The sequence below is a fragment of the Populus trichocarpa genome, chromosome 14 (assembly GCF_000002775.5).
Source record: "Populus trichocarpa isolate Nisqually-1 chromosome 14, P.trichocarpa_v4.1, whole genome shotgun sequence".
NCBI lineage: Eukaryota > Viridiplantae > Streptophyta > Magnoliopsida > Malpighiales > Salicaceae > Populus > Populus trichocarpa.
The window spans coordinates 11,535,884-11,606,561 of NC_037298.2; the positions used below are offsets into that span (position 1 = coordinate 11,535,884).

Consider the following 70,678-nt stretch of genomic DNA (forward strand, 5'->3'; position numbering starts at 1 on the left):
GTTTATTGAGGTTGCAGAGACCTTTGAGGCATGTATGAAAGAGGGCTAACATGGATTAGGTAAGCAGAATGAAGCACAATATACCTTTGATAGACCTCCTCTGTCGAAAAAAGGAAAAGGGCATTTTAATCAATTAAAGCAATGAGGAGGTACATCAGTTGCATTTGCTTAGATTACTTAGGTGGGGTTGACAAGAAGGAAATCAAACCCCAAGGGTGGCTTTTCTAGAGGAGCGTCAGAGCACAGGACAATTACTTATCCTCTGTGTGCTCAATGTGGGTAAAGACACCTAGGAGATTGTTCTGTAACACTAGGATGATGTTACATTTACAAGGGGAGTGCAAATGGCAAGATTGCTCATATTTAGGTCGTAGGTGTTATTATTACAGGGTCAGGGACATTTCTGGAAAAATTATCCTCGCAAGACCGAGATCATTTAGAATCAGCAGCAAACTCATAATCAACAACAGTTTGCCACTATGGACAGACCAGTCAGACAAACATTATCAGGGGCTAGCAGTAATAGAGGCTACACTTATGTTCGGAGTGATAAGACTCAGCGCAAAGTGTATTACATGACATAAGAGGAGATCGGAGCTACTCCTGATGTAGTGGCAAATACATTACAGTTAAATTTTATGTTTGTTCATGTATTGTTTGATTTGGGGGCCACACACTAATTTGTTGCAAGTAAACTTGATGGGAAATTAGGAAAAAATCCTTGTAGAACAAATAACGAGTTTGTTATAAGCACTCCATTAAGTGAGACTGTGAATATTGATCACATGAATAAAGGGGTTTGAGTTAATATAAATATGTGAGTTGAGAGTACACCTATTACCACTAGAGTTACATGACTTTGATGTCATCCTGAGTATGAACTGGTTGAGTATGAATAAGGCTCAAATGAACTGTTTTGCGAAAACAATAACCCTCCATGGACTTGATGGTAGGAAAATAATGTTTAAAGAAGAGAAAAATATTATCTCAGTTATGACCGCAAGGAAAATTATGAAGAAGGGGTGAAGCTTATCTTGCATATATCTTGAAGACAAAAAAAAAAGAGAGGAGAAATTCAATTGTCGAATGTTCCAATAATAAAAGAATTTCCTGATGTATTTCCTAATGAGTTGACAAGAATACCTCCAGAAAGGAAAGTAGAAGTTGTTATTGATATGTTGTCTGATACATCTCCAATAGCCCAGTCACCATATCGTATGACACCAGCTGAGTTAACAGAGCTAAAGGTTCAATTACAAGAATCACTAGATAAAGGATTCACAAGTCCAAGTAATTCACTTTGGGGAGTTCTTGTGTTGCTTGTGAAGAAAAAGGACGGAACCTTTAAACTCTATATAATTTATAGATAGATAAACAAGGTAATGGTAAAGAACAAATATTTGCTTCTATGGATAGATGATTTGTTCAATCAAATCAAGAAGGCTAGAATGTTTTTGAAAATAGACCTAAGATCGAGGTAATACCAATTGAAAATCAAGGATCTAGATGTAGAAAAGACCATTTTTAGAATTCATTATGGGCATTGCGAATTCTTGGTAATGTTGTTTGGGTTAACAAATGCACCCGCGATGTTTATGGACTTGATGAATCGACTCTTTCAACCATACTTAGATAAGTTTGTATTGGTATTCATAGAAGACATCTTGGTCTATTCAAGCTTGTACTTAGAGCATGAGCAACATTTGAGGCAAATATTATTGACTTTGAGAGAACATCAATTGTGCGCCAAACTTAGCAAATGTGAATTTTGGCTGAAAAAAGTGATTTTCCTATGACATGTTATATCAGTTGAAGAAATATCGGTGGATCCTAAAAAAGTCGAGGCAATATTGAAATGAGAAAGATCTACAAATGTAATTGAGATTCGTAGTATCCTTGGCTTAGTAGGGTGTTATCAAAGATTTATAGAGGGGTTCTCCACCATAGTTATTCTTATGACCCGACTGATCCGAAAGGAGATAAAGTAGGAATGGACAAATGAATGTGAAAAAAGCTTTCAAGAGTTAAAAATGAGGTTTACTATTGCATCAGTGTTAACACTTTCTTCAGGAACAGAGGGACTAGTGGTTTATAGTGATGCATCAAAGAAGGGTTTAGGTTGTGTATTGATTAAACATGGTAAAGTGATTGCTTACGTCTCAAGACAGCTAAAAACCCATGAAATCAATTACCCAGTGCATGACTTAGAATTAGATATTATAGTGTTTGCTCTAAAAGTTTGGAGGCATTATTTATATGAGTCTCGGGTTCACATATTTACATATCATAAGAGTTTTATATATTTGATGACACATAAGGAATTGAATATGCAGCAAAGACGTTGGGTGAAATTAATAAAGGATTATGATTGTGTAATCAGGTATCATCTGGGTAAAGAAAATGTTGTTGCGGATGCTATTAGTCGCAAGAATAGGGTTGTAGAGGCTTAGTGAGATGATTCAGATGGAAGGGTATTGTTAAAGCTGAGAAAGATAGGTGCTCAAATAGAGACAGGACCGGGATAGTATTTGATAGCTCAGTTGAGAGGAAGGTCGACACCCCGAGATAGGTTGTTTGATGCTCAACAAAAAGATGTCGAAGCTGGTAGGATAAAAGACAAAGTAAAGTCAGGAGTTGAGACGCCATACCAGATTCTGAAAGATGGAACGATACTCCTTGGAATATGAATGTACTTGTTAGGTGATGAAATACCAAAAAAGTAAATTTTGTGAGAGGCTCACAATGCACATTGGGAGCACTCAAATGTACCAAGATTTAAAAGAATTTTATTGGTGGCCGAATATGGAGAAAAAAAAAAGGTGGCTGAGTAAATGGTAAGGTGTGAGATATGTCAACAGGTAAAAGTAGAACACTAGAAACCGACCGAGCTTGTGCAATGACTACTGATACATGAGTGGAAGTTATAAAACATCACGATAGACTTCGTATCAGGGTTACTTGGGGGGAAAAAGGGAGCGATGCAGTTTGGGTCATCATTACTAGTTGACTAAATCTGCATTTTTTTTTTTACCTTTGAGAATGATAGACTTGGTAGAAAAATTAGCAAAATTATATGTGGATAAAATTGTAAGATTACATGGAGTACCTGTGTTGATTTTTTCAGACCGAGACCTCGAGTTTACCTCCCGGTTGTTGCCAAATGTTCGGTAGGCTTTAGGAACAAAATTGAATCTAAGCACAACTTTTCATCCCCAGACCAATGGATAATCTGAAAGAACCATATATTAAAAGACTTGTTAAAAGTTTGTATATTGAAGTTCAGATGGAGTTGGGAAGATCATATGTTATCAGTGGAATTTACCTATAACAACAACTGTTAAACAACGATAGGAATGACTCCCTAGGAAGCCATACACGAAAAAAGATGTTAGACGCATAATATGGTGGGAAGAGGTAGGGATAGGTAGCTAACTAGGCCAGAACTGGTATAGGTTACCTTAAAAAAGATAAAGATCATAAAAGACATGATGAAAATGGTTTAAGATAGGCAAAGGAGTTATGCGGATAACAAGAGAAGACCTTTAGAATTTGGTATCGGTGATAAAGTGTTTGTAAAGGTTGCACCATGGAAACAAATGTTAAGATTTGGCAAGAAAGAGAAATTAGTTTTGAAGTTAGCAAAAAGATTGGACTTGTGGCCTATAAATTGATCTTGCCTTCATATTTGGCCAAGATCCACGACATGTTTCATGTCTCCCAATTAAGGAGAGCTAAAGTGGATTCATCTCAAGTCCGACCTTAGGTTCCTCTAGACATTGATGAAGATTTGACACTAGAGGTGAAATCGGTGAAAGTTTTAGATTATAGTAAGAAAATTTTGATGATCAAGGTGTTATGAAGGAATTCCCAAATTAAAAAGGTGACTTGGAAAAGAGAATCTGAAATAAGAAGGAAATACCCCGAGTTGTTTCTAGATTCAGGTATGAGGTTTAAATTTTGAGGACGAAATTTTCTATTTGAAGGGAAGAATGAAAAAAAACCCGGTTATAATCTAATTCAAGCAAAATAATAATAAAAATAAAAATAAATATATGAGAGGAATGAAATTGAACAAAAGAAAAGTAGTAACACGTTAATTAATTTAGAAGGATGGGATGGGGGCAAAATAGGAAAAAAAACTTAATTTAATGGGGTTAATGTGTAAAATTAGAAAATTTAGGCTATATAAAAGCCCAATTTTCTTCTCTTGGCCGGTGGTTTTCAAGCTAAAAAGCTGGGGGGGATTCTTGAATTTTCTTTCAAATTCTTGCCAAATTCACTCAAAAAAAAGAGAGAGAAATTAGGTGTAATTAGGGAATTTCATATATCTTTAGGGTTCAAAAAAGGGTGATTAAGGGCTATAGAGTTATTTTGTAGAGATAAAAAAAATCAAAAGCTAGGGTTTAGGGAGAAAAAGAAGAGAACTTGGAGTTTTCTTGCCTTCCATCTTTGAAACATCTTTCTATTGAGGAAACAGACCTATTCCATGTGATTAATTGCTTTAATTTCATGTATTGATGAAGAAATGCAATTGTTTATATTATGTAAAATTAGGGAATTGTGTTGCAGATTGTTGTAATGATGTAATTTATGGTTTAATGATGATTGAAAGCATGTGATAAGATTGGGTAATTGGTTAATTTCAAAAAATTGAAAGAAATAAATTTTTCCTTTTTTGTGGACACTTTCGACCAAGAGGAAGAAATGAGAAAGAAATCGGAGAATTAATACAATTGATTTAAATTGTGTTAAATAACATGTATATAAATGTAAATTGAGGGATAGAATAATAAATTAAAAAAAAAGGATCCATCCATACTCTCTTCTTTGGTTTCGGCCTAGACTGCCAGAAAGGAGAGGGTTGAACCTTGGCCTTATCAGTGAGAGAAACATGTTTATTGGATTAATTGATGTGTTCTAAGAAAAAAAAAACAATAACAATAACAAAAATAATAATAACAACGTAAAGAATTGAGAAAGGAATTGTATTCCCTTTGCGAATAAGGAATTCGGCTAAGCTTGTAGTGGAACATTGAGTTGGAAAAATACGTGAATCGTATTGATTTTAGATTGAAATTTATATGTAAGATAATATTGATTCTTATGGCCAACGAGCAGTTAGTGATTCATTAATTTTGGTGATACATGTAAGGCTACAAAGTTAAATCAACAGCAATAGATCACATCACGCGCACAAGTATCAGGTAGATGTTCAACACTTTGAAATAATCTATCATTCTATTTCAATAATTCATAAAATCAATTTTTTATTGTAATTTTAGTGTAAAATTATGAAATAAAAAGGTAGAATAATGACTTGTCAAATAGATATATTGAAAAATTAGGTGTATTGAAAGATTATTTCATTTTAAGGACATCCATTCCTTATAGGCGCATATGTTTGTGTGTGCAGAGAAAAAGAGATGTGTTGGTGTGTGTGTGGAGAGAGACAGAGAGAGAGTTAAATAAAAAATATTATTTAAATTATATAAAAATAGTTTTTTAAAAAATATTTTTTAAATTAAATAAAAAGATTTTTATCATTTTTACTATATTTAGAAGTGATTATCTTACTCAAATATTTATAGAATAATGCCAACTTACCAAATTTGAGTTTATTAAATATTAGCTTAAAATGGCAACCGATTTACTTTCTTTAACAAAAGTATTAACGAGAAAATTAGACCCAATCGGGCTTTTAATAACCAAACCTTCTTGTACATTGAACTCAAGACAGATAAATAGGCCCATCAACATGGGCCCAATTTGGATAATCTGGGCCTCCAAGTTGAGCCGACATCTAAATGGTCTATAGAAAAGAGAGGTTTAGGTCAAGAAGAAGCTAAGAAAGAATCGCACTGATTGATTTTCTTTTTCTATCTATCTATCTATCAGCTTCCTCGCTCCTCTCTCACCTTAGCACCACCGCCCAGGTACTGATCGTCTTTTATCTCCCCTTTTTTTTTTAAATTATTTGACCTCATTCAACTAACGCGCAAGCGATTTTAGTTTTTTTCCCTGTTCATTTCCCATTACTATCACGCACTTGAATTGAGAATCTTGTTCTTGATTTCCAGATTTTCATTTCTGCTTTGTTATTTCCCGATCTGCCATTGATTCTATTTTTCGATTGCTGTATAGTTTTCTTCATTCCATTCTTGTTCAGTTTTTTTTTTTAATGATTTAGGGGGGGAAATCATTTTAAAGTAAAGTAAGATTTAGGTTTTCAATTTATAGAAATGTTTTTTATTTTTATTTTTTTGCAAATTATTAGATAACTGATTGGGTATTTGTTATTGGAGTGTGGGAAACAGAATCAGAAACCATGCCGAAGAACAAGGGAAAGGGAGGAAAGAATAGGAAGAGAGGAAAGAACGAAGCTGATGACGAGAAGCGTGAGCTTATTTTTAAGGAAGATGGGCAGGAGTATGCCCAAGTGCTTCGCATGCTCGGAAATGGTCGTTGTGAAGCCATGTGTATTGATGGGACCAAGCGTCTTTGCCATATTCGAGGGAAGATGCACAAGAAGGTCTGGATTGCTGCGGGTGATATAATTCTCGTTGGCCTCCGCGACTATCAGGATGATAAGGCTGATGTTATATTGAAGTACATGCCCGATGAAGCTAGGCTTCTGAAGGCCTATGGTGAGCTTCCTGAGAATACTCGTCTCAATGAAGGTATTGCTGGAGGTCTTGATGAGGAAGATGATGGTGCTGGTGATGATTATATTGAGTTTGAGGACGAAGATATTGACAAGATCTAGTTTTGTCGTCTTCTTATGTTTAGTGCCAAGTGGCAGTGAGTGCTGATAATGAAATGCCAGAACCAGAAATGTGCATGATAAGCTTGAATTTGAGATGTTAAACTTGTTATAATTCTCATGAAATGCCTATTTGTATCACTCTTAATATTTCACATGTGTCCTCTTATCTTGTGCTGTTTGTGTTGATGCTTGTCTGAATACCCAGTGCTTCATACTGTGTTTGGCCAATGTTTCCTGGCTTTTGTATGGAGAAGTACGCTGCCCTGTTTTTCTTTTGGTATTTGCATGATGGCTGCAAAATGTAATTGTGTGATTAGGTTGCCAGTCATTCGCCTTGGTTCTTTGTTCGGATTGTGTGTCAGGATGGGGATTATCGCTAACAAACGAAGTAACTTGTTAGCGTTCTTGAATTAACTCTTCCAGGGCTTCGATTTGTAGGCAGTGCTTCTGCTATTTTATTTATCCACAAGGGGACTGGAAAGGAAAGCATGTTTCGGGAATTATTAATACTTGATGACATGAGCCTCTAGTAGACGGCAGTTGGTTTCCAGAATACCAGGTCACACTTTCTCTTCGCCTCGTGCAAATTTAGAATACTCGGGTGTTGTTGATGCCAATAGATGCCCTATTTAGCATTCTTTAATTTCCTTGGGATAGAATGAACATCTATGTTCTGAGTTCTCACATTTTTAGATCTAGCGATTGGAATGAACGATGTTAAGTCATTACCTCTACAGGCAATTTTGAAGCCACAAGTCCTTACGGAATGGATTGCAAGTAGTATGATACAATGTTCCCCTACACATTGGAAATTTCTTTGATGATTATGACACAAGTTACAAGCTACATTGGTTAAGATGAAGCACTGCGTTTCATTTCTTTTCCGCCACTTGATGGTGGTTTCGGTTTCTGCTCCTTGTCTTGTTCAGTCTCCTTTGAACACCCTTTCTTGATTACCTGATCAACACATGGAAGTGTAAGTGAATTGGAAGTCTGTAAAGAATAAGAAGACAATGAAGAGGAGAGGAGAGGAGTTTTGTTATACATGGAAGATGAACTATTACTTGAAGGACTGCAAGTCTACAAAGAAAGGTATCAGAAGCCAGATGCAGTTACAAGAGGTGATTAAAGTGCCCTAGTGATCATATAGTTGCGGAGCCGACAGGGAAATTTACCTTAGCTTGCTCTGTCGGACACTGGTAGCTTGGGGCTGTTTTCCGCCTTGATATGGTTCTGGTAGCCTTAAGCCTACTCTTAGTGTGCTTGAAGCCATCCTTGTTGTTTGATGCTATTGATAAGCTATCAAATTGGACAGATACCTCATTAGACCCGCAACTCTCTTTCTCTTCTACTGCCACATCAGAAAATCTCTCCCCGAAATCAAATCTGTAATTGTTGTTTACTGGCTCAAGTTGTTTGCCAGTACAGCTTTCCACTGAGCATTCTGGAACTCTTGTTGCCATCCACCTTTCTAGCCAGCTCCAACTCATGTTGGGTTGGGTGCCATCAGATTTAGTCTGTTTCTTCTTCGAGCAGATTCGTAACTACAGGCAGATTAGACGACGGAAGCGGTGTTAGTTAAAGCATTAAATCTCTGTTTCCTGTTTGCATTTCGGTCAGAATTTAAGCATACCTGTTGTGAGAAAGCATATGCCAGTGCCCTTTCTCGCCTGTTTGTTGCTTCCAGTCTGCTCTGAATCCTCTTTTTCGAAATGTTGCTAATCACCGTGCTATCATCCCAATCTTCCTATAATCCATGCATATTATACATAGATTTAGTCTAATTCCAGCGGTGAAGTTTCAAGTATCCAATTTTCTCATAATTTGTTATGCCATACTTTGAATCTTTATTTATGCTCAAACCATAGAGTTTGATTCATGACAGATAAGTTAACTAGATCATGTTTCATTTCTGTGTTTTGCTTTTTTTGCTGGGAAAAGTTCAGCAGTCTGTATTCACCTTTAGCCTGAAAACCTGAGTTCTGGCTCTCTTTTGCACTCGATGATGCACAGACTCATTTTCCTCTCTAACAGAAAGAACTTCCACAGAATTTCCAGTCTGAACTTCAATTGATGTGCCTAGTGAATCTCTACTTGGACTTTCTGTTCCCAGAGCAAGTTCCTGCCCATCCTCCTTTGACGTGGTCTCTTCTCTTTTATGCCTAGCCTGAAATTCAAGAACTTAAGACAATTATCCAAAACAGAAAAGGGCACAAAATCAATGATTAACCAAGTGATGCTTTTCATGATCTTAAAATTTAACCAATGCACGGTCTACTTAGAAATTTCCCTGCAAGATTTCTGGCTTACGATATCACAAAATATTATACCAGAACCAGTCATTTTTGCTCGATGATATCTGTTTATGAATGACTATTACTTTCATATTTCTACAATAATCCAGGTTATGGTATTTCAGCCTATCTGAACGAACCAGAAAGTCTCTGAACGCGGACTGAATGATGATCGCTGCATCTTCTTGACGGAATAATTTGGAAGTTGAATTATGCTTTTCCTTCGGCATATCTTCTTTGGTCTCTTCATTTTGGACATCTCCTTTGTCTTCAGTGTCTTCTAGCATGGGCTGTGTAACAGTGGCCTCAGAGCTCTTGACTGAAGCTGAATCCTCCTCTGCAAGCACTGAATTAAGCTCTTCACCACAAAGGTATAGCCTAACAGAACTCCACCTTTTCCTGTGATCCCCTGGAGTGATTCTTGCCTGAATTGGTCAACATAACATCAAAAAAGAACATCACAACCAAGTCTCTTAAGTCTTCCTGCTTAGTGTACACTCACTGATCATCAATAGTGCAGAGAGATAGGAGGCATCAACAATAACTAGCAAACCAAAGAACTACAAGAAAAGATCGTGTTCATTCTCAAGAGAAATACATGAAAACCAAAGAATTCAGACCATATAGCTTAAAGAAAATCAAATGAAGTATCTAGTTTTATGACTTACATTGCTCTCATGAGTTCCATCGGAGCGGTTTCTGGAGAAGACACTCCTAACCAGCTCTCCGGTGATGCCCATTTTCAAGTGACCAGTAATCCCAAAGCAATGTGTTTGAATAGGGTGCCACCAATTATATTGCAACAACCATGCACAGGTACTGAGATTCCCTCAATTATTACTGGTATTGAAAAAAAGTTGAAAATTGCAAGTGACATTCTTCACTCAGTTACTTCACAGGAGTTTCATTAAATTATGGATTAGTTTACAGGGTTAAGGCAACAACTAACAATAGGTATTGTTATAATAAGGGACCTGTTAGCTGTCATTAAGCAGGCGATCAGAGAGGATTACAGAGCTTTAGACCTGGAATTGGGCCTTAAATCACATAAATAATTGAGGCTGAAAAGTAAAGATTAGATAGATAGGATAAGTGGAGTTTTTTTTTATTGCTTTTTATATCACTTTTTTGCACATGGCTTGTGAAGGACAGGGCAAATAAAGCTTGCTTGCTACTGGGGCTATGTCTATTCCTTTCTAGGCACTCACTCACTCAATGCATCTACCCTTCCATTTGTGGTCCAAGTTGCTGCTGTTTAGTTTGTGCTGGGCCTGAAAAGATATCAATAACTTTTAAGGACTGTCCAGTTTGATCAGGCTACCCATTGTGTGTTTTAAGATTATGCAGAATTGCTGTCATCTAGCCAATGAGCATGGTTAAAGCATATGTACCCCTCTCCCTTTTTTTTTATAAAATAGTATTCGTACCCGCTTATGTGCATTTCAACTAATCCCTCGAGACCCTAAAGTTAACGACTATGTAAGTCTCCAATGACCCTGAGGTTTGTGGCACTTGAACTAGTGACCTCTATAGAGCAAATTCAGGATCTGACTAGTTGAGCCACACCTCTCAAGATTTTATATAGACATGTTGTATACATGGGTGGTAGGAAAAAAAATACAAAGTTTGGTTCGCCCCGAGTTAAGTCTATAAGCATGTCCCTCTCTTTTTTTTTAGTTTAATGTGGGTGTCCGGACCAGTTTGCGCGCACCTCGACTAATCTCACGGGCCCTGAAGTTAACGACCATATAAACCTCCAGTGACCATAATATGAACAATCACAGGACTCGAAATTAAGTCTGTAAGCATGTCTCTCTCCTTTTTATTATCTATATATGTGTCTCTCCTCGTGGTTTCTCAGTAAAGTCTGTTATGAAATGCTCTTGCCGATCAAATCTCTATGATAGGATCCTCAACATTACCTCTCAAGCTTTTACAGTGCTCTAGATGGCCTCCATTCTAGCGCCGCGAGATGGAAAGTTGCTGATACCTATGCCCATTAGACATGGTAACTTGTTGTAATACTAATTAATGAGGTTTATTTATTCCCAAAAACTCTTAAAATAAGAACGCAACTTTATTTGAAGGAAACTTTTAAAATACTTGATTTTTATTTATCAAAGATCTTATTGGCAAAATTTATTACAACTCATAGAAAAAATAAAAACAATGAATAAAAATAGAGAAATAGAGAAATTATTTTTTAAAATAGAAGAACTAGAAAAGCCCAATAATACTAAATAAAAAAAATGAAATCCTAAAATTATTACTAATTTCTCAAAAAAATGATTTTGTTAAATAAATAAAACTAACAAATCCTCCAAAATCTTAAAAATTAAATAAATAATCCAATAAAAATAATAATTTGTGTGTCCCTTTATAGATCCTTTTATCTAAGACTCGTACAAAAACCTTGTCAATGCTTCTTGTTGATGGAGTGGACAAGGTCTATCATGTCATCAAGCTAGTGGTCATGATTAATCATTTCTACATAGCAAACTCATTCCTAAACAATATCATAAATAATGTTTTGTTAATATATATATATATATATATATATATATATATATATATATATATATATATATATATATATATATAGAGAGAGAGAGAGAGAGAGAGAGAGAGAGAGACACACACACACACACACACACACACACACACACACAAAAAGCTTTTAAGATTTCCAAAACGATTTTGGTGGATACATTTTAAACTATGAGTTGCTTGAGCTCTTTACCTGAGCATTAAAATAAAAGGTTCGCATGTGTCTCACGAGAAAAGATATTCTAGTGATAATAAATATTTTTTAAAGTATTATTTATTTAAAAATATATTAAAAAAATATTTTTCAAAAATATTTTTATATTACCACATTAAAATAATAAAAAATATAAAAAATTAATTTTGCTTAATTTTTGTTTGGAACGAAATACAAAACCAGGGCTAGCTGTCTTGTTGCAGGCTATCAGCAGGAGATAAGGAGGATTGCCGCACATATTTTTTTTTCTATTTTTTTTTTTTTTGCATCATTCACCATTTCAAGAACTGGGCCATGGAATGTTCTTCTTCACTTCGTCGGCCGCTTATTTCACCAGTAAGTAAAAGAGGGTGATGGGTCCTCAGGATTTCGGTTTCAGGCCATTATCATTGTCTGCCTTGGATCATGAGAGCATCTGCCACCCTCCTCCCCGCCCATGCTTTTTTTAGTTTTCTTATTTCTCCAGTAAATAAAAGAGGTGGAGAGAGGTTTGTAATGTTAAGCTTTTATTACTAGAAAACCATAGTTTAAGATTTGAGATTTAAAAAAAAAAAAAAAAAGAAGATAATAACGTCGTTTGAGTTGTAATTCATTTGTAGGCTGTTAATCATCTCTTTAATGAAAGAGAGCTCTAATGTTATTTGAGTTATGAGTCATTGGAGGGCGATTAAGCTTAATTAATATATAATTGTATTATTATTATTATTATTTTGATTAACATGGTTGTTCGGGCCAGCTTGCGTGTATCTCGACTAATCCCACGGGCCCTGAAGTTAACGATCATGTAAACCTCCAGTGGTCTTGACGTTTATGAGACTCGAACTGGTGATCTCTAGAGAATAAACCCAGGACCTGACCAGTTAAACTACATTCCTCAGGATTTTGTATTTTGTTTTTTAGGTAAACATCAAATATATCACCAGATTATTGAGCTAATATCAATTTTATATTTAAACTATCTTTTGTATTAATTTTATCTTCAAACTATTTTGATCCATCCATTAAGGACTTTTATTATAATTATTTAACAAAAATGTTAATTTTGTTTTTCAAAATGAAATCGTTTTTACAAAAAAAAAAAAAACCAATAATTTGGATGGAAATATGAATGAAAAGCCTAAAAAATGAATTGAAGCCCTTATTTGAGAATTTCTAAGAGTTTGAGAATGAAAATAATATACAAAGTTATTTAATGGTAAAATTGAGACTACCTATATAATTAAAAAAAAGAGGATATTTTTAAGATTTGCCCTTTTTTTCAATCCACAAATTGATCCAAATATGTTAAGAATTTACTCTCTTTCCTTTACTAGATTATAGGGGTAATTATTTTTTGTTCGATTTGATTTTTATAAAAAAAAAGTAACAAAACCGATTTTTTTTTAAAAAAACCGAAACCGGTTCCAACCAACCGGTTTCGGTTCAGTTCGGTTTTTTAGGACAAAAACTAGTTCAAACCGGTTTGACTCGGTTTTTTTCGGTTTGGGTTTGGTTCGGTATTTTCGGTTTCAGGTTTATAAAACCAAAACCGAACCGAACCGGTCGGTTTTTTCCAAAATTTTAATTGGTTTTTTAATTTTTTTGCTCACCCCTACTAGATTATACAAAACGGAAGTAATCCTTCAAATCTTTTCCTCTTTTTTGTTTTATCAAGATTAAAACCAATGTTTGTTAGCTTTAAAACTAGAAAAACTCAACTGATAAATTTTTAAGAAAAACAAAAAACAGATACTCAATTAGCAAAAATAAAAATAAAAATATACAGTTAAAAATAAAACATGTTAAATTAACAGCTATTTAAAAAAATATATAAATTTTTTAAAACTTTACGCACTGGTAAAAAAACGAGACAAACAAAAAAACAATTGACAAATTTTCGTGGGCAAGTAAAAAGAAATGGATAAAGGATGTATTTATCCCTCAAGTATCATGCAATTCTCAATTGGATCTCCAAATAAAAAACATTCTCAATTGAATCCCCATTTATTTTGCATCACCTAGACCTAGTTAACCCTTCTCTTAAAATCGTTGCCTTTAAAATCATATCATCAATTTGAGATTATTAACCTTTAAAAATTTATCAAACTTTTTACTTGAAAATATATTAAAATAATATATTTTTTTTAAAATTTATTTTTAATATTAATACATTAAAACAATCTAAAATAACTAAAAAATAATAATTTAAAATAAAAATAATTTCAAAAGTTTTGAAAACTGGATGACACGTTGTCTAATCAGACACTTAATATTAATAAATGTTTTTATAGAACAATTTAATAGAGGGTCCTTATTTTTTTTTTAAATTTGTTTAATTATTTTTTATGTTATAGTTTTTTTTGTTTGGTTGGGTTTCAATATTTTTTTAAATGAAAATAAATCTAAAATAGATTCTTAAATCCCAAAACTTAAATCGTAATTTTTCAATCATGAGAGGTGATTGGAAAATATTTCAAAGGAACAATAGATTGTCCATCGAGGTAAAACAAGTTGGAATGAAAGACGTTTCCTCTACTCTTTAAAACAAAAATCAGTTAGTCTTGCAGGCCTGGGCTTTTGAATCCCTTACTAAGCCCAACAATAATTAATCCTTTTTTTAAATTTTTTTTATTAATATCATCTCTTATTTTTATTTATTTATTAAAATTTTAATCAATACCCTCTTTTTTATTTTTAAATTGTTTATTTTATTTTTTTAAAAAACTATTATTTATTTTTTAATTGTTTTAAATTTTCATAATGCTTCAACAAAATTATTGTGATTTATCTTAATTTTTTTTATGTTTTTTGTTTCATTTTTTTTGGTATAAATCTCGCGGTATCCTGGACGCTGGTCTAGATTAATCCACGCTCGCACCAGGTCGGCCCACATAGGGGTAAAGTGCTCATCAAGAAAGGTTCTCCATACACAAGAAGGGGTCGAACCCCTGACCTTGCTTAAGGAATGAGAGTGTCGAACCACTTACACCGTGCCCTCTTGGGTTTTTTGTTTCATTTGCATTTGCATGACGTATTTTTAAAGATGAAAATCATTTGTTATTGGGAACATAAGTAACTCTAAGATATAATAAATAAAAATGTATAAAATAAAAAGTTCAGTTGAAATTAAATATCTATATGTGTTTTTGTCTTTTGCGTATTTACAAAAATAATTAGGGCCCCGTTTGTTTGCAGGAAAGTAATTTTCTTTTGGAAAGTGAATTCCGGGGAAAGTGAATTTCGGGAAAGTGAATTCCGGGAAAGTATTTTCCGATGTTTGGTAGTGTAATGGAAAATAAGTTGGAAAACACTTTCCAGTGTTTGGTTATGTTATGGAAAATGAGCTGGAAAATAACTTATTAATGTTTTATTTTTTCAAGTTTATTAAAATAATAAGGAACAAATCTTACAAATTAAAAAGTTGAATGAGAATGAAATTGAAAAAAAATATAATTTCATAAATTATCTCAAATAAAATAAATAATAATCAAAATAATAGAGATCAAATCTAAAAAATTAAAAAAAATAAAAGGTGAAGAAATTAAAATAATAATAATTAACATTTCATAAATTATTTCAAATAAAATAAGTAAAAATCAAAAGAATGAGGACCAAATTTGATAGATAAAAAATTTCAATAAAAAAATGATAAGGAAAAAGCAAACAACAATTATAAAAATAAGGACCAAAATTAATATAAAAATTAAATTTTAAGAGATGAAATTGAAAAATAAATATTCAAAACAAATTATATATAGCAATCAAAAGTTTGAGGATCAAATTTGATATAATCAGCAAATAATGACATTTCTAAATTTTTCACAACTTCCGGAAAGTGTTTTCCGCCCAAATTTTTCAGGAAAACACTTTCCTGAAAACCAAGCCAAATTTTCCTTTGACTGGAAAGTGTTTTCCGTTGACCAACTTTTCCAATGGCAAACAAACACAAGAAAGTTTGGAAAGTGGTTTCCCGGAAACCACTTTCCGGAAAACAAACACTGCAAAAAAAAAAAAACATTTTCCTAGAAATCAAACCAAATTTTTCTTTGACTGTAAAGTGTTTTCCGTTGACTGAAAAGTGTTTCCGTTGACCGGAAAGTGTTTTCCGTTGACCAACTTTTCTAATGGCAAACAAACACAGGAAAGTTTGGAAAGTGGTTTCCCGGAAAATGAATTCCGGGAAACAAACATGGCCTAGAATTTTACTTCAGTATTTAACTAGTATTAACAATTTTTTTTTGTTGGTCTATTGCTTCATGTTTTTTTTTTAATTTATTTTATTAAATATAAATAATATTTTTTTGTTTCTCAATTAAAACAATTATAATATCTAAAAAAACAAAGGATGTTAGGTTGTCTGATTGGGCAGCCAACCTATTGTTGGCTTACCAAAATATACTGGAGTGAAAGACGTGTTATCCGTCTTATATAAAAAAAAAATACTAAGCATGCGGGTATTGACTTTTGTATTTTTTGCTAAGCTTAACAACGCCTAACTTCTTTTTTTTTTTTTTTTTTTTTTTTTTTTAAGATTTTTGATTAATTTCTTTTTAAATTTTAATTAATGCCATCCCAAATTTTAATTAATTTATTTTTAAGTTGTATTAATTCTTTTATTAAAATTTTAATTAATTCCATCTTTCTTATTTTTAAATTTTTACTTCACATTTTCTAATGCCTCGATGTAATTATTATAATTTATGATTTATATTTAATTTTTTTATATAAATAAATTTTATTTGCATTGTGTATTTATAAAAATAAAAATAAAAATATTTATTATTAAATAACCTCTAGTATAAAGTAAATAAAAACATATAAAATAAAAATTGCAGTGGAGGTTAATATTTGGAACGTGCTTTAGCTTTTTGTTTTTATAAAAAATATTAATTTTTTTATTTTAATATTTAATTAGCATTAACAACTCTAATATATTATTTTGTATACTCTTTAATTTATTTTACTAAGCATATATATATTTTTTATTTTTTAATTAAAAAATTATAATACCCGCAAAAATACATTGACACATTTTTTATTACATTAAAAATTAAATTAAAATCTTACCAATATTATAGAGGACTAGTAATACTAAAAAAATAATAATATTTATTTGGTGTTTTTCTTTCTACAGCCGTACTAAATTTAAACATGGTCGGGCCGGGTCACCTGATTCGTATTATTGCAGTCTTAAACAAATACACCTTCCTTTCCCGGATCCACCCGTAGTGACTCGACCACGACTCGAAAACCCTCCCCCTCCCCCTTCTCCTCCCCCTCCCAGTCTCTCGGTCTGTCCAGGGTTACAGTTCAGCTGCAAAAAGAGAAGGAAAATAATTCAGTGGTGAAGCGAGGTTAAGCATCCTCCTCGACCCACGAATCACTCTACTTGAAAGTTTCTTGTTGTTTTTTGGCAGTAATTAAAAATTAGAGGAGGAGGAAGCAAAGAAAATGAGCATAGTAGCGAAAGAGACAATCGAAGTGATAGCACAAAGCATAGGAATCAGCAATTTGTCCGAAGATGTTGCACTTACTCTCGCTCCTGATGTCGAATTCCGCATGCGTCAAATCATGCAGGTATTGTGTTCTTATTATCAACACAAGAAGAAAACTAGTGATTCAGTTAATTATTTTTTATTTTAATTATGAAATCAAATAACAGGAAGCTATCAAATGTATGCGCCATTCCAAGAGGACTAGATTGACTACAGATGATGTTGATGGTGCGCTTAACCTTACAAATGTTGAGGTAAATTATGAACGACTGATGTTTAGATAGTTTATTTGTTAAATATCATAAAATCGAAAAAGCTTTAGATGATGATGATGATGATGATGTATTGTTGTCTTATGCAGAAATATGTTCTTATGTCTGTTTAGGTTTCAATCTTTGAACTGCAGCAATTCATTACGTGTATCGATGGGTCACTAGGTTTAAATTTAAGAAGATTTTCAATCGAAAGGATGCGAGTGGCAATAGATTGGACAGGATCATGCGGGCTAATTTATAGTCCAATGTGGATTTTCATTGAAGTGGAGAGACTCTCGAGAAAAAATTGAACTCTTTCTTTCACCTAATGACCGAAAATGAACTTGAGGAAATGCTGGGACATTAGAATGGTTTTTTCAAGCATTATTCTACTCTCTTTTTTTCCCTTTTTGTTTCAGTTTCAACATTATATTTTAGGGTAGAATTTCATTGTCTTGTCTTACAGCTTTTCCATTTGGATCTACTTAATTGGTGAAGGGCTGGAATAGGGTTGCATCTAACTTTCTTATCATATGGTTCTATTTTTCTTCAGTCCTATGCCTGTTTTAGAAGTTGGGATTATTGATTTTTTGGATGTGATGAGTAGAACTGCTTGTATGGCAACTATCAAATTTGTTTTTTGTGAATTCCTGGAAATGCTATTATTGTTAGTGTTCATCCTAATTCTGTTTAATTTTTCAGCCAATATATGGCTTTGCTTCTGGAGGTGCTTTGCAGTTCAAAAGAGCTATTGGTCATAGAGATTTGTTTTATGTTGATGACAAGGATATTGATTTTAAAGATGTAAGGAATTTGAAATTATATAAATTTCTCTTTTGATTGAAATTACTAGAGCACTTTTTTTTTCAATGTTTATGTTTGAGTGATAGGTGATTGAGGCACCTTTGCCAAAAGCACCACTTGATACCGCAGTTGTTTGTCACTGGCTCGCTATTGAAGGTGTCCAACCTGCCATCCCAGAAAATGCTCCATTGGAAGGTCAGTCTCTTAATTTGGGATTTCATAAGCTTTTCATTACTGATAAACATAAGATGATATGATACAAGACCTAAGCTCTAGCGAGCTAGAATATATACCAATACTGGAATTAAGCATTTAGTAGGCTTCTAGTACCTCTGAGCTCTTAAGATGTATGTTATGATCATTTTTCTTCTTTAATTGCTTTGATGAGACAAATCACTTCTTCTAGAACTGCAGTGAGTTTGATCCTGTTAGTTTTCGTTTTTGTAAATTTTTATGTTCCGGTCAATGGAGACAATTCTTTATTCATTGTTTTAGAAATTCCTTTCTGCTCAGTTTTGCTTTTACTATTGGAGCTAATCTTTTGACGGATCATGTTTGTTCTGCAGTTATTGCACCTCCTTCTGATGGCAAAATCAGCGAACAAAATGATGAATTTCCAGTTGATATCAAATTGCCAGTTAAGCATGTATTGTCTAGGGAGTTACAGGTGTGCGATATATTATCAGCAATTTTTTTTTCCCATTTGTTTCCGTAGTGCAGTGGTTTATTCTCTTTCCCTTTTCTTTTCCTCGCCTTTGCAGCTATACTTTGATAAAATCACAGATCTTACAGTGAGAAGGTCTGATTCTGTTCTCTTTAAAGAAGCATTAGTGAGTTTGGCCACTGACTCGGGACTTCATCCGTTAATTCCTTATTTCACATACTTTATAGCGGACGAGGTACTGGCTTCCTGATTATGTCACCCTCATTAACAGATACTGGATATACATGATCATTCCTTTTGCATTTTGTTTTTCTAAATATTTGCTTATCCAATGACATAGGTTGCTCGTGGTTTAAATGATTATTCTCTTCTCTTTGCTTTGATGCGTGTTGTTTGGAGTCTTCTCCAGAATCCTCACATACACATTGAACCTTATGTAAGTTAACCTGCAGTTTATTTTGTCTTCCTGTTTACCTTTGCAGGACTTGTACATGAATAATCTCCAATTTTAGGTTTATTTATTGACAGTAGTTGTTTTGTCCACGTGGCATATGTTGATGTGGATGTAGCATCATGATTGGATTTCAAATGGCCATTCATAAGAAATGGACTCGATTATAGTTATTATTAGCTCTACCCATTGAAACCTTTGTTCTGAATAATTTGGCATGTTCTATTCTCAAGTAGTCTGGGTTACAACTTCAAATGTAGTTAAGTGAATGATAATGACTTCAGAATATAACTTTTTCCAAAAGAAATCCTTTACACACACAGACAAGTGCGCGCGCACACACACACACACTATATATATATATATATATATATATATAAACAAGAAGCACGTGCTGTAATTTTTCATTGTCATTTTGCCACTATCTAATCGGTACAGCATCCTTAACATCTGTGATTGACTTACTAATTGTGGCTTAAACTTTTTTTTTAATCAATTGTTTTAACTATGTGCACTTAATTGAATTATGATGACCTACATCTACATTTACATCTGTACCATGTATTAAAACTCAAAGAGTCAAAATATTTGGTTTGACATAAATAAACCTCTTTTATTTTTCTTTTTTAATGACTATATTATCCAACTTAATAGCCTTTGGTTCTATTCTATTTTATTTGTTAATTATACTATTATAGATGGTTTGAAAAACTAACTAAAAAAAAAATGTATTCTTTTGTGTAATAAACTAGTTAATACAGATATACCACTCTATTGATTTTGGAAAGTTCTTTTGTTCTATATAATTATTGCATGAGTATCTGATGTAAGAAATACAGGAGGGAAATTTAATCTCAATTTTTTTTTGTTACAAATTAATTTTATGAATGATTAATTTAACGGTTATGTTGTACTGAAGAACCATGACACTTATTAAGTAGGCAATAAACAATACTAATGATTTAACCTGTGCAGCTGGCTTCCTTCTTAAAAATGTCTATGTTTTCAACTATCATTCATGTTTAGATCCTCTTGTGAAAAACCAGTGAGGTCATGAACTTGAAATTTCTAATTTGTCTGCTGATTCATTTATGTAACAATAGAAAAGATAGTAATTACATTTTCATAAATTAGCTCATCTTCTGTTATTATTAGAATATGACGTGTTTCCTAGTCTTAGTTGGAAAGGAGTCTTTACTAGCAACCTGCTTTCGGTTGTTTGAGCTCATCATTAGTAATAGAGTTCTGATTTCCCAGTACGAGTATTGTATAACTTTGGGACCGAATCCCTTGCAAATAAAAAGGAAGTCTTTTTTTCTTACCCTCTCTGTAGCCCTTTATCATTTATTCTAGATTTGTCCATCATTACATTTTTTTTTCCCAAGGAATTTAGATTTGTCAGTTTGAATAGTAAATTTTTTGTTCCAACAAAAAAGTGTGAATCTAAAATCATGTGCACTGTTAATTTACCAAGTACAGATAATAGTGAACGTTCTCTCATTCGTATTTAGGATTATGAGTAGTATAGATGAATACAAGATAAAGTAAGTCAGCTCACCAACTTTCTCTCTCTCTCTCACTCTCCCCCTTTTTCAAAGAACAAGAAAATTCATGGTGAGTGAAATGCATGGAATTGATACAATGTACATAATCTTACATGTAATTGCTTATGGGTTCATTCCCCCCCCCTGTTTTCTGTGTATGGCTATTTCTTCTGACATCAATAACAAAACCAAGCCTAAACCCTCTGAAAGGTTATATTTTTTTGTGTTTGTTTTTTTTATAATAAAAGCCAATATACTAAAAAATAAGTTATTCTTGAAATGAGTGTCTTAAACATGCTGAATTGAATTATACAGTAAAAGTGAAAAAGATGGAGCTTTTGATCTATTTTTGCACATTGTTAAATTCTTTATACCATAAGAATCTACAGAAGCAAGAATGAAATATTTTACTCAGGCATGTGAATACAATGTATTTTATGATAAGTGATTTTTATATTGTCAGTGCATTGATTTATCAAGTGATATTGCGTTGTTCATATGATGGAACAACTGTCATAATAACATTGAAATTAAAAATTTAAGACAACATATTAGCTGGTCAGGGAAGAAAAGAGATTTTATTAATTGATATAGTAGTTTTCAATTAACATGAAATAGTTATGAAAGAAACTTTCTAGTAAAAGGAAGTAGACATTAAAAGTTATGTGTTTTAACTTCCAATCGTTCTTTAATATTTTTCACATGATGGTTATTGTTTGTGTGCTGATAAATGCATACAGCTGCTGATATACTTTCAGAGTTTCAGTTGTGTTTTGCTAATGGCAAATATGCAATGCACATGAAAGAAGAAAACTAGTCATAATAAAGGTTTTTGCAGTCTTACAATGGTCCTTGCTGAATCAAAGTCGTTGGTTTTTCGGTTCCACCTACTTCTTGAATGCTTCCTTTGGTGAATGTATCTTCTTCTTGTTGCTCCCGTGCATGTTTGTTTTTGATTTCCTCCTGTCCTTTGGTGTCTTTAGTTTAAGCATTTCTTCCTGATGCCTTCATATGCATCTGTTTCACTTTGACCAAACAACTTAGATGAAATTTTATTGTAATTATTCAATGTAAATGGATATATTCTGTAGTTTTTTTGAAGAGTGCAATCTTTGAAATTGAGAAGGCGGTGGATTTCTTGTCAGCTGCACCAATTGATGCCATCTGTAGTCACCTGCCTTGTTGCGAGAAAGTTAGGGAATAGATTTGCAGACAACCACTGGGAACTCAGGGACTTCACTGCTAACTTAGTTGCCTCAATATGCAAAAGGTAATTCTTCTTGTCCACTATCTGTTCTACACACAACAGTGATAATTTGGTAGGGTGCATGGTTGGCAACATTCAGCCCTTATATTATGTAAGCACAGTCTGACTGAGGTTTTTGCTCAAACCATTTGGATTATTAATTTTTATGATCATGCCTGTGGTTGAATAATCTGTGTATGGCCACTTGAACAATTAATGCCAACATTGAATCAATTTATGGGATTTTCCTTGTCTACTTGCCCTCCATGGGTAACAAACATAGCCCAGCATTCCTGACCTGATGTGACTTCATTGGTAACTTCATACTATATGTGGGCACCAAATGAATTTTAAGTTTGTGTTCTACCTTCACAATATTGTTTTTAGTAACTGAGTTAGATAACTTGATTAATTCTCAATTGACTGACTTGTCTACTTAGCGACTAAAACTGTCTATCTGTAAAAGCTAATTTGCTTTGTAAAGTATGTTCCGAGAGTAAGTTGGAGTGGCTGTTGCAGATTTGGGCATGTTTATAACAGTCTTCAGACACGTTTGACAAAAACCTTGCTCAATGCTCTTTTGGACCCAAAGCGCTCATTGACGCAGCATTATGGAGCAATACAAGGATTGGCAGCTCTTGGGCCTAATGTGGTATTTTCTCTTGCATGCTTGTAGCAAGCATAAATATGCAAATTTTGTTTAAATGCATGTTGGAAATTATTTTCCTGCTTATAATAGTATGAGGTTGCTGTTGACACATAATCTATAAGAATTTAAATAAGCCTCATCAGTTGTGTAATAGAATAAAACCGAAATGAAATAGGAGAAATTATGAACAAAGGAGGAAGCAGAAGATATATTCGACACGCAGTGATGTTGTCTGCTTTTCTCATTATTCTTACCAATAGGTGTGCAAACAACTTTTCTATTTAATGATAGAGGTAATGGCTTGCTGAGGATGCATTTTGGATTTTAATACAGACAATTGCGAAGTTGATATTGAAGGATATGCTAAAGTAGTTATTCATAGTTTTATAATTAGTAGCACAGTGTCCCAAAATTGCTTATTTGATGCTGAGCTGAAAAATATTGCATGTAGGATAAGTAGAGATATCTTGATACTTCATGTATCTCGTGAAGCTAATCAAGCAGCAGATTTTTTTTTTTTTACCTATTTTGGAAATGGGTTTGGAGATTGGAAGACAAATTATCCTTGGAATTTTGGATAATCTTATAAGTTGACATTTATGGTAAAGCTTATCATGGGGAATTTTCCATTTTTTTTTTCAAAAAAGAAATATAGAGAACTTTTTTTCCTTGAAGATTATTTTGTACCAGACCAGAATTCTGAGCACTGTCACTATTATTTGGTCTCTTTATTTTTGCGATTCTTAGGAAGCAAGATGTTTAAATTGAAAAGGACATGCTTTTGCAAGATTTTCCATCTTAAATTTCCGGTCCCTTCTTTGTACTCCCAACCAAATAGAAGTTGGGGTGCTGTACTGTTAAATCAAGCAAGGAGGTTTACTGGGATGGCATTAAGAAATTGTTTGGAAATTGCAGTCAGTCACAATTGGTTAAGGGAATTTTTCTGTGAGCATTCACTTCTAATGCAAACTTTCATAAACAAAAGTAATTTAAAAATGTAGATCTTAAATGAATGCTTGGACTCCATCCTTTCGGGAGCCATTTCATTTTTTCCCCTTTTGACCCATGCTAGACCATGGTAATCATTGAAATTGTCACCTTTTTTTTTTATTCCTGTATCTTATTTCTACTCATCTTCTAGGATTTCAAGTCATTAATGCTTCTTACTCCACAAGCAGGTTCGCCTTCTTCTACTGCCAAATCTCAAACCATATCTCCAACTTCTTGAACCAGAGATGCTTCTTGAAAAGCAAAAGAATGAGATGAAGAGGCATGAAGCTTGGCATGTTTATGGAGCGTTGCTGGTGAGTTACTGTCTACTTAATATAGAAATGACACTTGTATCCCATTAAGACTAGTTTTACAAGACTGCATATTTTCCAGTGTGCAGCGGGTCAATCCATATACGACCGCCTCAAGATGTTCCCAGCATTGATGTCCCACCCAGCATGTGCTGTATTAAGGACTAATGAAAAAGTAGTTACTAAAAGGCCAGGTGATTTTTATGACTTTTCTTTCCAGAAATTATACCATTTGAATGCTACAGTTTGTGATGTTTCCATGCCGATGTATCTATGGTGTGGAAATTAAATTTCAACAGGTAAAGATTGCATGAATGATGCACAATATATTCTTGGATCATATACAAAAATCAGGCGCAATTGCTATATTAGTGTGTGCATGCATGCATATTGGTCGGATCGTTTTAGCTATATTGCATCACCTGCTAATTTGCAAATATCTATGCTATAAATTATTTCCTCCGTTGATATCGGGAGGGATGCTTAGAGAAAAAAAGCAGTAGTAAGTGAGCATTCTGCGAATATCTATGCTGTAAACTTTTTGCCTCCTTGATGTTGTGAGGGCTGCGGGAAAAAAAAAAAGAGCAGTACTGAGTGAGCAGTCTGCAAATATCTGTTTTACATTTTTACCCTCGTTGGCGTTGTGAGGGCTGCTAAGAAAAGGATCTGTAGTGGGTGAGCATTCTGTGGTCTCATTCAGTTTTGGGCGATTTCAATCTAGTTCTGAAATATTTGAAAACCAAACTGCAATTTAGATAAAACCAAATGACCAGAAACATATTAACCAAAACATATTACATAAAAAATGAGTTAAAGGAATAAACTGAAATATAACATACAATATCCAATATATGCTACCTGTAAAATTGCCCTTAGCTTCTAACTACATGTTTTTGAGTCCATGCTTTTGAGACTCTGTTTTTCTTGATTGAGGGTGGAATCCAATCTCTTTCCTCTTATAGAAAACTATCAAGATAAACGCAAGGCAAGCATGGAGCATATGGAACAGCCGCCACCAAAGAAGATAGCAACTGATGGTCCAGTCGATATGCAAGTGGAACCAATAGCTCCAGTCCCTTTAGGTGATTCTAAAACAGGATTGTCGACATCATCTGAGCATACGCCTAATTATAGCGAAGCAGGCAGCAGAAATCAAAAAGACAAGGGTGATAGTCAAGCTATAAAGACATCAGCCATTCTCAGTCAGGTTTGGAAGGACGACTTGAATTCCGGGCATCTTCTGGTATCCCTGTTTGAGCTGTTTGGTGAGAGCATCCTCTCCTTCATTCCATCTCCGGAGATGTCATTGTTCTTGTGACCCGTTGTTAAAGTTTGTTTCTTAGGCATTCGAAACAAATCATGATGGATGGAGATACTTTTGGTGTAAAATTTAATTAAATTCCACACCAAATTCTCCTCGAAGATTTTATTTATTTAGATTTTCTATTATTTCTGCAATTCTCATCAGTTCCCCTGACCTGATAAGCATGAGTTGTTTCCCCCTTCTGATGCTGTGTTTTACCATTTCCATTCCTGTGAAGCAAAATTCTGAGCTACGATTTTGATGAGAATGCATATTTTCCCTCTTCAAGTCCGATTTCTGCTCTTTACAATAGGGGTGAGCACCTGCATCAAGCTAGAACTTACTCTTAAGATACTTGCCACCTTCAGCAAAAACAGAGCATCTCATTTATTTTCTTTGCCACTACACTTGTGAGGAGAAAAAAAATTGCGCTGGCAAAATTAACCTTGGAATACATTGGGAGAAAACAGAGAGAACGAAGACAAATTAACGAGTCATACATAAGGTAATGGATGTGGAATTAATTAGGATATGAAGAATATGAAGCAACCAGCTTAGCAGATTCCCACTCCACAGCTTTCTTCAAGAAACTGTCTTCTTCCAGCACCATCTGAACAGGCAAGAAACCCATCCCACTAGCCATGGCTAGCATCATCTGCTTGGTCTCCGCCTTGAACTCCTCTAAGTCCACTGTCCCATTCAAGTCATGATCAAATTGGACGAACAGAGAATCATAGACCTGGACAAGCTCATCTGGGTCTGTTTCCACATCTACTCCAAAGTGGGTTTCCATTACCCTCAAACCCTGCAGCTCCTTCAACATCTCCTCGTACGAAAGCTTGCCGTCATTGTTTGAGTCAAGGTGGGCAAAGCGGTCACATATCGACGCATTGAATGCTTCCTCGTCCTCCAGAAAGTTGACAATGGTGGCACCGTCCAAGATCTCCACACTCATTTTGATCTTTTGCGAACTAGAACTATAGAAGGTTTTTAAACCGTGAGAAATAAACAGAAGCTTTAGGGAACTAGATTGATGTTGATGAAGGAGTAGGCGTTGTGCTCATTTATATGTAGGTTGATGCGCCATGGAAAGTCAAAAACACAAGTCAGCACCCGGTTTCCATAAAGTATATGCTTCTGTGAAGTGCTTCTGATGAATCTCCGGCGCATAGAAAGTCGCTATGCAGTCAAAAATATAAAGTTAGCACCAGGTTTCCTTAAAGTATATGCTTCTGTGAAATGCTTCTGACGAATCTCGCCTGCTTACAACTTGTGTAAGCTGAAGCTTCGAGGATGGATCTATCACTAAAAAATTATTCTTAGAACCATCTAAAACAGTTGAGTTCTCAGTCGCAATCTAATGGCTACGGCAACTAACTGTGTGAGTTCACCTTTGGGGAATGGTGCGTGGCCTTTCCTCTAATAAAATCCAGTGGGCTAACCGTGTTTTCAAAAGTAAAAAATCAAAAGAAAGTTGACTTCCTGGTAATTTTTTAAACCCGCCGTCAAAAACAGCGGTCAGTTTTTTGCTTTCCTTCAAGGGTCAAAACAAGAACAGTTCTTTTGGCCACGATACATGAGAAAATTGTAAATTTGGTACCAAATCTTTGATTGATTTTGTATCTGAGCACCGAATCTTCAATCTACCTGTTTTTTTTTTGGTACAATGGAAAGAAAAGAAGAACAAACTAGCCTCCCCTACACTAGCTAGCACCAATAAAATCAATAAATAGAAGGCCCGTGGGATTAGTCGAGGTACGTGCAAGCTGGCCCGGACACCCACGTTAAACTAACAAATAAAAATAAATAAATAGGAGATGAGAAAACCTCAGAAAAGGAGAATCCCAAATATAAAACTCAATCATTCGCTCTGCTCTCATCTTGACAAGAAAATCTACACAAGAGTTAGCTTCTCTTAGCGTGTGATGAAGAATGACCTTTCACTCTCTAACTAAAAGTTATATGATATCTGTCGCACCCGACATCCCGGCGGCCCACAAAATAATTCTCGATTGTGGAAAAAGAACAGATTTCTGGCATCTTGTTCTTTTAGGAAAAATGTCTTGTTTGAGGAGTCGCCACCTAGTATTATGGTCACTAGGAACCCTAACTGGTCAACATAGATTCTATGGCTCGGGATTGGTTACGTAAAAAGGAAGATATTATCACCTCTTAAACGTTCTGCCTGAGGCAGATTGCATTGCTGGTTTTGTCTTAAATTGCTAAACATTTATTCGCTTATGCTATGATGATTTGTTTATAATATTCCTGACTCTGGCGCCAGTGAATATTCAAGCTCGAATAATTCCAACTCTGGCGTTGGTAAAAATTCGTAGCTATGAAAAAAATTAGATCAATATTTTTTATTCCCTACTCTAGCGCCAGTGAATAAATAAATAAAAATAAATTGACTTTTACACATGCACATATTTTTTTATTTTTCTAGCTAAATAAAATACACCGAATAAAAATAATATAAAGTTAAACCGGTATTTTTATTCCCGACTCTGGTGTCAGTGAATAAACCAATAAATTTACATTATTTTTATTCATGCATACACATTTTTTATTTTTTTTTCTACCTTTTCTACTTTTCTATTTTTTTATTTTTTGGCTGGGCCCAGCTCAGCCCATGTGGCTGGGCTGGACCCAGCAGGCCTAGCCGGGTCACAGGCTGAAGCCAGTGACCCGGCTGGGCAAAAATCAAAGAAAGCACGCGTGAAGTGATTTCACGCGTGCATGAACAGAATAGAGGAAATGAGTTAGAATGTGTGAATTAAAATTCAAAGTAAACAGTAACCGGTGAATTAAAATGAATAGCAGGGAAAAAGAAGTTTACTTACCTGGTAGCTCTGAAGATGAAAACGTGATGAAAGATTCGTCGGCTAAGCTCCTTTCTCTTCCCTTCTCCTTTGTTCTTGCTTTTCTCTGATTGGTTTCTTCCTGCCTGTCCCTGTTCTGTCTGTGTTTGCTTGTTCCTCTGTTTTGTTTGCTTCTCTCCCTCTCTTGCCGGTTCACTCCCTCCTGCTCCTGGTTTTTTTTTCTGGTTTCCCCCTGATGGTTTGGAGTGTGTAGCTGGAGACGAATAATTAGGCTGACCAACACTTGCAGTTTCTCTGCACTTCACTTGCGTTTTGAGAGCAAAGGCAAAGCAGGAATGCTGTCGTTTTGCTCTCTCCCTGTTTCTCTGTTTTTTGGTCCCCTCCTGTTTTCAGAACACCTCTCTACTCTCTCTCGGCCTGTTTACTCTCTCGTTTTTCTTGGATCAGTATTGGTGAGGGGAAGCCTATTTCTGGTATGGGAGTTCTGGAGATAAACCTGAAAGTTCCTGTGGTTTGATTGTGTTTCTTTTCTTTCCGGTTTCTTTCGTCTCTCTCTCCCTCTTTTAACCAACCCCTGTTTTTTCGGTGCTCCTCCGTTTATATAGAGTTCGGCGGGTGGTAACGGGCGGCAGGCTGAGGGTCGACCACCATTAAGGTGCCCATTACTGAAGCCAACGGACGACGATTACTGCTGCAACGTTCGGCGTCCTCCATTACTGCAGAAACGGTCACTGGCTTAAAGGAGAAGAAGATGAACAGCATCCTCAAAACGACGCCGTTTGGAGATAATCAGTGGCCATTTTCACTTTGACCCATGAAGTTTCGAAAATTTTATAATTAAACCCCTGTTTTAAACAATAATTTTCCCTGCATTTCGGCGCCTTTTACAAGTTAGTCCTTGGACTTTAATCTGCTGCAATCGTATCCCCAATTAACCCCAAACTTTGCTATTTCTTCAATTAAGTCCCTGATTTCATTAATTTAATTAAATCCAAAGTCCAATTAAGTCTAAAACTTATCAATTCTCCAATTAAGCCCCTGATTGGATTAATTAAATTAATTCCAAGCTTAATTAAGTCTCAAAACTTATCAATTCTCCAATTAAACCCTTGATTGGATGAATTAAATTAATTTCAAGCTTAATTAAGTCTAAAAATTTATCAATTCTCCAATTAAACCCTTGATTGGATTAATTAAATTAATTCCAAGCTCAATTAAGTCTCAAAACTTATCAATTCTCCAATTAAACCCTTAATTGGATTAATTAAATTAATTCCAAGCTTAATTAGATTAATTTCAAAGTTTAATTAAACCCTAAAACTTCTAATCATGTTGCCCTTAACCCAAATTTTAATTCATTCTTCATTTATCTCATTTTACTTGTTTTTTTATCATTATTTTTTTTATCATCATCATCATTTTTTTTATCCTTTTCAGTAAATAAAATAATAATAATAATTAAAATAAAATGGTCAAAAATTAGGTTATGACAGTTGCCCCCTCTTTATAATATTTACTATGCAAAGATATTGAAAAATTTTATTTTCTTTTAGCTTTGTGTAGTAAATTTATAAAGAAAAGTAGATACAGAAAGAACATCTTTTTTTTTTTTTTTAGTCTTGAAAACTTTGAAAATAGTAGATTGACACACGACCTTTACAGAGAGATGTAGAAATCAAGAAACAAGTCATTTGGAAGACGACCCACTTTTTTTTGTTTGTTTTTTTTTTTTTTTAGCCTTGAAAACTTTGAAAATAGTAGATTAACACACGACCTTTACAGAGAGATGTAGAAATCAAGAAACAAGTCATTTGGAAGACGATCCACCCTTTTTTTTTGTTTTGTTTTTTTTGTTTTGTTTTTTTTAGAAGTGGTCTCATTGTGATGGGTGACCTACCCAAGTAAAAAAAAAAGAAACGAAAATGAGGGCTCGAAGGCGCGCTCGAAAGGAGAAAGCGAGGGCTCAAAGGCGCGCTCGAAGGGAAGCGAGGGCTCAAAGGCGCGCTCGAAGTGAGAAAGCGAGGGCTCAAAGGCGCGCTCGAAGGGAGAAAGCGAGGGCTCAAAGGCGCGCTCGAAGGGAGAAAGCGAGGGCTCAAAGGCGCGCTCGAGATAAAGCGAGGGCTCAAAGGCGCGCTCGAAGGGAGAAAGCGAGGGCTCAAAGGCGCGCTCGAAGAGAAAATGAAGTGCTCAAAGGCACTCGAAGAGGAAAGCAAGTGCTCAAAGGCACTCGAAGAGGAAAGCGAGGGCTCAAAGGCGCGCTCGAAGAGAAAAGCAAGTGCTCAAAGGCACTTGAAGAGGAAAGCGAGGGCTCAAAGGCGCTTGAAGAGGAAACCAAGGGCTCAAAGGCGCTCAAAAAGGAAATGAGGGCTTGAAAGCGCCCTAAAAATGATGATCAAAGGCTCGAGGGTGCATTTGAAGGGAGGTAAGGCTCGAAGGTGTTCTCGAAAAGGGAGGTAGGGCTAAGAAACGCAATACCTTGGATGGTCAAGGGCTCGAAGGCACACTTGAAAGGAGATAAGGACTTGAAAGCGCCCTAAAAATGATGATCAAAAGCTCGAAGGCGCATTTTAAGGTGATGGAAAAACATAGAGATTTTTCAGAGGGCCTAATTCTCGTGGGCGGCCTGCCCAGGTTGAAAAATTCTCAAAAGTGAAAATTTTTCAAAAGCAATTTCAATCCTGGCCATTTCAAGTTGGCCTTCCACTTGATGGATTCCGTTGGAATTTTCTCTAATGAGATTTGCAAAACTCATTGTCTAATTTCTCAAAGTTTAGATGATATGCATGCATCTTTACCTGATTTGAAATATAGGCCCCCCATTTCTTCTTTGTCTTCTTGTTGCTTGACTGATGAGGACTTGCTACCTCTGATTTGGGTCATCTTCATTGTTTGGCTTCTAGTCCACTCGAGTTGGCCCATGTAAGTCTATTTCCAGATTTGTTTGCACAACTCAGCTTTTGTGGTGCCCATCATGACCGACTTGCTTGCTAAAGATTTTCTGACTCGTCAAATAATTTGAGGGGACCACTCATTACTCCTCATTTCACTGTTAGAAACATTCGATGTCACTTGCTGAAAGGATCAAGCTGTGTTTTGTAAACCAAAATGCCCCCTTGTCTGGTTGAAGGAAATTAGAATTTTTCCTTCTAAACACAATGTTGCCCCCTTGTATTGCCCCTAAGTGTGCTCTGTCAGCGACATAGGTAAATGGTTTTAAGAGGCCATTCTCTCATTTCTCTCCTTTTCAGTTTGGTGAAGGAATATGGGTCTAGAATGAATCTTGAAATCTTGATCTCGCATTTTGAAAACAAAAATTATTTTGATGTGAATCTAAAACAATTTGCTTTTAAAATCTTGCAACTCCTTGGTTATTTTCTTTCTTGGAAAAGAAATTATTTGCTCTTGTGTTTGGCAATGAGGTCTTCGGTGAAAATACGTCATGAGATGACCTTTTGTTTTTATGGGTTTTCAAAGTGAAGGGCTCGAGAAAAAAAGCTCAAGGTTTTATTTGAGAAAAAACTTGTCTCTTTTTGAACATTCATTTTTATCAGCATGAATAATAATGAGTAGTTTATTCTTGATGTCATTAATCTTATGAAAAAGTATTCTTTGCATTTTGAGAGCATTGTTTATTGTTCTAGGTTGCTTGCTTGCTTGATTAGAAAGGACTTCTACAGGCACGTAACGTAGGCTGTGGTTTTTGGCTATGAAAGAAAAGGATTCATAAGGCTCAAAGAGTGTTTCAGGGTTTCAAAGACTAAGGATCACTATCAACAGTTTGACTCTTGACGTCATTCCTATTTTCTTTTGCCGCTCTTATTTGATTTGCTGCTTCTTCTTTTTTATTGCTTTGCTAAGGCATACTCATTTGATCTTGGATGTCACTTTTTCTAGTGATTTGAGCATGCCCCCTAGCATTTTGAGTTTCTTGAGCTCTTATGCCTTTTTGGCTTTCTCACGGCTTTTTGTCTTTTCTCATTGAAATTTTCTCTTGCCCCCTAGTGTGGGGTGTGATCCTAGTCGGGATTTTTTTCATGAAAGAAATTATTCAGGCTCAAAAAGGGATCGCAAGGGACGTACTTATTTCAGAACGTGAAAGGAATAACAAAGATGGCCTTTCCTCATTTCAAGCGCAAGCAGTTAAGATCAATAAACTTTGACCTCATCCAGTGTGTTGGTTTGGTCTTTGCAAAGATGCATTTCATGGGTCATGAGCAACGAGTTCACTACATACCATTATTCATACATTTAAAAACACATGATTCAAGAGTCATGGGGTAAGGGTGTTTATTTCTTTTTTCTTTTTCACAATATTTTTTTTTGGTTTATAAGTTAATCACCTCAATGATGGAGTTGCTTGATTCACTTGTCATTCTACAATTAGAATGTGAAAAATATCATTTTTGAATGAACATCAAATTATTTTTGAAATCAAAATACCAGATCAATTTTTTTCAAAACTCCAATAGGGAAATGGATTTTGGTACAAGAGATGAATTGCATATATGAGATCACGCAAGGCTTCAAAGGTGTATTCGTGAGTTCTTATAACAAAACTCTCTTAATAATGATTGGTCGTAAACATGATTGAATGAGAAACTCATTATTTCATTGAAGCTTTGGAAAAGAAACAACAAAGAACTTATGCCAACATGAATACTGGCATGATAACACATAAAAGGGGCTAAACATTTAGTGATCATTGATTGGAATTTCTGGAATCTTTTAACCATTCATTCTCCTCGACAAAGGCATCTTTTCAACACTTAGTTGCAGTCACATGCAGACCATTCTCGACCTACTATCACCATAGCTTTATCTCCAAAATAGTTGATATCTGGGAGTCGGTGCGAAGAAATTAACTATAGGAATGATAAGTGCCTTGGCAACCCCCTTCATTGTCCTTTCCTTTTTCGGTGAAACCGTTCTTTTCAGTCGGATCAGCAATTTTACCTAACCTAATGGCTTGTTCAATCCTCTCAGCTATAATAACCAGGTCAGTAAAATGTTGTGCAGAGCTTCTAACCAAGAATTCAAAGTATGGAGTTTTAAAGGTGTTGGAAAATAAACTGATCATCTCTTTTTCCAACATGGGAGGATTAACTTGTGCAGCTACCTCACTCCATCTCCGGGCGTATTCTCTTATGGACTCCTTGTTGTTCTTCTCCATAGCTTGCAAGCTTAAACGATCAAGGCCCACGTCTATATTGAACTTATATTGCCTCATGAAGGCATCAACTAAGTCCTTCCATTTTTTAACCTTGGTATTGTCCAACCGCATATACCAAGTGAGGGCAGCGTCACTCAAGCTGTCTTGGAAGAAATGAATCAGCAATTTCTCATCATCAACCACCTCAGCCATTTTATTGCAGTATGCTTTGAGATGAGTTATAGGGCATTGAGTTCCCGTATATTTAATGAATTCTGGCACCCTAAACTTCTTAGGAATGACTATGTTAGGTACCAAACACATATTGACAGCTTTCACCAGGTCATACAAATGGTCTCCCTCAACTGCCCTTATCCTTTCTTCTAAGGCAGTCCATTTTTCCAAGTCCTCTTCTTTCACCATCTTGCCCCTTTGAGATTCTTTCTCGGTAGAATCAATGGTAGACGAAATTCTTGAGGGGTATGCTGGCTGGAAATCCATAGCTTGTTGAAATTTAGATGACACCCTATTTGCCCCCAGATTCTGTGGATCGAAATGAGTTACATGCATATCTTCAGGCTGAGCTATAAGTGTTGCTTTTCCGGATTTATCTCTCAAGGCCTGCTCGAGTAGACTAGTAAGCCTTGTGACTTCTTTTTTAAGATTATCCACCTCTTTTTGATGTTGGGCTTCCAACTGGGCTCTTTCTTCGTTTTCCATTTGTCTTTTTCTTGAACGAGTGTTATAGGCGGGTTTCAATGGGGAACCTATATTTCAACCTGCTAAATGTAAATCATGCAATTTATGCAAAAATGTTGATTAAAATGATAATAATAAAAAAAAAATTGTGTATGAAATGCAAACTTGCCCTTCACGGGGTGACAACCTAGTAGGAAGATCCTAATTATTGAGTGCATCAAGGGGTTGGTCATTATCTAGTTTCAAAGGGTCTCTCGCATGCTCAGTGATCGTCCTCGAAAGGTTGATATGAGGCTTACAAGTAGTGTGAAGATAGAGGCCCTGAGTAATATCAGTTTGGCATATCAACCACTTCCAAGTAAACAATCAAGCGAGAGTTGGATGGTTTCACGAGTCTTACCGAGGCTAAAGTCATTGGGGTACCGTTACTCCCCCACTTATCCTAGTTTGCAAAGTGTGTGCTCCCAAAGTGATGCATGACAACATAAACAAGAATGCATGCTAAAGCAGTAAATGCAGGAAAGATAAACAAATAAACACAAAAAAATAGCAATAATTAGACAAAAGACAAAGCTTAATCCTAAGGTCCCCAGTGGAGTCGCCATCCTGTCGCACCCGACATCCCGGCGGCCCACAAAATAATTCTCGATTGTGGAAAAAGAACAGATTTCTGGCATCTTGTTCTTTTAGGAAAAATGTCTTGTTTGAGGAGTCGCCACCTAGTATTATGGTCACTAGGAACCCTAACTGGTCAACATAGATTCTATGGCTCGGGATTGGTTACGTAAAAAGGAAGAAATTATCACCTCTTAAACGTTCTGCCTGAGGCAGACTGCATTGCTGGTTTTGTCTTAAATTGCTAAACATTTATTCGCTTATGCTATGATGATTTGTTTATAATATTCCTGACTCTGGCGCCAGTGAATATTCAAGCTCGAATAATTCCAACTCTGGCGTTGGTAAAAATTCGTAGCTATGAAAAAAATTAGATCAATATTTTTTATTCCCTACTCTAGCGCCAGTGAATAAATAAATAAAAATAAATTGACTTTTACACATGCACATATTTTTTTATTTTTCTAGCTAAATAAAATACACCGAATAAAAATAATATAAAGTTAAACCGGTATTTTTATTCCCGACTCTGGTGTCAGTGAATAAACCAATAAATTTACATTATTTTTATTCATGCATACACATTTTTTATTTTTTTTTCTACCTTTTCTACTTTTCTATTTTTTTATTTTTTGGCTGGGCCCAGCTCAGCCCATGTGGCTGGGCTGGACCCAGCAGGCCTAGCCGGGTCACAGGCTGAAGCCAGTGACCCGGCTGGGCAAAAATCAAAGAAAGCACGCGTGAAGTGATTTCACGCGTGCATGAACAGAATAGAGGAAATGAGTTAGAATGTGTGAATTAAAATTCAAAGTAAACAGTAACCGGTGAATTAAAATGAATAGCAGGGAAAAAGAAGTTTACTTACCTGGTAGCTCTGAAGATGAAAACGTGATGAAAGATTCGTCGGCTAAGCTCCTTTCTCTTCCCTTCTCCTTTGTTCTTGCTTTTCTCTGATTGGTTTCTTCCTGCCTGTCCCTGTTCTGTCTGTGTTTGCTTGTTCCTCTGTTTTGTTTGCTTCTCTCCCTCTCTTGCCGGTTCACTCCCTCCTGCTCCTGGTTTTTTTTTCTGGTTTCCCCCTGATGGTTTGGAGTGTGTAGCTGGAGACGAATAATTAGGCTGACCAACACTTGCAGTTTCTCTGTACTTCACTTGCGTTTTGAGAGCAAAGGCAAAGCAGGAATGCTGTCGTTTTGCTCTCTCCCTGTTTCTCTGTTTTTTGGTCCCCTCCTGTTTTCAGAACACCTCTCTACTCTCTCTCGGCCTGTTTCCTCTCTCGTTTTTCTTGGATCAGTATTGGTGAGGGGAAGCCTATTTCTGGTATGGGAGTTCTGGAGATAAACCTGAAAGTTCCTGTGGTTTGATTGTGTTTCTTTTCTTTCCGGTTTCTTTCGTCTCTCTCTCCCTCTTTTAACCAACCCCTGTTTTTTCGGTGCTCCTCCGTTTATATAGAGTTCGGCGGGTGGTAACGGGCGGCAGGCTGAGGGTCGACCACCATTAAGGTGCCCATTACTGAAGCCAACGGACGACGATTACTGCTGCAACGTTCGGCGTCCTCCATTACTGCAGAAACGGTCACTGGCTTAAAGGAGAAGAAGATGAACAGCATCCTCAAAACGACGCCGTTTGGAGATAATCAGTGGCCATTTTCACTTTGACCCATGAAGTTTCGAAAATTTTATAATTAAACCCCTGTTTTAAACAATAATTTTCCCTGCATTTCGGCGCCTTTTACAAGTTAGTCCTTGGACTTTAATCTGCTGCAATCGTATCCCCAATTAACCCCAAACTTTGCTATTTCTTCAATTAAGTCCCTGATTTCATTAATTTAATTAAATCCAAAGTCCAATTAAGTCTAAAACTTATCAATTCTCCAATTAAGCCCCTGATTGGATTAATTAAATTAATTCCAAGCTTAATTAAGTCTCAAAACTTATCAATTCTCCAATTAAACCCTTGATTGGATGAATTAAATTAATTTCAAGCTTAATTAAGTCTAAAAATTTATCAATTCTCCAATTAAACCCTTGATTGGATTAATTAAATTAATTCCAAGCTCAATTAAGTCTCAAAACTTATCAATTCTCCAATTAAACCCTTAATTGGATTAATTAAATTAATTCCAAGCTTAATTAGATTAATTTCAAAGTTTAATTAAACCCTAAAACTTCTAATCATGTTGCCCTTAACCCAAATTTTAATTCATTCTTCATTTATCTCATTTTACTTGTTTTTTTATCATTATTTTTTTTTATCATCATTATCATTTTTTTTATCCTTTTCAGTAAATAAAATAATAATAATAATTAAAATAAAATGGTCAAAAATTAGGTTATGACAATATCCATAATAACTACTCCAAGACAATGATGCTTGATATCATCATCATGAACAAGATGTAAAACTTTTAAAGAGTCTGAGTTATAAAGGACTTTTCTAAAACCTCGATTCCAAGCTAGCAAACCATGCTTTAGGGCTAAAATTTCTGGAAGCTAGTTAGAGCCATAACTTGCAAAACTCGTGAAGCCCACCACCCAATTACCATAACAATTCTTGATGAGACCCTCTAGAGCCAATTCACCCTGGGTTCCAAGAGAGCTTCCGTTCAGCCTGGGTTCCAAGAGAGCTTCCGTTTCCGTCCATATCTAATTTCACAGCACCCATGTCTGGACGTTGCTATATAGTTAGAGGAATCTCTTTACATATGTTATCTTTATTCTCTTAAAGAGATTGATAGTTAGCTATAAGGTGTTTAATTTAACATAATAGCCTGTAATCCTCATTGTAGTTCTCTCCATAAACTAAAATGTTTCTTTGCCTCTAGACAGTTAGGTCCAATATCCATTGATGATGTCTATACCCCAGAAACTATGGCAATCTACCCCAGAAACAAAGCTGTTATTTCGTGCTATAGGATAAAGATACGTACTTGGGTTAGAAAACAATTGAAATTGTTTATGACGATGAAATTCTCATCATAATCAAGGGACTAAAACACACTCTTTCATGGCACTTCAGTTTGGATAATGTTTAAGAAATTGATTGAAATTTTAAGAATACAATAAGCTTTGAATCTAACCTTTTCCAAGAACTAAATTAAAACTCTACCAGGAAATAAGGGACCAAATTGTACATCATCCTCCCTCGAGAGCCACCTGCAATTCCACCCAAAGGAGTAGCATTGACACGTAGTAAGGCATTTCGAATGCCACAATATATGTATACTTCTTTCGGACAACACTTGCTAAATGTGTTTACAGAGTAATGAAGCGGATATACATTTTTATTTTCAAGATTTATATTTATGTAATTTTGATGATAAAAATAATAATAATATCACTGATTTTTATTTAAATATCTATATTTTATGAATATATTGAGCAAACATGAAAATCGGATAGAGACTTAATTTTGTCCAAAAGTAGCCCGGTCATAATATTGTTAAAAATCCTAGATATAAAACCAATCCAGCAAACATGTGGCTTTTTTCACCTCATCTTTTCTTACACCTGAGAACATATGTCAACCGCTGTAACTATTACTTTTTACAAATAACTTTTTTATTCACTCAAATTATGAGTGAATAAAAAATTAATATCAAATAAACCTTGGTTGGGATATTTTGGTGAAATTCAAAATCCACTAAAAAACTTTATCCCACATTATAAATAAATAAAATTTTCTCAATAAATAGTTAAAAAGTTAAAATCAAGTCTAAATAGCACCCAAACTGTTAGAGAAAAGAGATAGAACTATTTATTCCAACCTATTGTTTGTTTAGTCTAGCTCATGAATGTTAACAATCTTTTTTAGAAGTATTTTATACAAAAAAAATATATTCAGATTTATGGTCACTATATTCATATTTAATTTATGATTTATGATGATTAATTAAAAGGTTGTGGATTAGTTCTTTAACATTTTAGCTTCCAAAATCCATTATAAAAAGTGAGGGTGAAAGAAAAGCTTAAAACAATGTTTTGTAGATTTTTATACACTCTTTCTCATTTCATATTTTTGTGTGTTTCTTCTTTTTTTATGCTTTGATTTTCCTTCCAGATCTAGAGCTAAGGTTCAACTTATTGAGAGATATTTGAGTTACATAGTCTTTGATTTAAAAATTTTATTTAGAAGTGTATTTAAATCAAGATTGTGTTGTTGAAATATTGGGAGACATATTGCAAATAGTATAGCTGCACAAGTGAGGAGCAATAAAGTTTTAAGGACAAATGATTCATCCTTAACAACAATAAAAGATTTATTACTTTAAAACGCTTCAACAAGTAAATATCCTTTTTTGTTTTAATTTAAGCATAAATATTTTTATTATTAACATGCACACTAGGACTTGAATTAATACCAATTATAAGTCTGGATATATATTTAGCATGCATGCTAGTATTCTATTATTATATTTTTAAACTTGCACGAACTCAAGATTTTCCTTGAAAATATTCTTATGTTGAACATGTCTCGATATGAGAAACCATACATATTTACTCGCTAGTGTAATTTATTTACAACTTTAAAAAATACTTACCTCTTCAACCATTTTCTCTCGTCAATTCCTTTCAATAGTTTATCATGTCTAATACATATATTTCATACACTAAAATGATTGTTATTTGAAAAAATATTGACAAAAAAAATTAATTAATACAAACACTTTCAATCTAAACGCACTAAAACAACAACAATTTGAATAAACTTTGACAAGGAAATTGAAGGGCATTAATTAAAAAAAAAAGCTTGATTGAGAATGTTTTGAAACCTAGTTTATAAATTTTATAGGTTTAGGATTAAGTTGAGAAAGGGGTATAGAAGGTGGGACTAAATTGAGGCTTATGTTAATAGATGCTTTTTGATGTATCCTCAAAGCAAAATAAATAAATAAATAAGAAGTTTATTCCCAAAATTAGAAAGAAACGCCAATTTTGAGACGGCCTTGGCTGAAGACTTTTCTTTTCCAAAATGCTAGACCGTCTCTGTCTAGTGTCTACAATGCATTTTCAGTGCTTTGTAAGTGTCTAGATTCGATTTTTATACGTACACAAAAGTTATTTGACCAGGGAGACAAAGCGGGTCAAATAATGTTTTTTTAAAAAATAAATACAATCTTTAAAATGTTATTCTTTTATAAAAAAAATATAATTATAAATAAAAAAGTCTATACATATATTTAATTAAATAAATTTAAAATTTTCTGTGTCAATAAAAAAAATATTAACATGTCTATTTGATTCACCTCGTTACAAGTAGAATAATTTTTTTTAATACAAAAAATTATTGTGTATACACTATTGACGTGTTTTTAACATCGGGGTGGATAATGTTTTTTGGTAAAAAATAAATATACAAGTTTTTCAAATGTGTTTTTGTTTTTACAAAAAAATCTTAATTATAAATCAAAAGGCTTATGTATGCATTTAATTAAATAAATCAAGAATTCTTTATGCTAATAAATATAAAAATAAAAAAGTTTTAATGTATCTATTTGACTCGACTAACTGCAGGTTAAATAAATTGTTTTCTAACATAAAAGAATTAATGTGTAGGTGTTATTTGCGTGTTTTTTGACATCGAGTAAAAAATACAAATATGAATAAAAAAAATAGATGCTTACATATAATAAAATATAGTAAAGATTATATGTGTTAATAAAGACATGTAAGATCTCAAACTAATTTTTAATGTATTAGAAAAATAAAATAATATTGTAATCGCTACGCTGAAACATAATTTTCTTAGTTTTTGTATAATAATTTTTTTAAAAAAAATATAAGGAAAAAAAATTACAAAAGAATTGAGATAAGAACAAAAAAAAAGGTATAAATAAGTCAAGTGTAAAGTAATAAATATTCCAAGTGTAAAAAATAAAAAAATAATATTTTTTCCAAGAAAAATTATAAGGAAAAAAGAAGGAAAAAGTAAAAACATAATATTACAAAAAAAATAAAAAAAAAATAGTAATAAATAAATCATGTATAAAATAATAAAAATATCTACAGACCCAAAAAGTACATATTTGTCAATACTACAGTAAAAAATGATCAAATGTACTATTATGCTATTTAAAAAAAAACAAAAAAAATTACAAATTTAACACGACGACAGTACTCATCACAGTAAAAGATTTAGCAAGATTTACAATTATGCAAGTTTTGCAGTAAAAGACCGTTCCCTTGTAGTATAATTTGTAAAAGCAAATAATAATAATAATAATAATAATAATCCAACCCGATGTATTAACATAATAATAATTTGCTTTTACAATCAAAATGTAAAAATCATAAAAAAAAAAAACAAAAACTCTCAGCTAAAGAAAACACACTTTAATTTGTTGAAGTGCAATCGGAGGAAAAGCAGCCTCCTCTCGCGGAAATGGTGTTTTTTTTGTCACGTGTTTTTGAAAAATTAGTTTTTTGTTTTAAATTAATTTTTTTAATATTTTATTATACTAATATTAAAAATAAATTTTAAAATAATAAAAAATATTTTAATATATTTTCAAAAAAAAAAAAAACTTAAAAATCAACCTCCTCCAACAACATCTCAATTGAGAAGAAAAAGTTTGCCACGCAATTTGTCAAAAAACATGCATGGAATCTACAGCAAAGGCTGGCCCACGCTCTCTCCCCTCGGGCGGGACGAGGGAAAGCCAAATATTATAAATATAAACCAATCAAAGAGTTGTGTTGGAATTGAGTTTTTTTATCAATTTTAAAATTTCACACAAGAAAAAGTTTGCCACGTCATTCCTCAAAATACATAATAAAAAAAATCTATATGTATTCATAAATTTAAACAAATGAAGGAGTTGTGTTGGAATTGAGTTTTATTATCAAGCAATCAGTCGAGATTATCCCTTCCCGTGTATAGAAGAAGAAAAAGTTTGCCACGTCATTCCCGACCCCATCCCCGACCTCTCTCCCTCTATATAATACACATCCTACTTCAGTTCACCCTCACATCTCAAGGTTTCAGCTCAAATAACAACAAAAATAACAATGGCCATGAAGCGTGCTGCTACCTCTGCAATTCGCGCTTTCTCGTCTTCATCACCAGCATCATCTGTGAGTTCTGGCTCCTCAACTAGGCTTCTCCATGTAAGCAACTCAATTCTATCTCCTCATCTATTTTCTAAAACAATCTTGACAAATTTGACTTCAATTCAACGGTCTCAAGTCGGATCGAGTCTTTTTCCATCATCTGTGAGGAGAATTGATCATGATCATCAATATATTTTCCTCTTTTTTTTCCAACTGAATTATTACGATGCATCTGTGAAGCAGAGGGCGACTTCCAACCTAATTCTCAAGTCGTGGGTTTTTTTTCCCGTTTTTGCGTTTGAAATTTTTTTATTTTTTTTAAATAAATATTTTTGTTATATTTTTAAATGATTATCAAAATTAATTTTTAATCACTTTAAAAAATAATCATAAACATATTCTCAAACATTTATTTTATACGTTACACGAACGTGTAACGCCTCACTTATCCACTCGTTAGCAAGGACACGTGACCTAACACTCTTTCTCATTCGTTGTCCCAGCTCGTCTTTGATGCTCATCGCTGTCACCGTAGCCTAGTCTCGTAAATTTTTTATTAATGCCGAGCGAATATGACCCTATAGAATAAAAAATTATAAAAATAAATACTGTGAGTTAATTATGATTTCTTAAATTATATTTATTTTTTTTTTCAAGGAAAAACTCAACAGTATTGCTGTTAAATATTTACTTATTATGGGAAAAATAGAATCAATTTCTTTTAAACTTATTTTTTATAATTTGCTGTTTGCTAGTTTCTAGTGTCTGAACTTCAGAAATGTTTCAATTCAGTCTTCAAGTTCGTAAGTCTTATAATTAAACCCCACTTAGCATGGCGCGTTACCATACCATGTAACTCAATTAATTAACTGAGTCGCCTTGAAATTCTTTCGAAACTTAGGCAGCTAATTGTCAAAATTAAAAGCCTAAGAGGTGGTTAAAATTGATCCCAAACCACCTTATGGGGATGGATCAAAGTTCAACATGTGTTTATTGTAAACTTGGTCCCAGTTGTTGAGTTGCTAATGATATTAGTTTACACTAATTAATTATTCAGGTCAACAATAAGCCATGAAGCCAACGAACTGTAACTCAACCAATATCAGTGTCTTCTCCAAGAGATGAATAATATTTGATTGTAATTGCAAATGGCTTTCACAAGTTGAAGAATATGTCTCTTTTGATTTAAATTTAAGACAAATATACCTATGACTTTTCTTTGAGTCAAAAGTTAAAAAACAACTTAAAATCAATTTGTAAAATTCTTAGTTCTTGCAGCTTATCAAAACTAATTGAATATTCCTTGCAGTGTAATTTCATTGAAACAAACAAAAAATGAAATAAACCATTCTGCCTTTGCCATGTATCGTATATTCAAGTCATTGTTTCATTCATGTGTTCACAGGCTTCGGCAGAAAGCAAAAAAATTGTTGGGGTGTTTTACAAAGCAAATGAGTATGCTTCATTGAATCCTAATTTTGTGGGTTCCTTGGAAGGAGCTTTGGGCATTCGTGACTGGCTGGAATCACAAGGCCACCAGTACATTGTCACTGATGACAAAGAAGGACTGGATTCTGGTGAGTGTGTGTGTGTTTTGTACACTATTTCGTTGTGTGCGCTCATTTTACGTGTCTGACTTTACATAAACCGAAGTAAGCCTACAAAGCTGGTGTTGTTAAGCATCTAGTTTCTTGGTTCAAGCTTCATTCTTGAATATATAGGATGTTAAGCGCTGCCCTCTTTTCAATGAGAGTAAGCATTTGGCTGGTGGAAGGCGGAGTCATCAATCCAATCGTTCCCTGATTCTCAACTAATTAGGTTAAATATTATAGCCTAACCGTAGTGATGGCATTAACAGATGTCAAGATAGCATATGACTGAACCAAACAAAAGAAGATAACATAAGATCACCAATGGCAGAGCAAGATATAAAGTGTGCTCTTTTGGGAATAAGAAAATCACTGTTGAGTTGCTTTAATTACAACTTTAATTGCTTGATTTTTATATTTAGTGGTGCATGTCTCTGTCTTTTGTCCACCCTGCTGTGATTTGTTGGTAATGTTGATTGGAATATATGCTTTTTTTATTAACTGTACTTGTTACCATAGCTGCTATGCTTTGTAAATCTCAAATTTTTATAGCTGCTATGCTTTTCTCAAATTTTTATAGCTGCTATGCTTTGTAAATCTCAAATTTTTATAGCTGCTAAAATAGTTTTTTTTTATAAACACAATTGTTAGAGAATGTGAGCCTTCTATTACCAAGAATATTAGTATGGCCAGTTTGCTGATTTTTTTATCTCCTTGCCGTGTAATTGTTACAGAACTTGAAAAGCATATTCCTGATCTCCATGTGCTCATTACTACCCCTTTCCACCCCGCCTATGTAACGGCAGAAAGGATCAAGAGGGCAAAAAATCTGCAACTGCTTCTCACTGCTGGAATAGGCTCTGATCATATAGATTTGGAGGCAGCAGCTGCTGCTGGGTTAACTGTTGCAGAGGTCACAGGAAGCAATGTCGTCTCGGTTGCAGAAGATGAGCTCATGAGAATCCTTATTCTTGTACGAAATTTCTTACCTGGATATCATCAAGTTATCAATGGGGAGTGGAATGTGGCAGCTATCGCCTACAGAGCTTATGATCTTGAAGGAAAGACAGTGGGAACTGTTGGTGCTGGACGCATTGGAAAGCTTTTACTCCAGAGGTTGAAGCCTTTCAATTGCAACCTACTGTATCATGACAGACTTAAGATGGATCCAGAATTGGAGAAACAGACAGGGGCAAAGTTTGAGGAGGATCTTGATTCATTGCTTTCTAAATGTGACGTAGTTGTCATCAACACGCCGCTTACAGAGAAAACAAGGTATGATTTTCAATGAAATTTAAATATGGAAGTTTGGATCTTTTGCGTCCTTAAAACCTCTTCTTTCCCCCTTCTGAAAATGACCTAAGAGAACAGCAAGATCAACTTGCAGGCATAAATATAAAGGATACTTAATTTCATTTCTGCTACTAAAACTGGCTCCTGATTGATTGGCTTCTGTTTACTGGATTCTAACCTCTTGAATGGCTGCGGAAGACCATACTGGAAAAGCCATCAATTGTTTGGCAGGCATGCTATCCGATTGTACCCATGTTTGTACGATGCATCAACCATTGAAGTTTTCCTGTATAGTTTTCCATAGCCATTCAAGGGGTTTGTGATTTCTCAAACCTGCTATGTTTATATGATGCAGAAAGCACTTTTCCTGAGTGTTGTTGAATCGAGTATATATACAGCTTTATTTGAGTGAATGTTGATTGTATTGTAACCTACCTGCTCTGGGATGACAGCTTCGCAACAGTGTGTGTAGTTGATAAATATGCCGTCTAACAATAGAATTTTGTTTAACTTGCTTCTTTCATATTATTCAAATCAATCCCTTTTCGTTTCAGAGGGATGTTTGACAAAGAAAGGATTGCAAAGATGAAGAAAGGAGTTCTTATTGTTAACAATGCCCGAGGAGCAATCATGGACACTCAAGCAGTTGTTGATGCTTGCTCCAGTGGACAGATTGGAGGTAACAAAACAACCATCTAAATTTATTTAGCTGGTAGATATGAAACTTGGAGCAGCCACGAGGATACCGAGGCCTCAGTTAAAATAACACGAACTATCAATTTGCTGTGTTCCTAATTCCGTGGACACATGATTTGCAGGTTACAGTGGAGATGTTTGGAATCCGCAACCAGCTCCCAAGGACCATCCATGGCGTTACATGCCGAACCATGCAATGACCCCCCATATTTCTGGAACCACTATAGATGGACAGGTACTTTTGGCTCTTAAATCTCTCCCTCCTTTTTTTTCCCTAAAATATCTCCACTCAATTTCTTCTTTGGCTGAATGCAACTTGAATCGTTAATGGAAAATGCGCAGTTGCGATACGCCGCCGGAGTTAAGGACATGCTTGACAGATACTTCAAGGGAGAAGAATTTCCTCCACAGAATTACATTGTGAAGGAGGGCAAACTGGCCAGTCAGTACCTGTGATGCAGAGCACAAGGTCTATGAATAATGAATGTATCTTTAGAGAGGTCTCTAGTTTTCCCTGAGAAATCAATAAGAGAGTTGTAATAAGAGAATTTATGACGGTGATGATCTCATCTACAACCTCGTGATAAACATGCGTGTACCCATCTTAATTCAGCTTTTTTGGCTGCTAGTGGATTGGCTTTCGTTTGACTCCCTCCTTTTTTTCATAACAACTCCGTGCTCGATTTTCTGTGATTCTTGATGTTTCAACTGTGGAAAATATATATATATATATATATATTAGATGGTTACTAGATTCCCAAGAGTTAAAAGGAAGGTACATATGCTTAGCACATCCTAGATTACTATTTACTACCCATGCTACTCTACATGTTAGAACAAAGTTTATTTAAAAGTATAAAAATTAGATTTTTTTTAGCCTTGTTATTAAACATAAACATAGTCTAATAAATAAAACTTGAAAATTTCTTACTCTATTATTTACGACTCGGGTTTCAAATAGTACCGTGTGAGGTTGTTTTGACGTGATCTAGTTGACTTGACGGGTTCAAGGGCTAGAATACCTAAAGAAAAAAAATTAAATCACCAAAAAAAATAAAGTTACTGTGATTTGATTGTTAAAAATATCCGAAGATGACTTTTTTTTTTAATATTGGGATATGGATATATTAGATTTACTTAGGTTATAGATCCACTAGGTTCAATGATATTTTTTATTATTTAATTATATGATAACAAAATATAAAAATTAGTTAAAAATCAATCAAATATCAAATGATAAAGTTGAAAACAAAAACAAAACCCAACAAAAACACAACTAGAATGATGAATTTGAAAAAAAATAAATCTTAAATGCCACTTTAGATATGCGGGCCTCAATAGCCCAACGCACCTGAGCCATACTTTTTTTTTTGTGAGGAGTAGACGATCTGTTGTCTGTTTTTTTTTTTTTAAAAAAAAAGAATAGACAATGAGTCGTCCGTTGAGTTATATACCTAGATTTCGACCACCACTGTGGTGGCGAGAGAAATGAGAAATGGTTTTTTTTTTTTTTGTTGAAAATCCTTTTTTGCAACCCATTGTCATCTAAAAACACCTCAAAAACACTATAAATAAAAATCAACCATCACCTAATAACCCTAAAACACCTCAAAATTACCAAATAAATAAAAATCAACCAAATGAAAAATCTCCTAATCGAGCTCGATCTCCTTTTTAGGGATATTTAGAGAAAAAATCATCACCGTTAAACTCTGTTCGTTGAATGGAACCTGTTGACACCATAAACAACCAGTTTCTTCATTGAAAAGTGGCTTATTCAAATAACCAATGACTATAGTGTTGAGAACAAACATGATTTTATAGAGTAGACACACTTCATGCTATAATGTTTAAATCAAAATATTCTTGATGAAGAAATAATAAACTACACTGAGAAAATGCTCACTAAAAGGTTAAGTCTAACCACTGATGACTTTTCTAATATTTAGAAGATCATGACACGTTGCTAAACGATGCACTTTATCTTCAAATATAAACCAATCAATTATTGAATTGATAATAAATTAAATTATTTAATCCTATTTAATTTAGGATCATGGTTTATATTTGGTCCAACTTATTAGTAAACTAATTAGTTACACATATAAGAATCATTAGTCAGAAATTAAATTAAGATAATTAATTAAGTGTAACTTGATTGCAAATAAGTTTTAGAGATTAAAGACTAAAAACTAATTACTACATGAGATTACAATTATAAACTTAGAAAAATCAAGTATAGACTTGATTGAATAAATTTATAAATATATGTGATATTATTCAGGGGACAAATTGATATCTTGCTTTTAATAAGGTTATCAGGTTTCTCTACAAATAAAATGTTATACCTCATATTTTCTTTGTAGAGAAAAAAACTACCAAAGTTACAGAACATACGAAAGAAAAACTCTTGAAAACTTGAAAAGAGAGTTAGCACTAAAAAACATAGTGATCCTTCTTTTAAAAAAATATTTTAGAAGATTTTTTACTAGTGGTTTGTATGAATTACTATTAGAAGCTGGATACTTGAACGACTTGTAATTTACGATAACCTAGTCTTAAAAAAGTTGGTTAAATCTCTGAAAAAATTTTGATCTTTAGATAATCTTTATTCAAACCTTAAATGATCATAGATTATTTAATAGGATTATTGAGACTCTACAAAACAAATTTAATTATTATTTTCATTGTGCTTATATGTTTAAGGTAATCCTAACACAAACCTAGGAACACTTAATGATTTTGTGAAAAATATCAACAATTTAGTTAGGACTTGAGATATGTTTCAGGGAAAGAGGGCTGTGAGTTGCTTGTTCCCACAAAAAAAATGAAAAACGATCTTAATATGCTTAGTGCGATGAACATATAGCATTACTGTTGTCGCCATATAATGTAGGGGAAAGAATACAATACCTAATATTTTCTTAAGAGGTGCATGAACCATATAAGTTTAGTAGTGGTTGTTGCTAACACGCGATACTCTGCCTCAGCTGTGTAATTAGACACGATGTCTTGCTTTTTAGAAAAGATAATATAAAAAACCAACATGATACTGATAAAACATGGGATAAAATAGGAGGGCACCATTATTAGCAGTCAACAAAGTACTAGAAGCAAGTGGAGTAGACACAGGTTTAACACCATCTAGACTAAATTTCTAGAAAAGAGACAGTACTAGTGTGTCTGAATGATGGTGGTGGTGGACTCGTTGTGAGTAAATTGCAGTTCTAAAAAGAAATAAACATCAGCAAGATCCTTCATGTGAAATACGGTAGAAAGGTGAGAAATAAATTTACTGATATGTGATTTCGAGCTATTGTTATAAGGATACCATCGAAATAAATTAAAATTAAGAAAACCTTAACGATGATAAAAACAAGGATTGATCATGGGGAGGACATTTGAAAACGCATTTGCTAATTATAGTTGCTGAACTTCATGTACCAAGCTCAATGTGCTTGTTTTAATCTGTAGAGAGCTTTATAAAAGAAGTGAGTGTCCTTGTTCTTATGGTTGGTTGCAAGATCAACAACAAAATAAGCAGGTACTAGGTGTCTTGAAGAGAAAAAGGGCTTTGGTCTTAAGCATGCCCATTTAAGTCTATGTGATCATGCATGGAGTTCTGCAAGAAAAAAAATGGTGAGATAGGCTCAATTTCTAAAGAGCGCAATTCTGATGCATCCCGAATAGTAGTTTAAGGATCTTAACATGATTGAGATTGAGCCATAGTAGAACTAGGAGCAAGATCAGTAGAATTAAAGTCTTGAACAGTAGTCAATGGAGGATGCAAATGGTGAATGGCAGGAATGTGTAGCTGCAGATTGAAATTCGAAAGAGAAGATTGTGAAGCAGTAATCTGAAGAGACATGTGAAATGCACGCACTTTGAAGGAGTGTAAATCAGATCTAATGAAAATGCGAGTTCATTAATCGATGTTTTTCTGATTATTAGAGTATCCCAAGAGAACACACCATATGGATTAATTTATACTCCAACTTTGACTTGCCAAAAGGTGCAAGACATGGATAACATGCACAAGCAAAAACTTGCTGAAACGTATAAGATGGAGAAGACCTAAAAACAAGCCTGTAAGGTGATTGTGATCAAGATTGTGAATAAGCAGTCGATTAATAAGGAATATTGCAGTGGTAAATGTCATTGTCTAGAACTTTATAGGAACAGAGGCATGTGTCATTAACGTTAAACTGGTTTTTACAATATGTCGATGTTCTGCCAATCTCTTTTACTCTGGTATCCACAGACATGATAATCTATGAATAACTCCATTTATCATTGGGTACAAGCCATTTATCATGGAGCCCTTACGTAGCACATGGTTTATCCTCGTGTCCTTAGGAAGAAACCGCCAAGGATCATAAAATTGAAAGTAACAATTATTATCCTTTTGTAGATTAAGAGGCAAATACTAATTTCTTTTTAATGTTAAGGACACAAAGAACATGATGTTCAACTAGTAGCAGTGATGAACTTGTTCAGTATATACCAGATGGTTGGATCTATTTTTATTTGGAATCTGGATTCAACTAGTGTCAAAACTCAGACTGAGAGCACACAATAACAGAAAACGAGTAATGATTACTTGTTATTCCTTGAACTTGTTATCATCTTTATTCATCACAGTTGACATGGATAGTGAAAGATACACTGAAACTTAAGTTGCTACTAGGAGTAGGAATTAGCAATGGTAACGGCAGACACAAGTGTCATTTGGCTTTTGGAATATCCATAAGAGCCGGCACCATACTTGGCCACACATCCATTATTGCATTCATCTTTTTGACAGCCACCTCCATGCAATGGTTTCTCACATTGGGCAGCAGCATTCGCCAACATCTTTTCGCTGCCTGCACGTAGTAAGAAATAATCAAGTCAGTGAAATAATCTTTACATAAATAGCCTTCATGTAATTAAGTCCATTACTTGCACGCTTGGTAACAGACTGTATTATAAATTTAGGTTTTTAATTTTCAAGCATTTCATGGAAAATAACAAAATTTTAAAATATGGGTCTGCAGGTTCTCTGTGAAACAACACTTCCACGTTTATATCTAAGCACCCTAGATGTGTGGATGTCGATAAGTTTTTATTGATTTCATCCTTTTTTCTGCAAATAATCAGTTATCTACCTCAGCACTGATAAACAAAACAACATAAGGTAGAAGTAGCATTTTACCAGAAGTGATAAAGAGAACAAGAAAAAGGAGGATGGCGAAAACTGAAAGGTTCTTCCTGGCTTCCATATTTCTTTATGCGAAAGTGTATCCAACAAGAAGCTGGTAGAGATAGCGGTGATATGGACGCTGCTTGTGATTGAGTGTAGGGCATGTTTGCCAGTATTTATAAGGAGCATTTTTGCCTGGATTTCTAAATTTCCTGATTTACTCACCCTTTTTTTTTATAAATAATAATCAAAAGTAACCAGGTTTTAATTGTGTTACTAATTTATATGATATTGTCATATATGATACCATAAAACGAAGATGCATGAATATATTTTTCTAACGACAATGAAGACGCATGTATGTACAGAATGTTTGTTGACAAGAGAATGATAAAGTCGTTCACTTGTATTTTATTACTATATTTTATGATAGAAAAGATAAACACATTAAAAATATAAAATAGTATTTGGTTATTATCTCGAGAAAATAAAATAGAGATAATAAAGATAAAAAAGACAATACAAAACAGGAGATAGAGACATAATTTTGCTTAGTAATGATGTACAAGATAAAATAAAATATAAAAAATCCATTTTATTCTTAATGTGGGTTAATGTCAAACTTACATATTTTAAAAAACAAGTAGATATTACTAGCCTCGGTGTCCGCGCTTCGCTGCAAGTCTGAACTATTTTTTTTGCGTAAAAAATAACATTCAGGTGCCACAAACATGTTTTTTTTTAAAAAAAAAAATGTGCAACTCGGGTCATAGATCTGAATGGATTAAATGCGCTGGTTTTATTTCAATTAGACAAAAAAATAGAAAACGACAATTGATGATCAAATTTAAAAAGAAAAGTAATTAGGATAACATGGGGAAAATATTTTTTTCAAAAGATGACAAATAATGTAACTTAATTTATAACCCATTAAATACAGAAGAATGAAATAGGGTAAAAAAAGGACATAAAAAAATCATTCTTGGTCAACTAAAGTTAGAATGACAAACTTGTAACCACGGTAATTAAGGCCAAGTCAACCCGTGATATCCTGTCAAATCCGCAATCTAGATCATAAGATTGAAATAATCTGATAAAAAAATAAAAAGGATTATAAAGCTTTTTTAAACAAAAAACCATGTTAACTTTAGATTCTACAGAGTGAGATTCTCATCAAACATAGAGAACGTGACCCGGGACATTAGATTCGAAACACCCAATTTGGAAAAACCATGAAGTCCAATTTCCTATTAATCAAATATTGAATGATAAAATTGAAAAAATAAATATGAATTATATAAAAGGATTAAAAAATAGAAATTAAAAGAATGAGGATTAAAATTGAAAAACAAAATGAATTTTATATTTGATTGAAGGGTGAAATTGAAAAGAAAAATCAATTTAGTAACAGGATCCAAAAAAATCAAAAGAATGAGGATCAAAACTAACATAAAAAAATAAATCCAATGTTTTGAATGAAGGGTGAAATTGAAAAAAAATAATATTTTTTAAAAAAGTGCCAAGAAAAACATTAGAGATCAAAATAATGAGGACCAAATTGAAAAACATAATACCATCAATTTGAATTGAATGATAAAATTAAAAACCAATAAAACTTTTATAAAAGTGCCAAGAAAAAAATTAAAAATCAAAAGAATGATGACCGAATTGGAGAATATATTATTCGGTAAACTGAGATTGAATAATGAAATTGAAAACAAATAAAACTTCTACAAAAGGGTCAAGACAAAAAATTAGAAATCAAAAGAATAAAGACTGAAGTTGAAATATCAACAACAATGAGGGTTTAGCTGTAATTTTCAGGGGAGGAGAGAAAAAAGAAGTATACAAAAAAGAAAGGTTCATCTGTAACAAATTGGAACACTATCAGTGACACGTGTTGCACCAACAAAAAGAAAATAGACAAAGCTTCCAAAGACACGATGAAAGGGCAATTTTGTAAGTCAGGAAGCGCTCACGCATCGCTCAAAGTGCGATGACGCCTCCCACATGCCTATGTGGTGTTGTACTCTTGTCCTTTTTTGCTTGTTTTATTTTAATATTTAGCCAAATAATAAATTTCCCTTGGTTTAATTTGTTAATATCAAAAAAAACTTTTGGGAAAAGACAAAAAAGCCTCTTGAGATCAATTTTAATTTTTTAACTTCTAATAGCATCTTGATCTTTTCACTATGTTTTTTATTTTTATTTTATTTTTTGTATTTGGCCAGATATGAAATTGTCCTTCATCTTCCATGATAATAACAAAAAAAACTATTTTTGAAAGTAGCAAATTGCCCTTTGATGTTAATATTCAATTTTTGCTTTTCAGTCTTTTCATCGTGCTTTTGAAATTGAAAACGACATCATTTGTCCTGATCAATTTGAAAAGAACTAATGCACCACATGGAAATACCTTAATCCCCTGATAACGAGTTATAATTTTTTTATAAAAAAAAACTCCCTCATTTTATGATAAAATTTCTTCCATACTTTTTTAATTTAAATCACTTTTTTGTCAATTAATTTTATTCAATTAACAAAAAATAGTTTACTCTAATTAATTCATTTTTTAATTTAATTGTTCCAAATGATTAAATTGTATAAAATAATTTATATTTCTCATGATTTTTGCTTTTTTTACTTACTAGTTTTCAGATATCATAGCGAAAATTAAGTTAATTTAAATTAATGATTTGAATTGAAAGTAAAAATAGAAACTAAAATTATGAAATATCTAAAAGATAATTTCTAAAAAATATTAACTTGTTTGTGCTAAAAATTATTGCTGAGATATTTTTGTCCCCATCTCCCAAACCAAATATATTTTTAAATTTCATGTCTCCACCTCTTTTATCTTGAAATAACAATCAAACACCACTTTAAAAACTTACATAAGGCAACATGCTCAAGTATAGATACATTTGAAAGGGTGTGAAATTGGTATGAAATAATAAAGGGTGTCTTTCACATAATTGTACGTGGAAAACATTTTTTATCAAGAAAATATTTTATTTCTTTAACAAAAAAAACTAAGAGGTGTAGGGATTTTAATATGCAAACTGCATTGTATCCTCTTTCACATTTCATCAAGGAATCTCACAATTAATTGTTTTTTTTTTATCGTCAAATTATTATTTTTTTATTTTGATCATCAAATTATTATTTTTTTGTGATTTGATCCTTTTGTGGCCAAACTGAAGGTCAATTGCTACCAAGGGGACCATGGTGAAGAAAGTGGAGAAATTAGGTGGTTTTTTCAAGGCTAGCATGAAAAGTTAACTTTAGTCTTCTTACTTTTCATTGAGAGATTATCTGGTCCTTATAGTTTTTAAAAGTTCAAATTTGGTCTAAAAATTTATTTTTTTTATTTTTTCGTCTCTAGTTTGAGAGAGGAGAGAGAGTCACTAAATTCCTGTTGTAAAGAGAGAATCTCGGTTGATACTCATTTCGACCACCAAAACGGTTGATCTTACCATTAAAGGGTTCCACTAGAAGAGAGGAGTTTCAATTAGATATTATTTCGCATTGAAATTGCATGAGAAAGTAGATCTGACATTGAGAAATTTTTAGGTTTCGAGTTAACTTTTTATTTTTGGATTTATTTTTTAGTTATTTGAAAGTATAAACAAGTTCACTAGGTCTTTAGGGTGTTTGGAATCAAAAAATGGTTGAAAATAGTTTTTAGATGTCAAACACCCTTGACCTGATTTTCCAGCAACTTTGCGGTCATCAAAATTTAGGTTACAGATGGCGTGTCGTCTATAATTTAAAATAAAAATACTTGAAAAAAATCTTAAGCCTAGCCGCATTGGGTCTTGGCTAGTAGGGCCCACGCGTTTGGCCTATTGGTTCTTCTTTATTTTACTTAATCTATTTTTTCCCTTTAACTTAAGAAAAAATGTTTCATCTTTTTAATTTAAAGGTCCTTTTTCATTATTTAACTTAAAAATAATCCTTTTGTTATTTAATTTTTAAAAAATAAGCATGCTTTTGTATTTTAGTCTCAGACGCCACGCTTGTTTGGTTTTTTTTTTAATGCATTTTTAGTCCTTTAAACTTCATTTTTAAAAAAACTATTCATCCTTTTGTTATTTAAATATCTCTTTTTGTTATTTAAAAAACTTTATTCTTTTATTTCACTTCCACATGCCTATCCTATTTCTTTTTTTTTTTTGAACTATTATTTGATACAAGAAAGATAGGCTCATATACACACATGATTGTCATTTAATTAAATGAAAAACAATCTCATTGATGCAAACTTATTAAATCTGGTGTGGTGCATGATCCCAATTACTGGTTTGACAGGTTAATTCGAGTTTGTTTGAGTCTTTTTTGTGTCTTGTTTTTAATTAAAAATTGTCTTTTGCCAATTTATCCTTCAATATTGAGTTAATTGAGAATTGAGCTTCAAGATTTATTTTGATTTATTTTTTATAAAATATTGCAGTCCCATAATCTAAATTATAAGTTTGGATGACTAACCCAGGTTGACTTATGTCGATCCATTATGTCGTGTCTCAATATTTCAAAAACAAATTTCATTTAATATATTATCATTTTAATATTTTAAAAATACTTCGTTGAATATATATTGAATTTTGAATCCATGATTAATTTTTTTTAAAAAACAAACATAAGGCAGCAATGTCTTATATTTTTTTTGTATTAAAACAAAATTAATCTGACACATAACTAAGTGGAGGCAAACATTCTAGTACTTGGCTGTGTTTCATGACACAGTTGAAAAAGTAAAAAAGTTTCGCTGAAAAATCACTTTAAATTAAATTAATTTTGTAGGATGATAATATTTGTCTTATTAATCAATTTTTTAATCACCATTAATATTTTACTTTTCTATTCGCAATTCCAATTTCAAAGTAAAAAAATTGGTGGAATTTGAATATTTCATTTTACTGTTGTATTATCTCATTTGAAGTGAGGTTTTTCGAATGATAAAAAAAATTAAGGGAAAATTTTATGGAGCCTCCTATAATTTAATTATTTTTTGTTTTATTTTTGTAATTTAAAAAATTATATTTTATATCCTCAATCAATTTAAAATTTTAAATAGAATAAAATTTCAAATAGAATAAAATTACTTTGCTTCTCTTAAATATAATATATTACAAATTAACGAAATTAACGAAAATAACAAACTCTCTCTCTCCCTACTCCCCCACTCTCTCTCTCACCAACACACACCCCACCAACACACACGACCTCATTTTCATAGTTCATCACTCTTCTCTCGTATTCCTACATTGGATTTCAATTTTGATTTCCCCATATGAATTTCAATCCTTTAATAATTTTAGGGTTAGGGTTTTTTCTCTTCAATAACTCCCTATTTGTCATTTCTAATGCGGATCCGGAACAAGGATACTGTCAGAATCGTGACTTCCATCTCCTGGCAAACCATAATTAAACAGTAGAGAATGCCTGCACAAAAGAATTTAGTGCAAATGGAAAATCAAAAGGAACAATCTAACAGAATCGAGCAATGCCCCTGCCATGATAGAGACCTTCGAGAACAATAGATTAAATAAAAAGGTATTTCAATTCACTTTTAAGATGTGAAAAACCAAATCAAACTACAAGACTTATTTTTGAATATATTGAAACTCTAAACCATCTGCAGTAAAATCCATACACTTAGAGAAACCTGACAAGTCCCAAATCACCTACTTCCACCAGTGGATGGAGAAGTTTCAATGGCTTTCTCTCTCGGTCCCTTCTTTCTCGTGGCTTTATAGATGAGGATTTGATGCCCTAACTTGTTGGGACAATGAAATTAATCCAAAATCTAAAATTCTAAGGTTCCCAAAAGTATTCAACAACAAATTTTATGGCTGGAACACCCAATTAAAAAAAAAAAAAGAATAATGAAGGTCACGATGAACAAAATATATAGTATTTTATAAGTTATAGGGTGATTAAAGTTCTGAGTACCTTGAGGTCTCTGTGAGAAACACCCTTGCTGTGGCAATGATCCACTATATTGATAAGCTGGTGGCAATATCTCTGAGCTTCATCTTCTCTCATCAGCTCATGGTTTACCTTCGTAGAATTACAACATAAAAATTAAACATGCAAAGAAATGATCCATAATTGGTATGAAAATATGCTCTATTACATGATAAAATCAATCTTTGGTGAATATTTGGCTGCTTTAGAAAGAAAAAAAAAGCCAAGAAATTGATGTCTTTCTCTAAGAGCAACGTAAAACATATAGCTGTTAAAAAAAGGAGGAGGAAAAAAACACAACAGAGGCTATGGTGTCCACAAAAAATAAAAGAAGAAACAACAAAAGCTTCAGCAAACACAGCAAAAGAAGTAATCAAACTTGTTTGCTCTAAGCAACAGAAAGAACCCTACAAGCAACAAACCCAGAAAACATAACACCCAAACAATTGATAAGAGAAATTGTCCCTTGGAAGCCCTTTTTATGGGTATAAAACTGCTTAAAAAGTCATCAAAGAAAATCAATTCCCTAAGAAAAAAGTTCGAATTGATAAGAGAAATTCAATAATAAAAACCAAACCATTCTCACGGTTGAAATAATAAGATCATCTTAAAGACAAAGAATAAAAAGCACAAAACATGTCCGAATCTCTTAATCTGGAACTTGGCTACAAACCCAGAAAACATAACACCCAAACAAAAACCCAAGAAAAAATTAGAAAGCTAGCCTAACACCAAAGCACATTTACAAGAAGAAGACGAAAATTGCAGCCCTAAAGTGGCAATACATGACAACAAACTATAAAATAAAAGTAGGAGAAATCTTAATTCAGTGAAGGGCCAAACTTTGGTCAACCTTTTTCTCGAGATAAGTAAAAACATGAGCAGAGAACTTAACAATTCTTTCAACAGATCAAACCTTGTGCTCAATATATCAAATCCTTCTAACAAAGAATTATTAAAATCTATAGGTTTTCATACATCAAAACAACCTTAAAAAAACAGCCCAGATCCATATTTAACTCAATAATCTATTTTAATCCAATCAAGACAATCTTAAAAAATTAACCCAATTTTATATTCAACACAACAACCTATAAATATACAAAACATACCATAATTTCATCTTGAGAATCTTAACTTTCACGTGTAGAATTAGTTTCCAGGTTAGTGTCCAGAGAATCCCAAACAAAAGAGACTCAAAAAGAAAGTGCTTGATCAATATAATATGCATTTCACCACAATAGATCTTCACACATTCATATTTTTTTTTCTTGCTCTCTCCCGATCTTTCTCCTTCCCTTGCAAGTTTAAGAAGACAAAAACTCGTTTCAATGTCTCTCTAAATCTCCGCCTCCCTCAACCTTCTCTTCTATCTCTATAACCCTCCCCTATCTCTTTCCAGACTTCTTTTTTTTCAAGCCTTTTAAACTTCCTCTCTTTCACCTTCCATCCCATCCTGGGTAGACATAAGTTTGGATGCCATTGTCTGTTTCCAGCAAAAAAAAAGTTTGGTGGTTGACAAACCATATAGCTCATTCCAAGAAAAAAAAATTATGTCGTTTTCTCTAGAATTATGAAAATATCACTGTACAATATCTACAATGAATTCACTGTGAAAAAACCATTATCTTTTAGCTTTTGTTATAACTAAATAGTTTTCAAAATCTATTTTTATGTAATTATTTTATAAATAAAATAGATAATAATATGGAAGATAATAATTTATATTCTAGAGGAAAAATATATTTTGCTAGACAAATTATTCTTTTATTATTAATGTATTTTTTTTTGTTTGACCCAAGCATGTCTTTTTTATTAATGACTTGTTTTTGAATAAAAAATAAAGGAAGCTAAAATGATTTTTTACAGCAATTTTAATAATTTGAATATGCAAGTACAAATATATCTCTTTATTCTAAACTTCATTCCTGTATTCATGCATTTCTTTTTCTTTTTTTAACATAAACATGTTTTTTTTTAAGCAATATTTTTTAAATGAAAAAGACTTGTGGTGATCTAAAAAGAAAATTTCAATAAAAAATATTAAAAATCATATGTGGATATTTTGAATGCAATTAAAGGGAAAAAAACAATTAATCTAAGAAAATTATAATAGAAAAATAACAAAACATAAATTATATTTTCATTGAATATTCATGATCATATTTAAAAAAAAATACATATTAAACTCATATATAATAATTAATGAAATGATTGCTAATATTACTAAAAAAAACTATAATCTTATTAAAAATATGAGAAAATTGAATAATATTTTAAATACTATTGCATATTTAGTTTAAAATATATGGAATACTATTGCATTTCACAGTATCTTCTCTTTATAGCCTAGTAACTTCAAGAACATATTTAGTTTTTTTTTAATAATTTTAATATCAAACTAAAATTTATATGCAAAGATACATTTTAAAACATGGGGCCTATGCAAAAATAATTAATTAATTAATTAGTATATATTTTACGAGTCAAGTACTCATCATGTTCCAGATTTAACATTGATTGGCTTCTTAGTTCTAAAGCTTTAATCTTTTATGGTCCCATTGATTTAATATTTTCTTTATTTTTTTATGTAAGCCATATAAAAAAATTGAATTTTAGTTTTATATCTGATATCTTATATTTTTTAAAATATATATTTTAGATCTGTCATTTCATCCAATTCCAAAATCAACTTATTTTTTCATTAATTTTTTTTTAACATACAAAAAGAAATGTATTGTCTCAATTCTAAAATCATTAATCTTGATTTCCTTTCTATTGAATTCAATTTCAAAATAGAAGAAAAAAAATAGATAAAAAAAAAGAAATCAACTAGAAACTTTATTTATCAATGTTAGCTTTTCTTATTAACTTTTAATTTATGCAATAAATATTTAGTTAAAAAATAGCAAGCATGCTTAAAGGTTTCACTAATAGTACAAAACTGGACATGGATTTGTACCGCATTATTTTTTTTAAAAAATAATATTTAAATGTCACAAATATGTTAAAAAAAAAATACGATTTAGATTATAGACCTGACCGAGTCAAATAAGTTGATTCTTTTTAATTACATGAAAAACATTTGGCAACGATAACGGATGAATCAAGATTTTTAAAAGAGCAATCTAGATAATTTGAGAGAAAAACCTTTTTCCATAAAGAAAAAAATATAGTTTAATTTTTAGCCAAATAAATATAGAATGACAAAATCGGATAAAAAATAAACAAAAAAACTTGCCTCAATCAATCCGAGTTAGCATGACAAACATGTAACTTGGGTAATAAGAGATGAGTCAACTCGGGTTAACCTATCAATCTCGTAACCCAGGTCATAAGATTTAGATAACCCAATAAAAAAATAAAATAAAAACCAAAAAAACCATTTAAAAAATAATCAATGTCGAACGATGAAATCAAAAAAGAAAATAAGTAAAAAAAATATCAACTCATGTTAACTATTTACCTTGACCTGAGTCATTAGACCGAAAACATCATACATGGAAAAACCTCAAAATTCAATCCCTATCTAATCAAGTTTTAAAAGATGAAATCAGGAAAAAAAATTAAATTATACAAAAAAAAAAAAAAGCAACTAAAAGAATGAAGATAAAAATTAAAATAAAAAATAAATTAGAGGAAAACATTGAAAAGAAAAACCACTTTAATAAAATAAAGAAAAAATTAAAAGAATGAGAACCAAATTGAAAAAAATAATATACCATAAATCTAGATTGAAGGATGAAATTGAAAACAAATAAAAATGATATAAAAGGTTCAAGAAAAAATATTAGAAATCAAAACAATAAGGACCAAATTGAAAAAAAAATATACATAACAAATCAAGATTGAAGGATGAATTTGAAAACAAATAAAAATTGTACAAAAGTTTCAAGAAAAAATATTAGAAATAAAAAAAAATAAAGACTAAATTGAAAAAAATATACATCACAAATTAGAATTGAAGGATGAATTTGAAATAAATAAAACTTTTATAAAAATACCAAGAATAAAAATTAAAAATTGAAGGAATAAAGATCAAAGTTAAAATATCAATAATTAGGAGGATAACTCTGAAATTTTGAATGCCCAACATGTTTTTTTAAAGAGAATGAGAGATAGAAAAGAGGAAAAAAAACCCCACCCGCGACAATCCACCCCTGACACAGCCGCACGTCATCCCACCAAGAAGAAAACATTGTGAAAATTTGTTTGACATGATGAAAGAATGTTTTTAATAATTGGAAAGAGTTACACACGCCACCAAAAGGTTGTGAGCGCCTCTATACATTGGAAATTCTGAACATTTTTTTTTAATAATATTTTATGTTTATTAAATAAATATTTTACCCTCAACCAATTAAAAAATAACAAAAACACATGGTGAGTAGACAAAAAAAAATAAAAAAATCCCCTGAACACAATCATTAAAAAAAATTGATTAAAAAAATAGTTAAATCATTTTATTAAGCGTTTGTTTATAAGTGAAAAGAATAAAAAACTTTTACATACTAGAATTAAAAAATTTACCATGCATCTAAAGAATATCATGCCTTTTATCAATACTGAAAGGGCACGTTAAAATATAAAAATATCCTTTACACCTAAACAATTTTTTTAAAAAAATATAAAAATATAAAAATATCCTTTAAAATATATATAAAAAAATCAAACCAAAATATTTGGACTCCCACAATCCTGCCCACCCCTGCTTGAAACTAAAAAGGCTTGTCAAATGGTCGTCGTCCCCTACCTCAGCGATGCTTATCAGAATTTAGCCATCTACAGTTAATGTTATAACTCTGACAAATCATTTGCATTTCAAGCTAGCCATAACCAGACCCAAATCATAAAAATTATGAACCAAATCCATTTAATTGCGCTTGTAATTAAACACAAAATCTAATCCATGGACAATATCCTTATAATTAACGAAGCTAGATGGTTTTATTCAACACAACAGGAGACGGAGAGGCTGGCTGGTTTATAGCATGGATGGATGGGCTAGAAATATAGGGTTGAATTAGACTACAGCAAAATCTATCGAGAAAAAAAGAAGAAAAAAGTTAGCCTGCAGGAGGAAGAAGATGATTGGGTGATCACAATCAAGGGAACAAAAAACCTCGATCATTCCTCCTTTTAGATTAATTTATGCCAAAACACAATTACATGTGATGCATCTCTCTCTCTCTCTCTCTCTCTCTCTCTCCAAATTATCATCATCCCAGCTAGTGGCAGGCTGGAGGCCAACCGTGTTTCCCACTAACCTAGCTATCCAAGCCACAGGATGGTCAATCCAAACGTCGAAAACAACCACCTTACATCTTTACAATCGAAGAGACCGCGACAACCTTACCTTAAATTGGCCAAACTATAAAGCTGAATCAGCACATGACCTAGCTAGCTGGGATATAATTGCCAAGAGGCAATACTCTGATGAAACAACGGGAAAATAGCATTTATCCAGCTAGCTAGTGGAGAGACCAAGGTTCCTTTCGTGGGGAGCACCAGCAAGGAATATGCCAGCAATTTGATAAATACAAAATACGACACAAACATTCTACCATCCAAATCTTAGTTCAAGGGCTGGCTCCCTGTGTCACACGTACAGAACTACAGTGCTCTGGTCGTCTTGCCCTTCATGTCTGGTGAATTTTAAGGTCCAACACAGAAGACAACATTGTTTATCGAAGTAAAATATGTCATATATATGATTTATCACATTTGCATGGACTTAACATTTATATATAGTTGGTGAAACTCCAACTATATATGAAATTACCAATATATTTACCAGACGTCGAGCGCGCAGTGAAACTCTTTTTTTTTTAGAATATTCGCCCACAATGTCGTGTTGGAAACCATACAATATAGGAATATTAATTGAAAAAATCAATATCGTTTTTCTTATGTGAGGGTAAAAAAAAAAAAGGGTTGACTCTAGTCATTTCAATCAATAAAAAGGATATATTCTCGACAAAAAGAAAAGAAAAGAGATGTATCCTGTGGATGATAATTAGATTTACCATTAAATTGCCATTTGAAATAACATGAGATTGAATAACGCTGATTGTTTAAATAGTAACTTCAACGTTTTTATGGTTAAGTGAATTATATTTTGTTTTTGGATTATTGAGAAAAGGACTTTCAATCAGGGCTTGTTGTTTTTGCGTTTCAAAAGTGTTTTTTAAAAAATTTAAATTTAAATTTTATTTTTTTCTTTACTTCAAATTAATATATTTTTGGTATTTACAGATCATTTTGATGTGTTGATATCAAAAATGATTTTTAAAAAATAAAATAACATTATTTTAATGTATTTTGAATGATAAATAGTTTGAAAAATAACTGTAACCACACTTTCAAACAAGTTGGGTTGGTGAAACTAGTAAAAATTTAATTGTTTCAAATTCATTAATATGTAACCTTCTTCTGTATTAGATCCCCGATCTAGATTCTTAACCAATTAGATCTCCAAACATTCAAGAATTCCCAATTGGATCCTTTCACCAGCGAATCTGGCCGAGCCTTTTCTCAACCAGGTCCTCATGTGAAACATATTTGTAGATGGAAGGATCAAACTGAGGATTCAGAGGTACATTGAGAAGCTAATTAGTTAAAAAAAAAAACAAATTAAAGACTCAATTGAGAAAAGGGTTATTTGTTGGGGATGCGCCCAAATACCATTCAATAAAAATTAATTTTTTTATATTATTGAATTATTTTGATGTGCATATATTAAGAATAAATTTTAAAAAATATAAAAATTATTTTAATATATTTTTAAATAAAAACTATTTAAAAAAAATAATCTCTATTATAATACTAACCACTGTTCAGCTAATGTTGTGTGCTGCACAAGCATTGAAAAGACAATAAAAAAAAATTAAAATTAGGTAATGATCGATACTACCAAAAAAAGGTTTAGCACCTCCAATTTTTTTGACCTCGAGGAGGTAAGAAAAAAAGGGGGATATTCACACAAGTGTTGATTGAATACATCAACAGATCACAGCCATAGATCAAAATTCTAAGTTGATGGCATATGCAAAAGTCAGAAGAATCTATGGTTGAAGTGTAATATGGGCCCACAGGAACAATGGAGCTGAGATCCCATGCATGCATGTTGATGCACAAAGTTGTGTACTTACAAATCCATCTCCATTAAGTATATATGATGGGTAGGAAGAAGAAGCAATGAAGCATTCCATCTCTTTCCCTTTCATCAGATCAGGGGGAAAAAATACACAAACTTCTCTCAGTTTCCATTTTTGCCTTTCACTGCAAAGGAAAAGTAGTAAATAAAACCAGAAAAATTCAAAATTTGTTTTATAAAAAATATATAAAAACAGAAAAAGAAAATAAAAGAAAATCAGCTCCTTCCATTTTTGAGCCTCTCCCTATATATTCCTCACACCAGACTCCACAAAACTTTCTCTCACTCTTTCTCTCTCCAAAACAAAACAGCCCTTTTCTCTCACTAGAATTTATGTTTGTATAAATAAATTTGCAATTTTGTTTGGTGACTGAATTTGCATTAGCTGATCAAAAAATTGAAACACAAACTAAAAGAACTAGAAGACGAAGAAGAAGAGGGCATATTGTAGAGGAGGATGAACATGCCCTCTATTTATATTCTCATTATGCCTCCTCTCAGATCTTAAATTATCAATTTTGATGAGATTTACCATCTGGGTTTTTCTTTAATCAGTGGGTTCTGTAAGATTTTTGAGTTTCTTGATTCGGATCTTTGTAAATTTTGGACCTTTATTGAATTCCAGGATTGAATTTCTGTTTCTGGGTTTTTTTTTTTCAGGTTTGATTGATTCTAGATTATTGGTTGGCTGATTGATCGTTGAAGGATCTGTTAAGTTTTTGACTTTTGTGTCAAACGAAAACATAGGAGTTTTGTTGTGTGTTTTTTCTTAATTGTCCGAATAAAGGTATTGCCTAAATTTGAATTGCATTCTTATTAGATATAATGATAACTTTGATTCATTGTCTTCTTAGTGTTAACTGTCCTTGTTGGTTTTGATTTGCTATTGAATTGTATGTAACTATGTTGTTGTTGATTGGATCCAGTGTAAAATACGTCTACTGAATTGAAGCAGGTGCTTGATTGTCTAAAAAGGTTTGCCTTTTTGTACTGATTTTATTAGTAGTGTGATTTGCATTTGTGAAGTTTTGGGCTTCATATTCACGAAGAAAAATATTTTGTATTGTAGAGATTAAAGAGGAAAAAAAATGCAATCTGATAGTGGCAAGCTGTTCATTGGGGGAATTTCATGGGACACCGATGAAGAACGGCTCAAGGGCTATTTTCGATCTTTTGGGGAGGTGGTGGAGGCTGTTATAATGAAGGATCGCACCACAGGGCGTGCCCGTGGATTTGGTTTTGTTGTTTTTGCTGACCCAGCTGTTGCAGAGAGAGTCATTAAGGAAAAACACAGCATTGATGGCAGAATGGTAAGCTTTGGTAACCTTGAAAGTGACTCTCCAGATTTGTGTGTAATGTAATAATGCTGTTCAGAACTTTTACTATATACTGCACCATACAAAGTGGAGAATTCATTTCTGTATCAGAGTGATGAGTCCAATTTTCTAATTCTTCCTCTGTAGTAAGATATCAAACTCAGCCAAGTGAAAATGCTTGCCTTCTCTCAGTTTATTTATTTTATATATATATATATATATTATTATTATTATTATTATTATTATTATGATTGTGATAGATTTGCTAATCTTCCAAATTTGTGATTTTAATGTACTGAAGTTAAGTCTCAAGTGTTGACAGATTCCCACTGTCTGTGCTTGTTCTTCTAATTGATGTGTTCATCCTCAGGTTGAGGCAAAAAAGGCTGTTCCTAGGGATGACCAGAATATTCTGAATAGAAACAGTGGTGGTAGCATCCACAGTTCTCCCGGTCCAGGGCGTACAAAAAAGATTTTCGTAGGAGGCTTAGCATCCACAGTCACAGAAAATGATTTTAAGAATTATTTTGACCAGTTTGGGACCATCATAGATGTTGTGGTGATGTATGATCATAACACACAGAGGCCAAGGGGATTTGGGTTCATCACTTTTGATTCTGAGGAGGCAGTGGACAAAGTTTTGATGAGGACTTTTCATGAACTGAATGGAAAAATGGTTGAGGTCAAGAGAGCTGTTCCCAAAGAGTTATCACCCGGTCCTAGTCGCAGCCCACTTGGTGGATATAATTATGGTCTAAATAGGGTTAATAGCTTCCTTAATGGCTACACTCAGGGATATACTCCAGGTACAGTTGGAGGCTATGGACTTAGGATGGATGGCAGATTCAGTTCAGTTGCTGGTGTCCGAAGTGGTTTCCCTCCATTCGGTTCTGGTTATGGAATGGGTATGAATTTTGAGCCAGCATTGAGCCCTAGTTACGGGGGCAATGCAAATTTTAATAGCAATCTCAGCTATGGGCGGGGAATGAATCCTTACTATATTGGTAATTCTAATAGCCTTGCTAGACCTGTAGGATATGATGGAGGTAATGGAGGAAATACTTCATTTTTCAGCTCGGCAACAAGAAACTTGTGGGGAAATGGGGGGCTAAATCATAACTCCAACTCTACAAGTTCAAATGCATACATGGGATCTGGAACTGGAAGCCTTGGAGGAAGCACCTTTGGCAACAGTGGGGCTAATTGGAGTTCTTCATCACTTCCAGTTCAAGGTGGAGGAAATAATGTTTCTAATAGCAATCTGAGTTTTGGGTATGGAAGTGGTGAAAATAGTTTTGGTTTGGGCATAGGTAGTTATGCAAGAAACAGTGGGAACAATGTGGGCGCAACAATATCACATGCTGCATCAAATGGTAGTTTTGATGGAGCATTTGCTGACCTTTATGGTGGTAGTTCAGATTATGGGGACCCCGCTTGGCAGTCATCAAATTCTGAGCGAGATGGATCTGTTTCCTTTGGTTATGGTCTTGGCAATGCCACTTCTGATGTTCCAGTCAAAACTTCCCCTGGTTATGTTGGTGGTTATAGTGTTAATAAGAGACAGTCAAATAGAGGTAAGAGCTTCTAGTCTAGTACATTCATTCAATTGCTTGCTCTGGTTCTTTAAAAGTTCTTTCTTAATATTAATTTAATAAATAATTTACATACTGAATAATTAAGGTTGCTCCTAATGTTCTGAAAGACAAGTATGCTCGAGTCTTTATAACCAGCAATAGCATAAGCAATTAGTCTCCATTTTCTTTTTGTCTATGTCATTTCTCTATGTCTGTGTGCATATGTACAGATGGGAAATAATTACAAATGGTTTGCCCAGAACATTTATGATTTTTGAAACATGAAGAAATCAATTTGAAACAGGGATCTGTCTTAGATTGTCTTGTTTTGTTCGTAATACTTTGGATTCCTCATCTTGCACTTACTGGATGTGGTGTCTCCCTGCAACAGTCAGTTGATATTTGATTTCTATCACTGAAAGTGTTGCTTTAACCCAAACCATTTGACTGCCATATTATTTGTTGTTTATTACATTATGACAGGAATATTGTTCAATTGTCTAGTTTCAAAGGAATATTGTTTAAGTGTTTAGTTTCAAATGTATGAATCAATTGTGCAATAGATAAGATACAGCAAACCAATTAGCAGAAATTTGCTTGACCACCATGTTTTGTGAGAAACATGATCTTGTACCACCCCTATGCACGTCTCAAATTCTTTTTTTTCTGCTATAGATGGTTCATTAGGAACCACAGGCTAATCCCAATGTTGGCATGGACACTCCCTCGCCATCATGCAGAACATGAAGTGTTAATAATGCTGAGAGTTCAATAACATTGTTTTCTATTTTCATGAATTAACATTTTTGGTTTGAGGTTCAGAGGAGCAATCTAAACTTATCTTCACTATTTTCATAGAAAAAAGTGAAAAAAGATGTTATCTGTGCATATATTGATTGGAAAACGAGCCTAGGAAGCTTAGATTGTGTTTACTTTCAGAAAATAGTTTTTTAGTTTCCATCTCTAGTTTTTTTTTTTATTATTTCTAAAATGATCTCTCCTTAAAAAATCAAGGAATCGCTATTAAGTTGCTCATTATTTCTGGTGCATTTATTCATATTTATTGCAAGTCTGCCTAATTCCCATTGTTGAGATGTAGACAGTTGATGTTTTCCTGGCTAGATTTTTCTCTTTTCTGTAGTAACTTTGTTAATATTCATTTATGTTAATGTCCCCTTGTCAAGAGATGTTGCTCGACTAATAAAGCACAAATGATGAGCACAAAACACTTTTCTGCCTCTCCACTTCCTTGTCTTTGTGGTTGATTTTAACATGTAAAACCATGAATTTTAGGTTCCACTATTTTTGTGCACTATCACACATACTGTTTTTCCTCCATTCCATTGTAAAAACTCACCATTCTGTTTTGGAGCGCCTGCAAATTTTTGTCAGTAAACAGAATACAGATGGCATAGTTATTCTTCTTCCTATAATGTACTCTTTCATGACATTAGTTTCATGCTGGACAGGACATCAGTTTCAAATGTGCACATTCTTTTCTATGAGAAAGAGGGAGTAATGCACTTGGCATATCCTAGTATTTCTTAGCATTTTGCAGTGATCTGTTTAGGTGGAATTTTTCAACGATCCTTGTATTATCAAATTTAAAAGCGGGATTATACTTTGGAAGTTAGTTTATAACCAATGTCAAAAATAAAAGGGAAGCTTAGTGTTGGTCTCTAGCATAGGTTTATCATGATTGGATGTTAATTCACATCTCCACTATGACTGAGTGATGAAGTGAGAACTCACTTGATTTATCATGTGCTCTCCTACCATGTTGTCCTTTGTGTCTGAATAAAAGCCTATATTGTTGCACGAATCTTCTTGTATGCTTTGTTGACTTGAAACATACCATAATGAGATCTTCTGTCTAATTGGACCTTTCTATATTGATTTCCTATATGGATTTTGGCTTAGACAGTGAGCGAGTGAGCAAGAGAATGGCGTGTCAATTGGTTCCCCTTTTGACTCAATTGTTTCATGAACTAAAGTGTATTCATCTGTGGATCTGTTCTGGTCGACATTTTGACCAGTCAGGTTTTGAATGAGTATTTTAAATTAGAAGTTCAACCACCAGCCATGCAAATAAAGATTGAGATAGAATGGCATAGGAGCATGCTCCCATAACACATTTGGTGAATGAGAAATGGGTGCATCAAATGTGTGCAAGAAATGATAACAGATTAATGTGTTGCATTTTGCTTGCTGCGTTTGCAAGTTTAGTCATCATTTGGTCCTTCTGGAGGCCTCCTATGATAGTTTCTCAAATTAAGTGGATGAAAAAAATAATTGTAAGACATTGAAATGTGTAAATAGAACATCTTTTGGTTCTGAGTGCATGGCATTGGTTGATTGATTGGAGTTTACATGCTTATTGGTAAGATGTAAAAAAAGACAAGGAAGATTATGACATTGGGATTGATGGGCTTGGGAAGTCCTGCAATCAGGGGCTTATAAGAAAATTGAATAACGAAGACAAATGGAAGTTGGTAATGTGTTGAAGAATGAACTGTTCAGTTAAGCAAGGTTTTTTTTTCTTTTCTAAATGGTAATTCCTGGATTACAAGCTCACTAATATTGAAGTTGCATTACTTCGTCTTGTATTTGTGAGTGATCAGTTGCAAAGGTTGCACATTCCACTCACAGAAATACAGTTTTGCATTTATCCATTACTTTGGATCATCTCTCTTTACCATTGACTTGCAAATATCTAATAAATATGTGGTTGTAGATCTTATTTTGTTGATTGAACTGCTGAAGTTGTACTGTACCATCCATTTTAGCTAAGAAGCTGAGTGTGGTCTAAGTGTTTGTACTATTAGCATGTACAATGCAAAGTTCTTTGATTTCCTTCACTGGTATCTATGCTGAGGACAATGGTTTCTTGTGTAATTTAATTTTTCCCCTGCAATTTTTCAATTGAAAATTGTATGAACAATGTATAGCGATTTAATTTGTGGTACATGAGATATATTTTGATGAATTGATTTTATGGTGCTTCAACCTTTTGATTTTGATGGATAATCTTCAAATTTGTTTCAGGAATTGCTACCTAGCTGGATCATTTCTGTTATCACGAAATATTAGGTGGAGATATTCTGTTGACCAGGTGAATTGTGAATTTCGCACATCCTCTCATTAGTATATTTCAGTTAAAACAAATTGGTTATCTAGAGCTAACTGGAGTGCCTGCTCTGAAGAATTAAATTTAGGGATAGAAGTTATAAGGGATTTTGTGTCAAGGATCGAGTTTTGAGTTACATTTTAGGTTTTTCTTTTCTTGTTCTTTGATTGAGATGTAAAATCAGCTTGCGGGATATAGTCAAACTGCATCAATGCATCTCTGGTGAGGCTGGCGATACAAAAAGATTTAGACTTTTTTTTTTGTTTTACTCCCTAGTTTTTTATGCCCTGTAATTTCTGGCTAAGTTGTGGATTTTTCAGCCATGTCTTGTTCTTCCTACTTCCCATTGATTGGGATCGTTTTTCAGCAGATTGTACCCCAGATTCTTGTTGATTTTACTAGTGTGAAACGTTTAAGGGATACCCATCTAGGGTCCCCACGAATAAGTTGCCACATATTATGATTCTTTTTTCTTGGCTATATTCTATATGCAAAGAGTTGAAACTCGGTATTTGAAATGAACTCTTTTTAACACGTAAATTGTCACATATGCTGACCAAGTAATGTTGATGACTGGATATCTAGTGTTTATCTCGTTGTTTTGGTAAGTTTCCCATCAAGCGGATGCAGTAGTGCATTCAGTGTGCTAAGCAACGGGACCCTCAAGATTTCTCAACAGCACATAGCATCCTACCTACTAAGATAACAATTCTGGTCCTCAGTATGCCTAAGCCTGTCATGTGGGCACGATTTATTTCGCTTGCTTCCCAGTATGGCATGCAAAGTGCACTGACTTGCATGTACCATCCGATATCCATAAATTTTCATCTGGGATAGCCCCTTTTTGTTTCGGCTTTCTGTTTAGACTATAACTGGCCTTTGCCCATTTCCCAGTGCCGCTAAGTTCGATCATCCTTTCCACTTCTCTGTGAATGA

General features: G+C 33.4%; 6 protein-coding genes and 2 long non-coding RNA genes across 12 annotated transcripts; 4 read left to right on the plus strand and 4 right to left on the minus strand.

Moving 5' to 3' along the window:
- The first annotated feature begins 5,793 nt into the window (after window positions 1-5,793).
- On the plus strand, window positions 5,794-6,910 carry LOC7468539 (eukaryotic translation initiation factor 1A). Of its 2 annotated transcripts, none has more exons than XM_002320462.3 (2): window positions 5,794-5,933; window positions 6,315-6,910. In XM_002320462.3, exon 2 carries the CDS (start codon window positions 6,326-6,328, stop codon window positions 6,761-6,763), a length of 438 nt encoding a protein of 145 aa, XP_002320498.1. In that variant the 5' UTR covers window positions 5,794-5,933; window positions 6,315-6,325; the 3' UTR covers window positions 6,764-6,910. The 2 variants fall into 2 exon arrangements, with proteins under 2 accessions (XP_002320498.1, XP_024441266.1); XM_024585498.2 differs by having other exon boundaries at window positions 5,838-5,933; window positions 6,303-6,910.
- A 594-nt stretch (window positions 6,911-7,504) lies between these two features.
- LOC7468540 (protein IQ-DOMAIN 33) lies at window positions 7,505-10,143 on the minus strand. 2 transcript variants are annotated; one of them, XM_052446908.1, is made up of 7 exons: window positions 9,726-10,143; window positions 9,198-9,482; window positions 8,724-8,930; window positions 8,397-8,510; window positions 7,939-8,307; window positions 7,809-7,843; window positions 7,505-7,720 (listed from the first exon to the last, which is right to left on the minus strand). In XM_052446908.1, exons 1-7 carry the CDS (start codon window positions 9,795-9,797, stop codon window positions 7,717-7,719), a joined length of 1,086 nt encoding a protein of 361 aa, XP_052302868.1. In that variant the 5' UTR covers window positions 9,798-10,143; the 3' UTR covers window positions 7,505-7,716. The 2 variants fall into 2 exon arrangements, with proteins under 2 accessions (XP_052302868.1, XP_024441265.2); XM_024585497.2 differs by lacking the exon at window positions 7,809-7,843 and having other exon boundaries at window positions 9,726-10,137.
- A 6,847-nt stretch (window positions 10,144-16,990) lies between these two features.
- Window positions 16,991-25,663, plus strand: LOC7468541 (transcription initiation factor TFIID subunit 6). Of its 2 annotated transcripts, none has more exons than XM_024585438.2 (12): window positions 16,991-17,374; window positions 17,460-17,546; window positions 18,249-18,350; window positions 18,437-18,545; window positions 18,917-19,017; window positions 19,112-19,249; window positions 19,355-19,450; window positions 22,155-22,279; window positions 22,775-22,907; window positions 24,080-24,208; window positions 24,288-24,399; window positions 25,168-25,663. In XM_024585438.2, the coding sequence occupies exons 1-12, from the start codon at window positions 17,249-17,251 to the stop codon at window positions 25,521-25,523; spliced, it is 1,614 nt and encodes a 537-aa protein (XP_024441206.1). In that variant the 5' UTR covers window positions 16,991-17,248; the 3' UTR covers window positions 25,524-25,663. The 2 variants fall into 2 exon arrangements, with proteins under 2 accessions (XP_024441206.1, XP_006375548.1); XM_006375486.3 differs by having other exon boundaries at window positions 16,993-17,374; window positions 24,083-24,208.
- Window positions 24,711-25,212, minus strand: LOC127904291 (uncharacterized). Its single transcript, XR_008057307.1, has 2 exons — window positions 25,064-25,212; window positions 24,711-24,928 (listed from the first exon to the last, which is right to left on the minus strand). It is a non-coding gene; the product is annotated as an uncharacterized LOC127904291 (long non-coding RNA).
- A 208-nt stretch (window positions 25,664-25,871) lies between the features above and the next one.
- Window positions 25,872-26,865, minus strand: LOC7468542 (uncharacterized). The gene has a single exon (XM_002321125.4). The coding sequence runs from the start codon at window positions 26,461-26,463 to the stop codon at window positions 26,029-26,031; it is 435 nt and encodes a 144-aa protein (XP_002321161.1). The 5' UTR covers window positions 26,464-26,865; the 3' UTR covers window positions 25,872-26,028.
- A 14,753-nt stretch (window positions 26,866-41,618) lies between these two features.
- LOC7455972 (formate dehydrogenase, mitochondrial) lies at window positions 41,619-46,068 on the plus strand. Its single transcript, XM_002320465.4, has 6 exons — window positions 41,619-41,896; window positions 43,245-43,416; window positions 44,163-44,703; window positions 45,276-45,400; window positions 45,540-45,652; window positions 45,760-46,068. Exons 1-6 carry the CDS (start codon window positions 41,798-41,800, stop codon window positions 45,871-45,873), a joined length of 1,164 nt encoding a protein of 387 aa, XP_002320501.1. The 5' UTR covers window positions 41,619-41,797; the 3' UTR covers window positions 45,874-46,068.
- A 10,022-nt stretch (window positions 46,069-56,090) lies between these two features.
- LOC18105346 (uncharacterized) lies at window positions 56,091-58,172 on the minus strand. Its single transcript, XR_002977644.2, has 2 exons — window positions 57,682-58,172; window positions 56,091-56,662 (listed from the first exon to the last, which is right to left on the minus strand). It is a non-coding gene; the product is annotated as an uncharacterized LOC18105346 (long non-coding RNA).
- A 5,620-nt stretch (window positions 58,173-63,792) lies between these two features.
- Window positions 63,793-70,208, plus strand: LOC7455973 (heterogeneous nuclear ribonucleoprotein 1). 2 transcript variants are annotated; one of them, XM_024585063.2, is made up of 6 exons: window positions 63,793-64,288; window positions 64,386-64,512; window positions 64,652-64,700; window positions 64,795-65,035; window positions 65,412-66,615; window positions 69,661-70,208. In XM_024585063.2, exons 4-6 carry the CDS (start codon window positions 64,814-64,816, stop codon window positions 69,672-69,674), a joined length of 1,440 nt encoding a protein of 479 aa, XP_024440831.1. In that variant the 5' UTR covers window positions 63,793-64,288; window positions 64,386-64,512; window positions 64,652-64,700; window positions 64,795-64,813; the 3' UTR covers window positions 69,675-70,208. The 2 variants fall into 2 exon arrangements, with proteins under 2 accessions (XP_024440831.1, XP_002320502.3); XM_002320466.4 differs by having other exon boundaries at window positions 63,793-64,279.
- Window positions 70,209-70,678: the final 470 nt, after the last annotated feature.

Excerpts from the sequence above, each read along its gene's own strand:
- LOC7468541 (XM_024585438.2), top strand. The coding sequence starts at position 17,249 with ATGAGCATAGTAGCGAAAGAGACAATCGAAGTGATAGCACAAAGCATA. Across the intron at positions 17,375-17,459 it reads GCATGCGTCAAATCATGCAG|GAAGCTATCAAATGTATGCG; the intron begins GTATTGTGTTCT and ends ATCAAATAACAG. Across the intron at positions 19,018-19,111 it reads TATTGTCTAGGGAGTTACAG|CTATACTTTGATAAAATCAC; the intron begins GTGTGCGATATA and ends TCGCCTTTGCAG.
- LOC7455973 (XM_024585063.2), top strand. The coding sequence starts at position 64,814 with ATGCAATCTGATAGTGGCAAGCTGTTCATTGGGGGAATTTCATGGGAC. Across the intron at positions 65,036-65,411 it reads ACAGCATTGATGGCAGAATG|GTTGAGGCAAAAAAGGCTGT; the intron begins GTAAGCTTTGGT and ends GTTCATCCTCAG.
- LOC7468540 (XM_024585497.2), bottom strand. The coding sequence starts at position 9,797 with ATGGGCATCACCGGAGAGCTGGTTAGGAGTGTCTTCTCCAGAAACCGC. Across the intron at positions 9,483-9,725 it reads ATGGAACTCATGAGAGCAAT|GCAAGAATCACTCCAGGGGA; the intron begins GTAAGTCATAAA and ends TGACCAATTCAG. Across the intron at positions 8,511-8,723 it reads CTCAGGTTTTCAGGCTAAAG|GAAGATTGGGATGATAGCAC; the intron begins GTGAATACAGAC and ends CATGGATTATAG.
- LOC7455972 (XM_002320465.4), top strand. The coding sequence starts at position 41,798 with ATGGCCATGAAGCGTGCTGCTACCTCTGCAATTCGCGCTTTCTCGTCT. Across the intron at positions 41,897-43,244 it reads CCTCAACTAGGCTTCTCCAT|GCTTCGGCAGAAAGCAAAAA; the intron begins GTAAGCAACTCA and ends ATGTGTTCACAG. Across the intron at positions 44,704-45,275 it reads CCGCTTACAGAGAAAACAAG|AGGGATGTTTGACAAAGAAA; the intron begins GTATGATTTTCA and ends TTTTCGTTTCAG.
- LOC7468539 (XM_002320462.3), top strand. The coding sequence starts at position 6,326 with ATGCCGAAGAACAAGGGAAAGGGAGGAAAGAATAGGAAGAGAGGAAAG.
- LOC7468542 (XM_002321125.4), bottom strand. The coding sequence starts at position 26,463 with ATGAGTGTGGAGATCTTGGACGGTGCCACCATTGTCAACTTTCTGGAG.